This window comes from Bidens hawaiensis, unplaced genomic scaffold (genome assembly GCF_021521415.1).
Source record: "Bidens hawaiensis isolate Kalapana, Puna unplaced genomic scaffold, B.hawaiensis_p1.1 tig00017568_1, whole genome shotgun sequence".
Taxonomy (NCBI): domain Eukaryota; kingdom Viridiplantae; phylum Streptophyta; class Magnoliopsida; order Asterales; family Asteraceae; genus Bidens; species Bidens hawaiensis.
This window is the reverse complement of record NW_027492656.1, coordinates 325245-397333: the sequence shown is the minus strand read 5'-3', so window position 1 is coordinate 397333 and position 72089 is coordinate 325245. Positions and strand designations below refer to the sequence as shown.

At 38.7% G+C, this 72089-nt stretch overlaps 1 protein-coding gene and 3 pseudogenes across 2 annotated transcripts in view; 2 read left to right on the top strand and 2 right to left on the bottom strand.

Moving 5' to 3' along the window:
* The window catches only part of LOC143554242 (pectinesterase 2-like), a 2457-nt pseudogene extending 1927 nt beyond the window's left edge, over positions 1-530 (bottom strand). The window contains exon 1 of the transcript XR_013138976.1: positions 1-530. This exon is cut by the window's left edge and continues 357 nt beyond it. The product of XR_013138976.1 is annotated as a pectinesterase 2-like (transcript).
* A 6120-nt stretch (positions 531-6650) lies between these two features.
* LOC143554230 (protein RGF1 INDUCIBLE TRANSCRIPTION FACTOR 1-like) lies at positions 6651-10077 on the top strand (annotated as a pseudogene).
* A 26772-nt stretch (positions 10078-36849) lies between these two features.
* LOC143554241 (scarecrow-like protein 6 pseudogene) lies at positions 36850-39098 on the top strand (annotated as a pseudogene).
* An 18630-nt stretch (positions 39099-57728) lies between these two features.
* LOC143554240 (vesicle-associated protein 1-2-like) lies at positions 57729-63767 on the bottom strand. The gene is made up of 8 exons (XM_077044044.1): positions 63524-63767; positions 63351-63421; positions 62053-62134; positions 61858-61973; positions 61609-61773; positions 61489-61530; positions 61340-61417; positions 57729-58052 (listed from the first exon to the last, which is right to left on the bottom strand). Exons 1-8 carry the CDS (start codon positions 63573-63575, stop codon positions 57948-57950), a joined length of 711 nt encoding a protein of 236 aa, XP_076900159.1. The 5' UTR covers positions 63576-63767; the 3' UTR covers positions 57729-57947.
* Positions 63768-72089: the final 8322 nt, after the last annotated feature.

Sequence of the window (72089 nt, the reverse complement as noted above, 5' to 3'; positions counted from 1 at the left end):
ATTGCTAGTGTATTGCTAATTAAAGAAGACACATTATTATTCATTAGTGGCAACATGTAGCCACCAACACCTAGCTCTTGGAACCCGGCTCGGCACGTCTCTAGGTTTGTAAGAGCTGTGCTGAGCCAGGTTTGCATTTCATATTGGTTACACGGTTTACGAGGGTCAACAGTCATGTTGAGCCTTTGAATAGTGCTTTCATAAAGTTCAATGCAGTCTTCCCATGCGGCTTTTTCAAGCTTGTTACGACATTTTAGGCCTAGCCCACGAGTGTTTGACTCAGCGTGGCACGCCCTATCGATGGTCACTTTTAATAACGCCTTAATGAAGTCGGATTTGTGTTTAATTGGACCGGAATAATGATTATTGGCTAAGAAGTAGTTGCATGACTCTGGGTGTGGTGTTTGGCTACACCATGAAGCTACCTCCGGTTTATATGTCGTATATGATCCGGATCCATACGCGATCGGAAGTAGGAGAAGGATCAAATATGAAAGTAGGGTTGTTGCAAAAAATGGAAAGGTTGTCATTTGTACAAAAATTATTTTTATTTAGAAAGTTGGTTTTAATTTGGTTGTTGTGAGTGTTTGCATGCAAAGGTTGGTTTATATAGCAGTGAAATCCAACCAATTAAGGGGTGCATCACCTGGTACTTTCATATGTAATCAACTGTTTAAGTCTAAAACAAGACATGACAACTTACCATTTATAACAAAAGCCATTATAATATGTTTTAAAGTTAAATAATGAAAAAGAGACTTTGAACTTTGTAGTTCATATTTTGATGCAAGTTGACGATTCTTTTATATATATATATATATATTCATAATTTAATCAGTCATATACTAAATTGTATAACTAATAACGTTTATAGGCTAATTTATACGCACACGATCGGAGGCCGCGATAGGTAGCTTAACCTCACCATCTGTTTTTCTGAGAAAATTCATCGTCTGAAAGCTCACTATAATAAAATCTAATTGGGATCGGATTCAAACTTGCATTCTCAAGGCTAAGCCTTCACTTCTTTCATAATGACATTTGAGATAAAGCTCAATGGACGTATATAATAAATTGTAGTTACTATTCAAAAAAATGTTTTATTTTGAATGTTTTTTATGTGAATCAAATGGAACCATGCACGTAATTTCATAAGTCGTCATAATGGTGCCGAAATATAACCTTTTTGCATGATTATATAAAGCAAACAGAAAATATATATTACTATGTTCTAGCTAGTGGATTTACGCCCTGCTTGCGGTGCGCACATATAATGTATATATGTGTGAACCCTTGGGTGGGCAAAAGTAAAATTGCACTAATTTTGACGTTATTTTACTAATCACGTGAAAATAACGTTAAAAGTGGCGGAAGGTTAATCAGGCATCATGTGGTGGCGTTGATAGCCGAAAGACAAGGGCACATGCACCAATCAGCCGGTGTCCCGATGATTGAGTGTTATGTGTCTTATGTCCAAGGCTTGATTCAAAACTACTATCGAGCCGGGGGTCTCACCGGAAGCAGCCTCTCTATCCCTATGGGATAGAGGTAAGGCTGTCTACATCTTACCCTCCTCAGACCCTACCATAGCATTGCTATTGGTGGGATATACTGAGTACGATGATGATGATGATGATGATAGCTAGTGGATTTGTCAAAATTAAATAAAGCTAACAGAAACTATATTATTATTGTAAAATATTTGACTTTCAAACGAGGAACAATTACGCAGTTACATTCGAATTGAATACGACGTTATCTATGTCGTCATGTCCACTGAATTTGCAGATCACAGAAAATAACTCTCAAATTTTTATTAATTAATAGATCTTAATTTATTAGCTATATTATGATATAGGAATTTATAAATTATATATATATATATATATATATATATACATACATATCTTGAGCCATTAGAATAATGTGCCAGAAATTAGCTAAAAAGGTTCAAAAACTAGATATTATCAAAAGCTTTACTTTATGACTGTTGATTTATTAAAATGAAATGTTATTTAAAAAGAAAATAAATCACTAAAAGTATTCATAAAAAAATATATATATGTAATTATACATGCACAAACAGTTTCGTGCATATCATTTGATGGAGTGAATTAAGTCTTGTTAGAAAGTCTCAATCTTGCTGGTGTTAATTTGTCAGCTTCTTTTTAACTACTTATCAAATTATATCTATATTTTGTATAAAAGTTAAATTATAGGAAATGTATATCCCAATCTATGCCTAAATTTATACAAGTTTAGTTGCATGGTCTAATTACAAGTCATGTTTTGATTTAAGCTTGATGGATATGGTAATTAAAACGTTGCTACAAGCTACAGAAACTTATTAATTACGTACACATTTACTATATCTGATTTAACTAAACTATCGCAACAAACACGTTATTAAAGACGTACCAAGACAAATAAATACGAGATTAATTATGTACTTAGAACCAAAAAAACATTAGTTGGAGAGTCTTTTCCTTTATGGTTTGGTGTTGCAAAGGTAGAGTTTAACAAACACAAACAATCAACTATAAACATATGTTGGAGAGTCTTTTCCTTTATGGAAAAAGTTGTGGTTTGAGTGTGTATCTGAATGATTATAATCTCCAAGAGTGTTTTATTTCAAAAAGGTTAAATTGAATTACAATTTTTGTAAAATATGTTTTAATCATATTTAACAGACTACTTAACTGTTCACAAATGTAATAGTAAAGCTGTGGGGGGGGGGGGGGGTCATTGTTGTGTGGGTATTCTCCGAAACTAGGTGATGCTATGGTGCCCAATGCGCTGATGTAAGAGCTTCCTGTTAAGGTTTCTCTCTGACTGACCAAGCTTGGTTTTGAACAAAATTTATGTTGGCACTTAGATATAATAATAAATATGTCTTAATGATAGTTTATTTTTTTTACAATCGAGCGACACTTGATACAAAATAATGATTTGAAGTTATAAACATAACTTAGATTAATAACTTTATATAAATACTTAAAACACTTCCTCAATAAATGAAGATCATTAAATTTCCTATCAATTACGTTAGTGTCATTATCGTACAACCAATTAACGACTTATAATGCAACCGCGTCCCACCACAAATCAAACTTAGGTGCAAGATAATGATACGTTAACTTAATATTTACAAGTGGATAAGTACAAAACATAAACTATTTACATAATTTGTTTTGAATTAAAATTATATATTTTAATTTCTAAAGTATAATAGCATTTGAAATTTTAAACCTGTCCAACGAGTTTGCAGATAACACGACCGGGAGGCTCGACAAACCTATCCTTGTGTATTTTCAAGTTTTTCCTCTTTTAGAAATCTATCTATTAATGTAACACTTCACTCCCGAGCTCGAGCTGAGCTATACCTTGTTTACGGTACTAAACGAGCTTGAGCTCGATCTCAACTTAGACTCGTTTAAGGTTTTTCTCGAAACATATAAAAATAAATAAGATTTCAAAGTGAAGCTGAGATTGATTAATAAATAATATACAAAGTGAAGCTGATATTGAAAAAACAACTTAAAAGCCGAGCTCGAGTTTAAAAAAAAACGAGCAAGGTCTAGCTCGAATCCCCGTAAGTCAAAACTAGATCGGGCTCGGCTTGGCTCTTTTACACATCTAATTATAATACCGAAAAGGCCACTAAGCTACGGGTCTGAGATGCATCCAAACATTTAGCCCAGCCGACTTTAAAACCGAATAAAAAAACTTCAACCGATTAGCCATAAAATGGATTATTGGACTTAATCACAGACAATACATCTGGGCCTAAGCAGCCCATTAGAGCTAAAACGATTGGTTTTGTTGGAGAGCCTTGAATAACTGTTTCACTGTCACCAGTCACCACTCACCACCTCCATGTAGACGTGCATAAAATATTTGGAACCGGTTTCTACCCGTACCTGACCCGTGTGTACGATTTGGTATTAGGTTTCCCTCGGACCTGCACCCAGAACCAATCCGACCCGGACTCGCCGGAACCAGGAAAAAACCCGACCCGACCTGAAACTCGGAAAAAACCCGGTCAAATACCTGACTATACCCGGAACACGTTTTTACCCGACCCCGGTTTTGAGTTTTGTTGACCTTACCAGAAAATGGTTCAAAATACCCAGTTTGTACACCTCTCCTTTCAAGTTTCATCTGGCCTGTAACACAAGTGATTAGACTATGCTATGATTTTGTTTGTGGAATAAATTTATAACAATGCTAAACATGTTTTTCGTATATCTTCGACAATTGACAAATTTACGATGCCACTTTACTGATTTGTATTAGGTATATGCAGTATCGATTCAAAAACGAATTGATATAACTCACCGTAATGGAAACGATGAATTTGGATTGAAAATTACGTTCAACAAGAGCGAGATTGTTGCTTTAAAGCTCGAACTAAAGATCTAGTTTTGGTGTACTTCATTTGACACTAGGGTCTAATTGTGAAGAATTGGTGGGACAAGGTTAAGCTTGAGCTCGTGATGTAAGCACTATTCGTTACGAGCTTTATATGCAAAGTTCAAGCTTAGCTAGTGAAATGAACGTAATCACTAGGAAATAACGAAAAGTATAATTTTCTTCGAATTATTGTTACCTTTATGAAAAACAATTAATATGCAGCGTGGGGGTTGTGGATTTAGAAAACGGCGGCCTAGGAAGACTAGAAGCCCAGATTCGGATTGTCCAATGGACATTGGAGATGACGAGGAGGATGAAAGAGTGGCTGCTAACGCTAATGCTTTTAATGAGTTTATAGAAAGGTCTGAACTTGAGGAGTACCAAATGGGTGGTGGTATGTTCATGAATATAGCAAATTGGATCGAATCTTGGTCTGTAAGGAGTTCATGAAAAAAAAAGCGATAGTACAGAAATTGGAATTGGAGGGGGAGGCCAGACCGCTTACGGATACAGAGTTGGAGCTAAACGAGGTGGAGGCAAGAACATTGATATCCCCGTTCTCGGTGGAGGAAATAAAGGAAGCGGTGTGGGATTGTGATAGTGATCGGGCGCCGGGTCCAGATGGGTATAACTTCAAGTTCCTAAAACGCTTCTGGAACTATTTAAAGGATGATTTCAAGAAGGTGTTCGTTGAGTTATTTGACGCGAATTCATTCAGTTTTGGATGTATGTCTTCGTTTATTGCTCTTATTCCCAAGGTGAAGGATCCAACTGGCCTAAACGAGTTTCGTCCTATAAGCCTTGTTGGGTGTATGAATAAGGTAGTTTCTAAAGTTCTGGTGAGGAGGTTGAAAGGGGTGATAGGGGGTTGATTTCGGAGGAACAATCGGCATTTATAGCAAACCGTAGCATTCTTGACGGCCCGTTAATCCTAAACGAAGCTCTTGCGTGGCTAAATAAATCAAAGAAACGAGGGCTGTTTAGTAAGGTGGACATTGAAAAGGCATATGACTCGTTAAACTGGGCATTTTTGGACTCAGTTATGGAGCAAATGAATTTCCCGGGGAGGTGGCGAAGATGGGTGTTTGCAATTTTATCGGCGAGTCGTGCTTCGGTGTTGGTAAATGGTTCTCCGACACGGGAATTTCAGTGTACTCGGGGCTTAAGGCAGGGTGATCCGTTATCCCCGTTTCTATTTGTTATTGCGATGGAAGCGACCGTTAGACAAGGGGCTATATCGTGGGTTGAAATGTGGATCGGAAGGCCCGGTTCTATCCCATTTATATTACGCGGATGATGTAATTTTTATAGGAGAATGGACCGTGTTAAACGCCTTAAATTTAAGCAGAATTTTGAGGTGTTTCTATCTTGTTTCAGGCCTCGGAATAAATTTGTCTAAATGTTGTGTTTTTGGTACAGAGGTAAATGGTTTTGAGAAATCACAATTGGCAATGGTTTTGGGATGTAGAGTGGGTGACTTTCCCTTTACTCATCTTGGTCTTATGGTTGGTCGAAACATGAACGGAGTGAACGCATGGGGTCCCGTGGCTGAGTTGTTTCGTAAGCGGTTAACTCGTTGGAAAGCAAAGCAACTATCGTTTGGAGGTCGCGTTATGGTAATTAAGTCAGTTCTTAACTCTTTGCCAAACTATTATTTCTCGTTGTTTAAGGTCCCCGAAGGAGTCATGGATAAACTTGAGAGGTTAAGACGGTTATTTTTTTGGGGAGGGTCGGAAGAAAAGGCGAAAATGAACTGGGTGGCGTGGGATAAAATTATGGCTCCTATCGAATACGGCGGTCTTGGTCTTGGTCGATTACGAGATGTTAATGTGTCGTTGCTAGCGAAATGGTGGTGGCGGTTTAAAAATGAAAAAGGCAGGTTGTGGTGGAAGGTGATTTGGGCCGTTCACCATTCGTCGAGATCATGGTCCATCAAAGCTTACGAGCCCGTGTCCTTGGAACCGCATAGCTAAGATTGACTTGGTTTTGTGGGAGTTGGGAATTGATTTGAGGAAAGGCTTCTGGAATGAAATTAACAATGGAAAAAAAACATGGTTCTGGTTGGATTGGTAGCTTGGGCAGGCTCCCCTGTGTGTTATATTATATTTCTATTGAAAAATCAAAGGATCGGTTATTTATGCTTGATGAGTGGATTTGTGGAAAATGGGAGTGGTCTCGTGACATTGCAGGGGTGGATGAAATTGTGTGGTCTTTTTCAATTATGTCAATATATAAGAATGAGACCAGGGGACCATCGGGTGGTTTGGTTGGGTGATAAAGTGGGTGGCTTTTCGGTCCGTGATATTAAACTAAAGATTGCCGCGAACGTCTACACCGAGCCGGAGTTCGTGTTCGATTGGAATCGTTTGGTTCCTAGGAAGGTTAGTTTTGTGGCGTGGCGGGCGGTTCTTGACCGACTTCCAACTTTTGTTGCATTGGCAAAAAGGAATATACCGGTGCGATCAAATCTATGCCCGGTATGTGGTGAACTTGAAGAGTCGGTAGAGCATATCTTTATTTCTTGCGGTTTAGCCCAATCTTTATGGTGTGTGATATCACAATGGTGCAAAATGCCTGACTTTTTCTTATTTAGTTTTTGGGATTTGTTGGAGGTTCATAAATATTTGAGGTTATCTAGTACCAAAGCAAACATTCTTCAAGCGGTTTGTTTGATTGCGACGTGGTGTACGTGGAGGAAGAGGAATGATCTTGTTCATAGTGGAGTGCCGATTCAACTTCCGGGTTTAGTTCAAGAAATAAAAGTCTTGGGCTTTCTTTGGGTTAAAAATAGAGGAAAGATGACGAGTCTAACCTGGGAGGATTGGTGTCGTTTTAAAGTGTAATTTTTGTTTTGGGTGTTTATGTTGGTGGTTTGTCTTTAGTGCTTGTATCTCTTCTAGCTTCTTGCTAGGTATTAATATACTTTCTTTGTTTGTCGTTCAAAAATAAAAAATATGCGGTCAACTTTGAGTATATCATCAACTAAAGTTGTCATCTTTGGGTCATCTCATTCATCAGAAACACAATCAATGTATGTATATGTACGTGAGAGAAACGTTAAAGTATTATGTGTTATCTACACTATAACCCAAAATATTATACTTTCGAAAACTTGTGACAAAGACAAGAAAAATAATAAAACATATTACACTTCCAATATGATAAATCCGTTTATTTTAGTTATCAACCAATCAAATGTTTAATTTCTTTTTTCAACGGACAAGGTTTTTTCCCTATATTTTAACTCATGTCTCATATAAAAATTAAACTCACAACTATTTAATTATAAGCAATACACATTTACGACTAAATAAACTTAAAAAAGTATTAAAACAAGATACACTTAAAAAGTAGATTAGTGAATGAATACTTATTACACCTAAAGGCCAAAACTATTGGACAATGATATAATATAACACACCAAAAATTGATAACTAATCGAATTTATTTAAAATTAATTACCAAATACTTTAATTCCGCTCAAAACCTTTATGCCGCCAAAAGTTCCCGCGTCAACACCCAAACTAATGATTAAATCAATATCAAAATCCATCATAAGAAATAAATGTTACATATTTGGAACCTTCAAGTCCACCCAAATCCTTTTATGCTGCCTAAAATTTCCCTCGTCGACACCCAAGCTAATGAATAAATCAATATCGAAATTCGTCGCAAAAAAGGTAATAAAATGGTGCATATATGTAAATAAATTAATACATCATCACTCCCATACCATGAATCCACCCATACTACAAATGATACAAAATTTTGATCATGTTTAAGTATCATTTTTTCAAATGTTTTCAATCAAAAATCATTTTTTTTTATATTTATTAACCTACTATAAATTATATAAATCCACCGTACAAATAGTAGCACCACTGCACTCCACTAACCTATACACCCCCACCACCCACCGTTAAATCTTTCCGGCCAACATGACGTCATAACTCTACTATACATTCATTCTTTATATTTATATAATTCCAAATTCCATCAATTTTTTCAAAAACAAAAATGGTGGGTTTAATTATTTTTAATTTCCCAAATCATTTTATTATTATTCAAGTTGAAATTTTGCTCATGAATTCAACCAATCTTGCAGGTAGAATCAGAAGAAACATTGCCTACGTGGCTCGAATGTTTATTATCTGAAAAATTCTTTAACTCTTGTTTGGTTCATGAAGATGCTAAAAAGAATGAAAAGAACATGTTTTGTGTTGAGTGTTGTGAAGCTATTTGCAATCATTGTCTTCATCTTCATAACTCTCATCGTCTGCTACAGGTTTTAATTTATTCATTATTATTATTATTATTATTATTATTATTATTATTATAGGTTTTAATTCATTTTTATTATTATTTTTGTTGTTGCTGTTGTTGTTATATATTGATGCTATTCCTAGAATATTAAAAATTTTATACATGTTTATATAATTATATTCATAATAATAAGAATAATTATTTTATCTATACAGCTCGTTGTCTGCTCACATGCCTCTCTATTGTAATTGGATCATTTTATTTGAAATGAACAGAATTTGTAATATTATTAAATTTATTTATTGAAATTGATTTGCAGATAAGGAGATATGTGTATAATGATGTAATCAAGGTTGGAGATGCTGAGAAATTAATGGATTGTTCTTATGTTCAAGTGAGTTTTAACTGGATTTAATTTAATTTAATTTTTTTTATTGATTTTGGATTGAATTATTTGAGTATTGTTTAGTTTAAAATTTTTTTTTTGGTTGAATTGTATTAGGCATACACTACAAATAGAGCAAAAGTTGTGTTCTTGAAATCAAGGCCACAAACAAAAGCTTGTGGAAATTTAAGTAACAATTGCATAAGTTGTGAAAGAGGCTTGCAAGATCCGTCTCTTCTGCTCAATTTCATGCAAGGTATTATAATAACTCTATACATGTAAATTTAATTCTTGAGGTATAAACATTAAAAATGCTTATAAACAATTCTTGTTTTCTAGAATTGATTTCCAAGATTTTTTAGTAAATTGTGTTTTCATTAATGTTTTTTTCTAATGTGGCACATTTTTCAGACCTTAAACTCTTGAAACAATGTGCAATCTTTAATTTCTTATTTAAAGAAAAATCATGCAAATATTTTTGTTACAATCTTGAATTTCTTGTTTTAAATAAAAACCATACAAAACTTTTTATTACAATCTTGGATTTCTTAATTATTTTTTTTATAAAAAAAACACAAACTTTTTTGTTACAAATTTTGAATTTCTTGATTCTGTTAAAAAAATATTTTTGTTGCGACAAATCATACAAATGTTTTGTTACAATCAGGACTTGTATCAAGTTTTTAAGACAACTTGAATTGATCGTTCAAGTTTACATCTTTTTGCTCAATTTGAATTCTATAAAACAACCATTTTAAATTCATTTATTTATTTTTATTTGTGTGCATAGATTCATCATATTATGACAAGTGAAGGATTAATGTCCGGATACCTACACGAGTGTGAGGTTCTAACGACGCAGGAATTGAGTTCGGACGACTGGTTAATGACACCAGACTCTAATCTCGAACCGTTTGTTTCACTAACCACGTCGTCCGCAAACCGAAGAAAGGGTATGCCCCGGCGGTCACCTTTTATTTGATGGTTCGTTTCCGTACGTTTGGTGCTAGTACAATGCATGGTGGCCAAGGGACAGTGATATTACAAACAAAATATTAGTAGAATAGACTTTGCGATTCAAAATGGGATAGCGGCGCAGCTTATTGCTCGCTTACCCATTATCCAGATGTAGTTCGGTTTGTGTTATATATAAAAGGATCAATATTTTCTCATTTACTTATAGGTCCCTTGAGAATGGTAGATGATGCATGTGTTTCCCTCATAGTTTTGTTTTATTACATACACACCCTTTATTTTATTTGTCTTTTTCGTTTAGAAAAGAAGTAAACGAAAAATATGGAACAAGTAATTGGAAAGGCAACTTGCCTACATATCAATGTAACCTTAAACCGTTCAAGTTCGTTGATATGTTGGTAAGTCAACCATGAAACTCACTTCATCGATGTTTACTTCACCCATCGAAGATTTCAACAAGTATGGGATTCATGGTCATCTCATCTCTCTAAAAATTTGTTGACAACAAAGACATTGTTTTGTAAAGGAAACTATTTATTGTCACTCATTATTAATTTTTTTTACATGTTGTGGTATGCCGATAGAAACAGTAAGATTCACATTAGTTGGGTTGAGTGGCTTTTGAACCCATACACTTGTATTTTTTATTTTATTTTTTGCTTCGATTAGCCTCGTGTATGTCCTTGCATCTTATATGTTTTGTCGTGTAATCGTGGAATATATGCAATGACAAACATTCCCAAGTTCGACATTTGGTCAAGACCTAATTTAGACGTACGCTATACACAATTTTGATCTATATTTAGATTAATTCACAAAATACAATGGTATTTTTTGGTTCATGAACAAGATAAACGATGCTAAACTATCTCTGGTTACAGTCGGGCCAAGAGTGTTTTGACCTTCCCTGGGAATTAAGTGTAGAGCTACCAGAAAACTACCGTTTCTCACTAAGAGCATTCTCATTCAATCCATCAAATTTTGATAGAAAGGTTTTTATGATTTAAAAAGTGGTTTAGGGTGTTGTGAGTGGAATGGGGAGAAAATGTAACGATTTTTCTGGATATTTGTAAAGTTCACGTAGCACCTTATAAACTTTTTTAATATTTATTGAAAGTGGTTGTAAATGAAGGAGATAGAAAATATATTGATGAAGGTATAAAAAAGTATTGTTTAATTGAAAATAAGAGAGAAAATGTTGTGATTTATAATGTAATTATGGATTAAAGATAGAAGATTGGATGTGAATGTTCTAAGAGCATTCCCAATAGGTTCTCTATCTCCATCTTTAAAATTTAACTAAAAAACATAATTTATTTAATTTATATATCATTTTCTAATAACATTCCTCAACCCATTCTCCATTACCATATCTATATTCTTTTTTATCTTTCTTTCATTTATAATCTTAATTCCTAACTATTTTGTCTTATTGTCATTTTCAATATAAATTGATTTCTAATATACATTTATAGAAGAGTAGTTGGAAATGGAGTATTGTGACAACACTCTAAATTTGAAGGCTTCTTTTATCATTACACCAAAATTTAGAGATGGAGTTTGGAGATAGGGAATGGATTGGAGTGATTATTTAGATGTTTTTTCAAAATTTTAGAAATGAATATGAGAATGGAGAACCCATTAGGAATGCTCAAAGATCTTAAACATGCATAAAAAAGGATAACAATGATAAATATATTAAAATGGGTCAAAGGCAGATAAAACATTAAATGGAACAATTATAAAACATTGCAAAGTACCTAAAGAGCTTTCCAAAACTCGAGTAAGTTTACTGTTTATGTAGGGTACATGTCTGGGTGCATTTTTTGTTGCGAGTGCAAAAATAACTTCACTGAGAACTGACAAAGATGTGTTAATATATTTAGCTTCCTCCAATCTTTCAACGGTTGCTTTAGATTGATCAGCCCGTTCATTTCCCGCAAGATCAACCAAATTCAAGTCACCGCACACAAAACCTCATTGCTTTGAAGATAGGTTCTAGGGACATGAAAGGTAAACACACTGAAATATAAAACATTTAAATAAGTGTTACATGCGTTTAAAGAAATTGAATAAAGAAAAGACCATTTATTTAAAATGCCATGAAAGCACAACCTATGGGACCAACTACTCCTTTCATTTAATGCGGTGGCACCTACAGCCCAGTTCATTATCCCGACGTCAATTAACTCAACAACATCTGCGGTTGATGTACCCGGGTGCAAGCTGGCATCAGGGAGGACTAAATCCCCTGGTTTGGTCACCTTACGTATATTAAGGACGTGAAAGTCAAGATAAAACTTTGAAGATAAAATAACATATAATAACTTCTCCTGATTTGGGAGGAATGAAATAGATCATTTAAGGCGCAATAGATGACCCCCAATCTTCTGGATATGATGCATTAGGCCCAGTCTATGAACAAGCGGAAAGAAAACAATCAAGTTCAACTAAACAGGCCGAAGCCTGATCCGTTTAGCTAAACATGTCACAACCCATTTGAATCGTCTCGTTAAATCAGCCATGTCTGGGTTAAACGAGCGTCCATATTAAGATAATATATTTATCACAACTATATTGTGACATGTTCAGGTTCAAAGTAAAAAAAAAACTAACCATTGTATAGGTCTTCCTGAAGCCCGTTTGACCGTACGCAAAGATGCATACGTTATATACTTATATCCATCCAACATCGAGCGAATGAGCGGTTTAGTTTTTCAAAAACTTCCTCTGCGAGAAACATAGTTTTATATAAAACTAAAAAATTTCACATAACGTTAAAAAAAGATTCTAGAAGATCAAACCTTGTGTTGTTGCCGGACATTGAATTTTTTAACATGGCGATTTTTTTTTGACCAACGAATTTGTGACAACCAATTCGCCAATTTTGCCAATATTCTCAATGGTTGTTTGTATTGCTACTTGATGTTGTTCGTAAGTCATGCAACATCATATAAATGTAAATTATGTTATATCCGAGTCCACCAATTCCAACATAAACTGACTTGCACTGGAACACGTATGGCCGACTACCGATTCCAACATGCCCGCATGTGAAACTCCAATCATATTAGAAGTCAATACACTGAAAGAATTAAAGTTATTTGTAACCAAACAAATCCGTTTCACTTTCACACTTTTCCAATACATAACAAGTTCAGTACCGATCGGTCAATCACTAACCTAACTTTTTCCTAACGTAACATGTTTGTTTCTTTTAGGTCAATACTCGTAAATTGATATACATATAAGTTGTAATATATCAAAGTAAACTATAAAACTAGAATTTTTATTAAACTTATTCTAAAGTTTAATTTTTATTAGAACTGCGATTATCTTGTATATAGGCTAGTGGCTACTGCGTTCTTCAAATTTGGACTGACAACCTTGTACAAGATCTTTTATAATTATAAAGTTTAATTAACCTACGTATTCATCACAACTAACTTTTTTTTAACAAATTAAAAACCGGTGTGATATAAGTTCTCTCAATCTACTGCTGGAATATGTGAATCTACAGAAATAAACCTGGATTGAAATGAAGTTTGATTGGTTGCAAATCTCGTAGATTTAGTATGAGACACAACCGCCACCACTTGCCTTAAGACCAACCTCTTCCGTTAACTTCTACTCAACACCACTAATGGACTGAAATGGATGTCAATTGCTTTTTGTTTGTGTAATGAAAGAAAGAATTCGAGAGAGTAAAGTAGTAAACAAAAGAGTACGGTTTAATAAAACACACTATTTTTCACTAATTTGAATTTGTTGACAATGATAGTGACTACTCTATTTGTAAAGTGAAAGTGACTAGACCAAGGTTGTTTTTTTTAACCGTACCTGACCCGAAGAAACCCGAGACATGAATAAACCATAACCGAATAACCCGACAGGGAACTTTAGAATGTTACGAATTTTTGTGGTTCTTTCTTACCATCAAATTACTAATTCGTTCTTCTTCAAAGTGGGCTGCTTTCGAACCAACATTTAATATAACCAAAACTGAAGAGGTATGTCCCAGCAGAGCCCAGTTGGACCCGCAAGACTCACCTTCAAAAGAGACGTCTGCGCAGAAACCAACTGGATACGCAGGACCCACCATGCTCAGAGACGTGACGTCCTTACGCGCAGTACGCAAGCTGTTCCCGCAGGAAATGCCTCCCAATGGTGAAGTACTCTGCCTGTTCCCGCAGCTGCGGATACAAGCCATCAGGGAAGGCCACCCGCGCAGCAAGGCTACACGCACAAGGCACTTAGCTCTCAATCATTCAGTGTCACCTGAAGGAATGAGCAAAGCCGGGAACAATCCCGCACAAAGGCGGGAGGGGGAATACTCCCGCCCAAAAGCCAGTCCGTACGATACGGGAAGATCTTCTGTACTATACCTGACGAGGTACGGGCAAAAGATCTGACTAAAGATACGACAGCTTATTGACAACAGTATGGCAAGCAGCATGCTCTTGTACTGTATGTCACTATTAGCCGCTGCCTACTCACCAACCCCTGTCATACCACGTGCATAGCCGGCAGTTGGTGGAAAAGGAATAGTACACAGCAGGCCTGGTCACGGTCAGCCGCTGCCTACCCATCAACTACCAGCAAGGCACGTGCGTAGGCCACAGTTGGTAGAACAGGAATACTATTCAGCCGGCCACACCTTCTTGGAAACCTACCTTCGGCTATAAATACCCCAAATGGTATGATCATCTCATCTTATCTTGTATTACATATTATACCTGATATCTGCTCTAGCAATCTCTTAATATACATTTATATTTAAGAGCAATCTAGTCTGATTCTCACGCCGGAGGGTGGTCACAAGGAGGAACCCCCCCCCTTCTCAATGACGAGCTCACGGTGTCTGTTTTGCAGGTTATCAGAAGAACCATCTTTGCCGGGTCTAACCCCTCGTGGGAAACATCTATCTAACCCCCAGGTTACCCGTAATCTGCCCGGGGTCCGGTTAGTGTTTCTTCATTGGCGCCATCCGTGCATAAAAGCTAGAACTTCATTTCTTTTCAGTTTTTTCAAACTTCTGGAAAGATGGTTAAAGAAACTCCGGTAACCACAACCCCAGCTACTGGGGGGAATACCGGCTACATAGTCTTTACAAACACTACCCCGGTTACCCAAGCCGGGGCAAGTGAAGTAAATTTTGCGAACACTACCCCAGTTACCCAAGCTGGGGCAAGTGCAGTAAATAATCGCTCACTGGGATTCACCGATACCCAGTTAGAGAAACGAACAAGACTCCCCCGCCAAACACTCGATGAAGTTAAGGCATGGGCGGAGGCACGTCAGAAGGAATTCCAAGCTGAGTTGGACGAACGCTTGCGTTCCGTCCAACAGGCTGACGAATTCGAAGAATACTTGGACGATGACTCGGAGGAATCCGACACCGACACGAACCCTCGCCATAGGGCAAAAGGGAAGCGTAAGGAAACGGACTCCCAACCGAGAAGGCGTTTTGGAGAAGCCTTCAAACCAAAAAACACAGGTGGAAGTCCACGTGACTTCTCCAAAACATTCAGACCAACTGTGGCAAATGCGGGAACGTCCAAATTTGCAAGGGACATTGCGGAAGCAATCGCCCCGAAAAGTGCCAAACAGATGTCCAACATCGGCACTTACGATGGTATATCTGATCCAGACGATCATTTGAACAGGTTCATAGCGGGGGCAACCGTCAGTAGTTGGACGGAACCTACGTGGTGTTACATGTTCCAAATGACGCTTGTTGGGGCTGCTAGAGCGTGGTTCGATCGTCTACCGGTCAACCACATCTACTACTGGGCAGACTTCCAACAGAAGTTTAGCCAACACTTCAGCCAGCAAAGAAAGTATACCGAGCAGCAATGGACAATCATCAAATGCATTCGAGAGGAAGATGAATCTTTGCCAAACTTCATCACTCGCTTCAACTCAAAGAAGCTAAGTCTGGGTAATATCAGCGAAGATCTTGTTCGCGCTGCTTTCATCCAGGGCGCGAACGACCCAGAGCTCATCCGCACCTTAACGGGTAAAGATGGCATGCCATCCACATGGGACGCCATCATGACAACAGCAAAACGCTTTGCGGAAACGAAGAAGCAACTGGGTAGAGATCTCCCCCAGAGCACAAACCTCTACACCCAGAAAACAAGGGAAGACAACGTCCTTACCGCCCGATTAAACAAAAAGCGGAAGCTAGGCATTTGACAGTCAAGGGTAAACTTTGACACCTCATCCGGCTTGCAACATCGGTTAGGCGAAAGGGATAACGTAAAGTCAAACCAGAACTCCAGATGGACGCCACTCACCAAAAGCGTCACCGAGATATTCGCCACTGAGGAGCTCCCATGGCCAAAGCCTCCAATAATCCGACATCGTCACAATGCTGATCGGAACAAATACTGTGACTTTCACAGGACAAAAGGCCACAACACTGAAGAATGCATAGACGTAAAGGACATGGTCGAAGCATTTGTCAGAGATGGGACGCTCGCGCACCTCGTGGCGCAATGAACGGTGAGCAGGCTGATGCGTGTAGAACCCCAGTTGGGGAAAACACGAATAAAATTGCAGCTTCAATGTTGGAGACTACATACTGCGCAAACAACGAGATCCCGAACCAGGTGCATATCGGCTCGATGGCACTCCCATCCCAACAACATGGAAGGGAGCTCAATTACACAGTTTGCATGTAGATCAATTCCAAATTTGTAAAGAAAAGGCCCAGAGCCACTTCTAATGGAAATGATTCTCCTTAGAACATCGACGCTGATGATTTTACATTTATACTTTATGAACTTTCAACACACTGATGCCGGTTTTCACCGCATACATAAGTGTGAAAGTCGTTGCGTGGGGAAGGCGGCAAAACCCGCATAAACCCAAAAAACGGCAAACCTTCACGCAGGTCAGTTGAAGGGTAAAGTTCAGTCATCCCACTAAATGAAAGTGCCGGTCTATCCGCATGAATCATGATAAGAGGAAACTGAACACTAACCTATTAACAACCGAGCGTCGAACGGTTAATTTATTCAACATGGATATGCCGGTTTTCACCGCATAATTACGTGGAAAGTCGTTGCGTGGGGAAGGCGGCAAAACCCGCATAAACCCAAAAAACGGCAAACCTTCACGCAGGTCAGTTGAAGGGTAAAGTTCAGTCATCCCACTAAATGAAAGTGCCGGTCTATCCGCATGAATCATGATAAGAGGAAACTGAACACTAACCTATTAACAACCGAGCGTCGAACGGTTAATTTATTCAACACGGATATGCCGGTTTTCACCGCATAATTACGTGGAAAGTCGTTGAGTGGGGAAGGCGGCAAAACCCGCATAAACCCAAAAAACGGCAAACCTTCACGCAGGTCAGTTGAAGGGTAAAGTTCAGTCATCCCACTAAATGAAAGTGCCGGTCCTAACCGCACAAATCATGAGAGGAAACCGAACCTATTGACAACCGCGCGTCGAACAGAAGGATGAGGAAAACCTCCACGCAGGTCAGATGTAGGTAAAGTTTAGCCATCCTACTAAGTGCAAGTGACGGTCCTACCCGCACAATCACGAAAGAGGAAGCAAAACTTCAACCTATTATCTACCACGTTCAAAGGTTAACTTATCCTACACTTAGAAATTTCAAAAAAGATGAGGAAAACCTCCACGCAGGTCAGATGTAGGGTAAAGTTTAGCCATCCTACTAAGTGCAAGTGACGGTCCTACCCGCACAATCACGAAAGAGGAAGTAAAACTTCAACCTATTATCTACCACGTTCAAATGTTAACTTATTCTAAACACTTGGAAAATTGCTAATTTAAACTAAAGTATGCAAGTCATATAACGTTTATAAAGCAAGGAATCCAGTGAAAGTAGCGGTCTTACCCGCACAAAGATTTATATTTCATAATATTCATTACAAGAATGGCCGGGTAACTACCCGCCTACAAGAATATAAATCTATACAAGCTAAATCTATCCTAGCAGTGGGAAGGGATCTTCAGGATCAAGCTTCAGGGCCACTTCCACTTGGACCAGCACCATCAGTAGAGCGTGGCAGTTCAAGGAAAGCTTTAAGGATAGCTAGCCCATCATCAGCAGCAGCAACTTCGTTTACCTTCTCCACCACCGGATGCGGGAAGGCGGTATACTGATTCACTGCTTGGTCGTATACAGCTTCAGTATCCACATCAAATAAAGGGAAGTTGGAAGGCGGGATGCCTTTCTCAACGAACCCTAGACCAAGCAGGAAGCCGGCCTTTTCCCCATCCTCATGAGAAGCGTTGAGGGCTGCGCTCATAGCATAATCATAAGACGTCTCCGTGAAGACCCGATGCACAACCTACAAAAAGGAAAAAAAAAAAATACAAGTATCAAAACCTTTTCTATTTACAAAGAAAAGCGTAAAGACATGAAAAGCTTACCTGAGACAACGCTTCTCGAAGAAGCCATTCCTTGGCAACCAGAGCTTCTTGGAGGGCAGCTTGAGCTTGGTTACAGGCGCGTTCGGCTTCACTTTTATTGAGGTTGGCAAGCAACACTTCCTTTGCAGCAGCCTCTTCGACGCCCTTTAGCTTCCGCTCAGTATGGTCAAGCACCCCCCTCTGGTCCAAGATCTCATGGAGCTTTTTGGCGTCTTCCATCGCCAAGGCATCATGAGCCTGCTGGAGAGCCTCTAATTTGGCCTTAAGCTCCTCATTCTCCACGCGTAGAGGCTCAACAACAGCTTCAGCCTTGGTGGCCCTCTCGGTTGCGTTCCATGCAGTTTCCTTAGCCAGCCGAAGCTGTTCATTAACAGCTTGGGCAGCCTTGGAACGGGCCTCGAGCCGGGCCTGAAATTCAACCTCGAGGGCCTTGAAGGCCTTCTCCTTCTCCGCAGCCACTGCGGTAAGTCTTTTGTTCTCCTCCCGGACAGCCCGCGCCTGAGCTACTTCTTGAAGGCGAGCTGCTTTTAACTTGTCGTTTTCACGACAAAGCAGCTCGACGCGCGGATGCATCAGCGGACAGGAGAACCCGAAGCTCATTGGTTAGCCTACCCTCCTGGTAGCTAGCCATGGCTTCCCCCAACGCACCGCTGGGAGCTGCGTGACGAGCCCAGTCCACGCACTCCACAGGCGTGCGAAGGGTTGTTCCTCGGCGGATGTTCCATCTTGGAACATACACTTCATTGGAATCCGACACTGCAAAGAACATAAAGCAGTTAGGAAAAGATGATAAAAATATGAAAAGGGCCAAAAGAACCCTACGCACCTGTAGGGTCAACAACAGGCCGATAACCCCCAAACCCATCACCTGAACCCAAAGGAAATCCATCCAAGAGATCAGGCAGATGGGAAGGAGGCAGAGGTTGGCGATAAGCCCCATGCATACCTGAAGGATCGGCCGTCGTTTCCGATGACGGAGGCATGGAAAAAGCCGCCGCGGTCGCCGCTGCAGAATCCCGCAGCAAAAGTAACCGCCGGCTCAGTGAAAGATGCGGAAAAAATGGCACTGACAGCCGGCGGTGATGTCATCACAGCTGGAACAATCGGCTCAACGGAGTGAGCAACTGAACCAGCGGAAGCAGGCGCAGCCGCCTGGGTCGTCGCCTCAGGTAGGCTGACCAAGCCTACCGTCATGGGCGGAGGGGTACTCCTCTGCGCTCCACCCTGGAATGCGTCAACATCCACGCCTACACAAAAAAAGAAGACAAGTATTAATGATGGAAAGCTAAGAAGTTAAAAATAAGGGAAGTCTGTACTTACGGGTTTTCTTGAGCCTAAAGGTACGGAGAGGCGGGGATGAACCCGATGGAGCCGGCCTCTTCACGCCGCTCACCATTGTCATCCTGGGCTCTCCGGAGGTGACAGTCGTCGCAGCCTCCGGAGCGGTGGTCTTATCACCACCGGGGTTCCCCGCCACCTCCTCGCTCTCGGCCTCTGAGTCAGACCGAGGCACCGGATCGGCAGTGGATGCCACCTTCTCCTTCCCCTTCCCGCCGGCAGCCTTCTTCTTCCGCACCAACCGAGGACCATCTGTGGATTCCTCATCAGAACATAAGATTAGAGGAATTCCAGTAGAGGTTTCAACATTGAGGGGTCGAGGGTTGAATAGCGCCTTACCTGGCCGCCTGGCGCTCAGGATCTCGTGGCCTAGCGGGTAGACCTCCACGAACCGATCCGCCGTTTGTTCAATGATGGGCAACTCGTTCTCGTCTAGAGCGCGAGTACCCATCCGAGCGGGACTGTCAGCCTCCCGCGGATACAGGAGCGACTGCAAGTCGTTCCCCTCTGAAATAAACAGGAAAGAAGTTAGAAGAGATTCTAAATCAATAAAAAGAAACAAAGCATACCGTAAGGAACAGAGTTCGAACCGTATTCGAGGACAATCGGGATCTTTCGCGCATCCGCATCCTTCCACACCCGGCTCATCCCGAGCATCACCATTCCGGACTCCGCAAACCGGTAAACCGGAGATTGGACTCGGGATATCTTCGAGAACCATTCAGCCTCCTGGTAGTTGGAGGCGTGAAGGCTGGGAAGTGCTTACCCATTCTTGAATTTCATGGCAAGGGGGATGGCGCGAGCGGAGATGAAGAAGAACTCCCGCTTCCACGAGCGAAGACTGCGCTCTGTTGCGCAAATCTTCAAACCCTTAATCCGGGTTATCAGCGTGTACCACCCCTGGATGCACCTCCAAGAGTAGAAGGTCATCAGGCGGTCAACGAAGGGCTCAATGCCCAGAATCCGGCACACCCACTCGAAGTGGCGAATCTTGGCGATCGCCATTGGGTGCACCTCGGTCAGGTGTACACCGTGCCTCTCCAGGACACGGTACACAAACTTTGTCAACGGAAACCTAAGATTCCCATAGACAAAGAATGCAGCATATACCCCGATCTTGCCTCTGGGGACATCATACACCGTCTGATGGGGTTCAGGAAACTCAGGCTCGATAGACTCGAGCATGAACTTCCTGACGATGTACTGATACAGATCGACAGGCAGAGCACACTGCACTCGCCAGCAGTACTCTTGTCATCGGCAAACACCCCAGCCTCCTGGGCTGTAGATTCGAGATCACGAGAAGACATCTTGCAGATGAAAGAAGAAAACGATTTCACGAGAATGCTCGACTGAAAGGTGAGAATTCGCCGGAAATCGTTTTGAAGATGAAGAGAAGAGTGAAAGTGTGGATTACAAAGAACCCTCTCCCCCTTTATATACTAATCGCAATTAATGCGATGAATTTAATGCGGAAGAGAGAGAAATCGAAGGTGCAATAAAACTATGACACGTGGCAAAAAGCAAGCTGGCAACAGCTGTTGAAAGGACGCGTACCATTAATTTCGCGGCCACGCGCCCGAAAAATCACGCCCACGCGCCTGAAAAGGCGTTTGGAATGACCATGTACTGTCACGTCACCATAACTTCCTGCACGTCCTGACACAGTCAGAAGAAACCGTCGCACGACGTTTCAGAGGTTTGGACTGTTCTTATCCTTTCACCAACTCTTCGAATTTCAAAAAAATTCAAAAAGATTCAAAAGTAAGCGGGAAAATACCCCTTACCTTGGCAACCAAGTAACCATAAGACGGATGCGGGTACAGTGTTAAGGCAAAACCCTTCACATACCTAGCACCCGCAGGGAATTGAAGCCAAGAATACCTTGGCAACCGAGTAACCGTAAGACGGATGCGGGTACAGTGTTAAGGCAAAACCCTTCACATACCTAGCACCCGCAGGGAATTGAAGCCAAGAATACCTTGGCAACCAAGTAACCGTAAGACGGATGCGGGTACAGTGTTAAGGCAAAACCCTTCACATACCTAGCACCCGCAGGGAATTGAAGCCAAGAATACCTCGGCAACCAAGTAACTATAAGACGGGTGCGGGTACAGTGTTAAGGCAAAACCCTTCACATACCTAGCACCCGCAGGGAATGGAACCCAGGAATACCTTGGAAGTAAAGTAACCGTAAGACGAGCGCGGGTACAGTGTTAAGGCAAAACCCTTCACATACCTAGCGCTCCGCAGGGAATTGAAACCAAGAAGGATCTTCTGGGCAATGCTTGCGGAAACGGGAATAGCATCCCCGCATAGCAGGAACGTCGAGAACTACATTGTTTGAAGCTCCAGGATGGAATTGGTGGTTTTAACATAATTGATCACTATGTTCAAAACTACCAAAACCTCATGGAGAATCCACACAAGTGGGACTCAACGCTCCTGACTTGCGAGGAGGTTACAGACCTACCCGCATCATACCCAAAGATCAAGCAGGAAAGTCGGGAATTTCTGCAAGTGACAAGGACTTTCGCGGAAAGAATCCCCATGGAAAACCTTAAAAAACCATTTTCAAAACCCTTTGCTTAAGTCCAAAAGTTCACCTCACTTTATTAAACATTCATGAGAAGAACATTGGACTGGGGGGACTTGAAGAGGTAGTTCCCAGCAGAGCCCAGTTGGACCCGCAAGACTCACCTTCAAAAGAGACGTCTGCGCAGAAACCAACTGGATACGCAGGACCCACCATGCTCAGAGACGTGACGTCCTTACGCGCAGTACGCAAGCTGTTCCCGCAGGAAATGCCTCCCAACGGTGAAGTACTCTGCCTGTTCCCGCAGCTGCGGATACAAGCCATCAGGGAAGGCCACCCGCGCAGCAAGGCTACACGCACAAGGCACTTAGCTCTCAATCATTCAGTGTCACCTGAAGGAATGAGCAAAGCCGGGAACAATCCCGCACAAAGGCGGGAGGGGGAATACTCCCGCCCAAAAGCCAGTCCGTACGATACGGGAAGATCTTCTGTACTATACCTGACGAGGTATGGGCAAAAGATCTGACTAAAGATACGACAGCTTATTGACAACAGTATGGCGAGCAGCATGCTCTTGTACTGTATGTCACTATTAGCCGCTGCCTACTCACCAACCCCTGTCATACCATGTGCATAGCCGGCAGTTGGTGGAAAAGGAATAGTACACAGCAGGCCTGGTCAATGTCAGCCGCTGCCTACCCACCAACTACCAGCAAGGCACGTGCGTAGGCCACAGTTGGTAGAACAAGAATACTATTCAGCCGGCCACACCTTCTTGGAAACCTACCTTCGGCTATAAATACCCCAAATGGTATGATCATCTCATCTTATCTTGTATTACATATTATACCTGATATCTGCTCTAGCAATCTCTTAATATACATTTATATTTAAGAGCAATCTAGTCTGATTCTCACGCCGGAGGGTGGTCACAAGGAGGAACCCCCCCCCCCCCTTCTCAGTGACGAGCTCACGGTGTCTGTTTTGCAGGTTATCAGAAGAACCATCTTTGCCGGGTCTAACCCCTCGTGGGAAACATCTATCTAACCCCCAGGTTACCCGTAATCTGCCCGGGGTCCGGTTAGTGTTTCTTCAAAACCTTCATATTTCCTAGTTTGCATTTACATATGGATAGTTGTTTGAAAGAATACAAAGATTAGAGAATAGGAGATAAGTTGAATGGTATAAAGCATGTTTTTTTTTTCATTGATTATAAAACAAATATAGTTAAGGCATATATGGACAACTTCACTATAAAATTTTGGGAAGGATGCTAAGACTCATTTATACGTTTTCTATTATGTGGTCTCGCTCTCTTCACTAGGAATGAGATTGGTATTTTACTAGTACCTAAAGTACTGATACCAATACCAACCAGCTACACTCGTTTAAATCGCATGCTATGAACGTTGACTCGACGTCTCATTGAGGATGTGCTTTCATGATTCATTGAAGTATTTATTTATGTATAAATTTTCTAAATATAAGTGGTAAAATAATCATGTTTATCTTATATGAAAGTCTGTGTCGATTTTCTATAAATTATGATTTTTTTTTTCTTCTCTAACAGGCTAACATAATTCGACTTTGATAAATAAATTGCATATAAAAACATATATTTATTTTTAGAGAATGCATTTTTAATACGACCTGTTATATATAAAAATATATTATATTTATATTTCCCCATAGTTATTCTCGAAACGTTATGTTAGTTCGTTTAATGCTTCTTGCTATACTTATAAAATAAATATTTCCTCGTGTTCAAAACATATATTTTTTTATAAAAATATATAAAATGTATTATCTTGTATTAAACTGTTGTAATATTTTCAAACCCAAGTCTTTGCTTGAAATTAATCATCTTCATCCAAAGGTCCGGTGTACATCCTTGTAACATGTTCTACATGACTATCAAAATCAGCTCTCATAACAATCTTACACAGCCATTAAATGCAACACAAGAACATAAATAATCACGGTATTCACTCCCAATTAACAAAACCACAAAACATATATATTAAAAAGAAAGTATCTTTGGGTCAAGTTATTATACAAAGGGGAACAAAAATGAGAATGATGAGAAGCCATAATTAAATGTGTCAAGTAGGGACCAAAGAAAAAAGGGTATAAAAGTAATATTACACATTTTCTCTCTCCACATGCAAGTCACATGTTGATTCCCCCATCATTTTTAAACGTCTATAACTTTTTCATATGATATTTTTTTAAAACATAAAATTCACCATAATAACAAGCGTTTTTTACCTTTAATATGAGTATAATTTTGTTATATAATAATAAAAAGTAATTTACATTATTGTGTCTTTTTGCGTATCATTGTGTCTTTTTTCGTCATTGTGTCTTTCTGTTTGTTAGTGTTTTTTCGCCATTGTGTCTTTCATCTAATAATTGAGTTTTTTTAAATACTAATAACACCGTTGTGTAATAGTATATATATAATGAAAAATACCAACAAATTATCTAATAGATAAAACACAATGATGAATGCATATTACACAATAACCTGAAACGCAAAACACAATAATGAATATATATAACAACACAATGGCCTGAAACGTAAGACACAATGGTAAATACATATAACACAATGGCATAAAACGTAAGACACAATGGTAAATACATATAACACAATGGCCAGAAACGTAAGACACAATGGTCAATACATATAACACAATGGCCTGAAACGTAAGACACAATGGTAAATACATATAACACAATGTCCAGAAACGTAAGACATAATGGTAAATAATATAACACAATGGTGTGAAACGTAAGACACAATGGTAAATACATATAACACAGTGACCAGAAACGTAAGACACAATGGTAAATACATATAACACAGTGACCAGAAACGTAAGACACAATGGAAAATAATATAACACAATGGCCTGAAACGTAAGACACAATGGTAAATACATATAACACAATGGCCTGAAACGTAAGACACAATGGTAAATACATATACCACAATGGCCAGAAACGTAAGACACAATGGTAAATAATATAACACAATGGCGTGAAACGTAAGACACAATGGTAAATAATATAACACAATGGCCTGAAACGTAAGACACAATGGTAAATACATATAACACAATGACCTGAAATATAAAACACAATGGAATCTATATATTACATAATGCCTTGAAGGTAATACACAAACAACATAGTACTATTTTTCTCAAATTAAGTGAATATTGAACACAGTGACTAAAGCACAAAGATAAATATAAAGACACATTCTCAATGACACAATGACGCACGAAAGACACAATGACGTAATCTTTGTGTTAATTTTTATCTTTAATATGAGTATCAATTGAAAAACACAATGACCAAAATTTATAACACAATGCATAGAAAACCCACTTAAAAACACAATGAACAACCATATAACACAATATAAAAAAAACCCACCAACTTTTTTTATTTTTATATAACTATATGATATTCATATTAAACATAAAAAAACGTTTGTTATTATGATAAAAAAAACTTTTTTTTAACAAAAAGTCGTATGAAAAAGTTATAGACATTTTAAAATGATGGGGAAATTGACATGTGCATTGCATGTGGAGAGAGAAAGTCTTCATAAGTGGGTCATTACCTTCATACCCTTCTCATCTATTTTTATTTAATTTTTATTCTTGAATTAATCTCAACCATTCATATATAAAATCAATGGATTATATTCCTTCTCACCCTTCTCATTTTTGTTGTCCTTTGTATTTTAACCTTACCCTAATTATATATTGTCATAATATAAAGTTTTTAATTAAATCAATCTTTATTTACGAAATGATATTATTAACAAAGTATATGACTTTTAATTTTTACTAACAAAGTTACAAGACTTAAAACTCTTAGGGGGTGTTTGGTACAGAGAATGGAATTGTAGAGAAATGAAATAGAGAAATGGAATTGCAGAGAAAGGGAATTGGTCTGGAGAATGAGAATTGACTGTTCTGTTTGGTAGTACAGAGATTTCAGTAGAGAAATATAGCTGAGAATCATTTCTCTTGTTTGGTACATAGAAAATAAACAGAGAATTATATCAACTTTATCATTAGCACAAGTATTTTTTTCATAACAAATATTTATTAAAAAATAAAAAACATATAAAAAGATGCATAAATTCCAACCAAAATATGCATTGATCAAACCAATTCACATACAAAACATAGTTTTTAAGCAAAAAACATCAACCATAGTTAAAACCAATTCACATACAAGACATAATTTTCTTTTCTATTGTTAACGCAAGAAAAGAACGTCCTAGATCCACATCTTTACCAAACTCACCCTCTCCTTTCTTTTTTTTCTTCTCGACCTTCTTTCCAAAGTACTTGTCATCAAACTTTTCCACATTTACCCCTGAAATATCAACCTTTGTTGATGTGGCGATAACGTATAATTGGTTCACTCGCCTCAAAGGAACACCATTGATCTTAAAAGGGCCTGAAATGAAGAATGTATATCAATGATTGCAAAATAATGAAGGAAAACAAATAAAAACAAACACATAGAAAATAAAGTGTCACAATTATTGAAATAATCAACAAAATGCAATGAAACTGTAAAAAGATACTAATTCTCAGATTTGACATGTACTTTTGTTATAATGAATAAGCATTTGAGTGTATCTTGAAGCCTACTAACAATAAATAAACCCAAACAAGACTTGAACACTGTCCTTTAAAACCTTTAAACCACTTATCAAAACAAGCCAATTGTTTCATTGTTAAGTTTGTCACGCGCCTTGTAAACCACACCATACGTTCCTTCACCAATCTTCTCAACCTTCTCATACTACAGTTTTATAAACATATTAAAATCTACTGAAGCAACACATCTGATATATCTTACATAAAAAGTTGGAATGCATTATCATACCTGGTCCATCAAAAGTTACCTGATATGAACTCAACTGTATCTACATCCAAACAGCAGAAATTAATAACACAATATGAGAAACTTCAATATTACTAAAATGACATGAAATCAAGAGCTTTAATCAAACAAACAGAGGTGAATACATCCATGATCCAACTAAACAACATCTAGCAGGCGAATACTTAATCATGTCAAGAAACACACTAAATCAAATTATCAGACAACAATACCATTTGTGCATTTCAGTGAAAATGATAACAAACATTACCAATTCAGAACCTGCATGACTACAAGTGATGATTGACTTGCTTGAAGTGTACTTTCATTTATCTAGATTGTAGATGCTAAAGTTTCGCACATTTCGCGATCTTATCGTCGTGAGAAACATCACCGTTTCTACTGATTTCGATCAGAGATTCAATCCAAATTGACTCTTAGACTCTAGACACGAAGATTGCATTATTTGGGAGAAATGTCAATGATATCTACGAAACTGTTTAGAGGCTAGTAAAACACTGTTTGATTTAATTGAAATGCACAAATGTCATTGTTGTTTCATTTTGTGTCTTTATTATATATTATTTTTGGCTTTAACAACAATGGCATTTGTGCATTTCAATTATATCAAACAGTTTTTTACTAGCCTCCAATGTCCAAACAGTTCCATACATATCATTGGCATTAATCTTTGATTGAAATCAGTAAAAAACGTAATGTTTCACAATTCGTGATCTTATCGTCGTGTGAAACATCACTGTTTTTACTGATTTCAGTCAATGACTAATGCGTATGATATGTATTGAACTGTTTGGAGGCTAGTAAAGCACTGTTTGATTTAAATTAAAAAATCACAAATATCATTGTTGTTAGAGTCAATAATAAATCATATATAAGAAATACACTAAATGAAACAGCAATGACATTTGTGCATAGGGCTGTAAACGACCGAACCGAACCGGACGAGACATTGTCCATGTTCGTCCGTTAAGCTTTTGTTGGACAAACGGGCGGTTCACGAACACTCTACCAAACAAAAATTCTTGTCCGTGTCCGTCCATTAAGGAATTGAGTTTGTTCGTGTCCATTTGTGTCCGTTCGTTAATATTGTAAACGGACGCTAACGGACAAACAAACACTAATGGACCCTAATGGACACTAATGGACAAACGAACACATAAACATTAATGGACAGTAATGGACAAACGAACACTAGTAGACACTAATGAACATTAATGGGCAGTAATGGACAAACAAACACTAACACACACTAATGAACATTAATAAACAAACATACATAAACGATTCTAATGAACAAACGAACATAAACGATTACATATTAACTTCAAAAAGTATAATCATTAACGAACGTTCACGAACACTATTGAACGAACGCGGCCTCGGTCCATGTTCGTCCGTTAAGCTTACCGAACGAAAGTTTTTTGTTCATCTCCGGTTCATTTATTAAACAGACGAACATAAACGAACTTCTTTCCGGTTCGTTTATAGCTTATTCTGCATTTCAATTAAATCAAACAGTGTTTACTATCCGCTAAACATTTCAATGCATATGATATTCACATTTCCCCCAAATAACACAATCTTCATACCTAAACTCAATTTAACCTAGATATATGAATCTCCAATCAAACTCAGTGAAATCAGCCACGTTTCTCACAACAACGATATTGCAAAATGTGCAAAAGGCGCAAAAGTTAAGCATCTATAATCAACATCAGTCAAACTACACGTCAATTAAGTCAACAAGCACATGTAATGGCGTACGTTCTGAATCGGTAACGTTTAATAAGATATTCAAAGCAAAATGCGTACTAATTCAAAGTTATAATAATCTATAGAAACTGCTCGAAAACTGGATTAGATGAATTTGAGAGTTGAGAGTTGAAAGCATGCCTGCTGCGATGAAGCTTTTGTGTGGAAGAAGAAGACGAATACGAAGACGAGAGTCCTCTGGTGCTAGGTTTTGGGGGAAGACAAGTTGGTTGAAGATACTATACAGATTATGGATAGTTTGAATCCGTTGAAGATAAAGCAATCGTTACCAGTGGTTTTGTTGGTCAGGTGAAACGCGGCAAGCTCAGATGGCAGGGAGAGGCGTGAGGCTGAGAAATGAAACCTAGAAATCCAATTCTCCGCTTTTTGTAGAGAAACAAAATCAGAGAAATGGAAATGGTTTATTTCCATTTCTCACCTCTTTCTTTCATAAACAAACAAGAGAATTCTTTCCAATTCCATTTCTCACCCCTCAATTCCCTCTACCAAACACCCCCTTAGTCTTATGTTTAAACACTTAACCAAGATTTCCATTCACCATCTTATTAAACATATAAATGGTTGTATGTGTGAGTTGTTACTTACCACTCGTCCGTTTGTTTAGTTTGACCAGCCTCGGCTGTCCCTTGGCCACAGTTGACTCGTTTGACCGACCCGAAACATCTTGGTGGTCGGCCAAAGGTTATGTGAAAAATAGGTGGTTTACATTACATGCATGTATAGAAGAAAATTGATTTGGGTGGAGTACTGGATGAGATGTAATGAATGGTTGGAAATGTTGCTTGTATTATGGTCATGGTCATGGTCATATTGATTTGAAGCTAGAGATTAGGTGGTTGGCTTTCATTATGGTCATGGCTTTTGAAGTTTTAATAAACGTAAGTTAAAACAGGTGAGCTGGTGAGGACATGAGTCATGACGTACTACTGACTATGGGTATGAGTTTGTGTAGGTGATGGGTTTAAGTAGTTTTGAGAGCATTTCCAACCTATTTCTTAAATTTTATTGTAAGGTTTTTTAAATTATAGGATAGGATTAAAAGTGTTTGTAAGTAAAGGAGAAAGAAAGTTAGTGAATTTTTTGTAATTTTGCGGAAAACTTTTTTGTCTGTAATTATTTTTAATATTTGTTGAAATTGGTTATGACTATAAAAGAAAAAAATTGTAATTCTAAAGATATAAAAAATTTTACATAATAAACATGAAATACAAATGTAGTGGTTTTTAATGTTATTATAGAGATGAAGATGGAGGGCGGACTAAGAATGCTCTGTCAAAGGCTAAGATGGTCAGGTGTATATTTATTTATACCGTGTGTAGTGGATAATGCTTATATGGGACGTCATGTGTCATGTGAAGCTACGTCAGTACGTCATTATAGAGGCATTATACACCAAATGGGTGTAGTGTATAAATGCCCTTGGAATCGTTACTCCATTTGTTATTATTTTTTATTTTTAAAATAAAAATAAAGCATGTAACCAATACGAGTGGCCCGTTCTCTCTTAACCTGGTGCTTTGTGGGAGGTGCTCCCCACATCAAAACACCCAAGGGGCGGTGTGTCCGGCGCTTGGGGGGGCGTGGGAAATCGTCTCATATATATGTTTATGGTTATTCATTTTTTTTGCTTCTAAATGTAACATCCTACTTTTGGTTATAATAATAAAATAAATTTCGTCTGTTTTATAGTGGGTCGTTATCGGTTTAGATAAATAGAATGTGAGTTGGGCTAGTGTTGGGTTAATGGGTATGGGTTATGGACTTGGGTTATGAAAGAAAGAAGGAGAGTCCATGGGCTTGAGCCCATGATCCATAAATATATAAACCATAAACACCACTTAATTCCTCATTTACACATATTCCATACACCATTCAAAACACATACTTAAGATCTCTTTCTAGTTTCTCTTCTTCTCTCAAGCAGAAACCAAGAAGGAAACCGAGCACCGACCCGAGGTAATACTAGTATGATGTTTATTAACTTAAACCCGTTAGATATAATCGCGAAACTACGAGCCGACACCGTTAAACCGTTTAAGTCACGAGATCCGGATGGAATTGGGTATAAACCAAACCTAAGATGAGCTAGGGATCATCCTAGCTCAGATCTGAATCGAACGGGACGAAAAACGGTGAAAAACGATTTAAAACACGTTTTTCCGGCGAATCCGCGGTTTTCCGGCGGCTTTCCGGCGGCGGTGCCGGAAAAGTTAATTCGAGGTAACAGGAATGTCAGGGAATGTTCTGACATTCCCTGGCCTAACCCTAGTTCGCTAAGGAGTAACTAACGAATTAGAAGTAATTCGCTAGCTGGTTCGTCTATGGGAATATAACGAACTAGCTTCAGATCGTTAAGGGAAAAGATAGCGAATTACCCTTGATTTGCTATAGTTAAAAGATAACGAATTGGAAGGTCCAATTCGTTACATAGACTGGTTCGCTATTGACTGATTCGTTAAGGGCCCAGTTCGTTAGAGGGTTCAATTCGTTACAAGAACCAGTTCGTCATGACAAGTCAATTTGTTAAGGATAAGTAACGAACTGGAAGTTTAACAGAATTGTTGAATGGTCCCTGGACTTAAAGAAGAATGATTTAATTACAAAGAAGCCCTTGAACTTTTAAGTAGCAAGTTAATTAACGATTCAAAATGTTAATGGAAAATGTGATACAACAGTTAATAGAAATAAAATTTTTCCAAGCTCAACCCCAGCCAGGGGCAGACCCTGCTAGGGGCTGCCGCCCCTAGACCCCGCTGCCAGGGGCGCTGCCCCCGGACCCCCGTTCGTTGTGGGTTATATAAAGATATAAATACGATATGAGTAGCGATAGTTAATTAATACATGTAAATATTATACAGTTAGTCATGCACAGCTAAAGAAGGGAATAACTATTAACGGCGAACTTAATCGCATTCAGGTGAGTTTCTAGCCCCATTCCTTGTTATGTTTTCGGGGCTGTGTGCATACTCGATGTGATTAGTTATTACACTTATCCTAAGTGATAAGCGTATGCCATATATGTATTATGTGAAATGTATGAATGGTTTCTTGCTGGTACATGAACGATCTTCGGAATTGCATGTACTGACAGGAAATGGTTGATGTTATATGTATGTTGTAAGATGAAGAATGAATGATGTATGTATGTGCGAAACTTACGATTATGAATATAGAAAGTATGTTAAGGAGGTATGGAAGAAAGGGTACCGGACCTTAATAATATCCGAGGATGAAGTGTGACATCCCACATCGGTTGGGAAGGAGAACTAAGCCTTCCTTATAAGGAGGTGGATACCTTCCCCATCATAACACGTTTTGGGCGCTTAATGGTAGTGGATAAGAGGAGAATTCCACAGTTAAGCGTGCTCAGGTGGGAGAAGTATGAGGATGGGTGACCACCTGGGCAACCAAAAGCAAATCCGTGAGGCGATGGTGGTACGTCGCGGCCAAAGCGGACAATATTATGGTGCGGTGGTAGCTGGGTTGTTACATGAAGGGTGACCGGACCCTAATAATATCCGGACCCTAATAATATCCGAGGATGAAGGGTGACCGGACCCTAATAAGATCCGAGGATGGAGGGTCCCAGACCCTAATAATATCCGAGGTATGTAGGGCGAATGCTCTTTATAATGTAAGGTTAGTTATGAATGTATATAGAGGACTGATGGACATGTTAAGTATGTAATGCGTACCTTCGGGCACGTATATGTGTATGTAAAGTAAGTTATGTGATTAACTAGAACTTACTCAACGTAGCTGAATTTTAGTATGCACGCAGGTTAACAGGTTGAGACATTTGGTTTGAGCAGGACACATGGCAAGATCGAAGAGGCTGACATCTGAAGATTTGTCGTGATGTTTTGATGTTATCAATTATGTTATGTTTTAAAGACAAGTTAAGAATGTTTGTAATGAATGGATGACTATTATTATTATTCCGCGAAAGTTTTAATTAACTCTGATTTGTAGAATTGTGTTTATGAGTAAATCCAACACCAAAGTAGGGCTACCGGTAACGGGGCCTTACACTAAAATTTCACACCTTAACAAATATTATGATTACTATCATTTATAAATTCAGTATACCATTTTTAACAACTAACCGTAAATTAAAAAGTTGACCATTAAAGATGGAGATAGGTGCATTGTATTGTATGACCCAAACAACATTATCACTGTTGGTCGATTAAAAAACAAATCTTATAGGGAAACATACAAAGATTTTGGTGATATAAAAAACGGATTATACCAATTTTTTATCATGTTCAACGCCAATGGATTGAATTATTAGACCAAGAATTATGAATAATATTGCACAATATGAAGTCCATAATCATTTGACTAGTATTTTAATATGCTAATTTATAATTAATTTAGGATTAAACATAAGATATGTGTTTATACGTTTTAGTTGTAATAATTTATTGTTTTTTAGTTAATAAGTTAAATGTTTAATTTACAACGCGTTAATATGAAATTATTGATTCATCATCATGTGACTAACTTATGAACACCACCTTATTAATATATAAAACTAGCTAAAAACTTTTGTACCGTTTTGTAGTATTTAAAAGCAAATTATTCATATTTTGGTAGTTGGTACATTAATCATTTGTATCATTGTGTATAACATGAAACAAAATATTATATATACATAAATTTAATGGACGGTGATTGTAAGTTGACCAAGATAACCTTTGACGTTTTTATGTGGTAGGGTGATGGAGGGGTAGTATAAGGATATCCATGTTACTAATACTTTTATTGTCTATTATTATGAGAATGAAAGATGACAACTTGACAATATTTTCATTTAAACGTTTGAAACACTTCACACTTGAAAATGAACATTGCAAATGAAATGGACTTTACAATCAAATATGTATTGTATTTGAGTCATTGATGTTTTTCTTTATGATCATTTTCTAGCATACTAAGGTCGAATCAAATATCCTGTGTCGTTGTAGTATAATATGTTTATTAGACCATTAGTTACAATAGTGATAACTAATAGTGATAATATAGTCCTATACTCCTACAGGTACTATACATGTAGCTTTTTGGTGTGTGTGCAAGTACTTGGGCGTTGTGGTCGAGCGAGTACTTATATTCTTCTTCTACCCGCGTCGTGCAAACTTCTTTAAGTAGGGATTTGTTCCTGTGTTCTTCGGGTTGAATGTGTCAATCTTTTCATTCATGAATATTAATTCTTGTTAGCCTCTAATCATTAGATATGAATACAAATAATTCTACTGTTATTAAATTTGACTATTTAAATTCCTTAATTTTAGTTTTTTCCAATTATGTCCTATGCTTTCGCTTACCAACTCTTTTAGTTATTTGAAGTTTAAAGAAAGTGACAATACATATAACCAATTGAGCCCACGGATAAAATCACTTTCATTAGCATCCATAGTTCCATACCACTTGCATAGTTGCATGAATGGTTTTGTATAGTTGCAATGGGCCACAAAACAGACTTGTGTTGAGTATGCAACAAAAAATATTGGAAATGAGTTGACATGACCATAAATTATGAATTATTTAGTAATGATGTTCCACCGACGATGCGTGTCGTGTCTCTATCAAAGTAACGTTTGTATTGGTGTTCACTATATACGATCGGCGTTGTGGTGATAAGAGTCAACTGTAGTTGTTGGGTTGTAACACTATGTTTAACATGTTGAGAAGTTTACCTTGCATATGTTTCTATCGAACCTACTTAGTATCATCGGTGTAGGATACGTTAAGTTCGTTTATTGTAGGATTTGTAGGATTTTTTACCATAAACTTATGATGAACAACCAATTATTATTATATAAAAACAAGAGTTTATCAACTTAACTATATTTAACTTTATATTTATATAAATGGTTAAAAACAAATGCTTTAAGGTTGTTAACCAAATGTGACATTTGGTTGGTGAGTGGATTTGGTAACGGGTTATTAAATTCCTTTACGAAAGTGAACTTGAAATGGAACTAAAGGTAATGGCTACAAACCGTAAAATAATTAGTGGGAGTCAATGAGGTGTTTTTATTGAACAAAGTATCCAATAACAAGAAAGATTGAAACGTATAAATTAAAACTTTGTTTAATGATATATAAAATACGAATGAAAGTGTTTTTTCATATGAAACAAAAGCGACCAGTCTATTAAAGATAGACTATATATTACACTATAACCATTCGCAAACAAAAGATGCGTGTTCATAACAACTTTTGATCATATAGAAGGACTTCAACTTTGTACTAGACGAATTCAGTGAATAACGAAAAATAAATTTTATAAAGCGTACATAAGTCTCATTGTCGATAACTAAGAGGGTTGATTGTGGAACAACCATAACGTTTATGTCCCAACTTACATGTTTAGGTTATCTATTTGTAAGTACTTTTATGATTGGTATTCATATCCAACGAGCAGATTGCTTCAATAAACATAGTTTTTCTATGTTGTGAAATAGAATCGTATAGTTCTTCTCATTTAATGATTTTCTAAATTTTTTAATCATATCACTTATTTTATTTAGTTCAGTCAGTTTATTAAAAATTTGTTATCCAACGTTAAAAAATGAAATATTAAATATAATACAAATTAGAAAATTTTAATATCAATCCCATTCTAATGTCCTAGGTTTTATTGAGCAATTTTTCAATCTTATGGGATGTCCTTCAAATATCCTATTTAAACTAGAAGTTTTACTTGTAATGTCTTTCATATATTCTATTTAAAGTGGCCTTTATCTATTATTTTATTTATAAATATTATCCGGATCGTTATATTAAAAAATCATCTAATGGTGTATTAACAACTCTATACAGTTTGTATATGAGTTGTACGAGTCTTGTAGCCCTTACATGACTGACTAATGTAAAGAGAGGACATGATGACAACTTTTTCAGCCTATGTGTGTCATATAACCCCTATACAAGTCATATATGCTTCAAACACATTACATTCTTCAACACAAAATGACAAAATTATGCACCTATATGAGCCGTATAGATGCACTTAATGTTCATAAAACCTATATAATATAGGAATAACCAATGCTTATCAGCCACATTAACGTCTCACATAATTTATATCACCAAAGTTAAGACAAAAAAAACATAATATTGCCAAATACGAATTAACATATAATAAATCATGATGACTAGATGTAAACAACGTCAAGTCATTTATTTGTCAAAGCTAAAAGCAAATGAACTAAAACTGAATATAGTCTCATAATGCAAGGACCATTTCATAAAATTATTCAAAAAAATCAAGACACTAGGGTGGGCCCCACTATGTACAGAGTAACCTTACGCGTTACACCCGATAGTCATGCTCTTATTATGGCACAACGACTATTAAGTGTTAGCCGTTGGGATGGTTTATCGTGGTATGCTAAAGCCAAACTTTGAAGCTAGCATAAGTCCAATTAAAATAATATAATCTGGCTAGAATAAGCTAACAAGACTCTACAAAATTTAGAGAGTGTGATACTCTAACACACAAAGAAAATCATCGTTTGAAAAGAAGTTACAAAGAAAATCATCGTTTGAAAAGAAGTTACAAAATCATCGTTTGAAAAGAAGTTACAAAATCGAGCATAAGCTTATATTACAAGGACCATTTCACAAACTTATTCAAAAAAAATCAAGAGACTAGTGTGGACCCCACTATGTACAGAGTAACTTTACCACTTTTTTATGTTGCACGCATCCATGGCAGAAAATAGAAGCAAACTCACCTTGCCATCACACACACAACACATATCATCAAACCCATTTATTCCTATTTATTTTCCCCTTAAAAGATTATTATTATTATCTTTGCTGAAATGGGTTTTCATTTTCACACCCAAAACCCAATTTCTAGCTATCATTTCACATAAAAATCCATTCTTTGATGTGGGTTTTTGTTTTCTTCAAACTCCGGTGACCGGCGTTAGATGAAAGGTGTACCTTGTGCAAATAAAGTTGTACATTTTCAAGATTTGGTGACTAGTAATAATAATACTAATAACAAAGGTAAGAAGTGTAATAAGTACTTTGAAGAACCAAAGTCTGTGCTGGATAACGTCAGCATAATAAGCAGCCCAAGCCCACCAACTTCCACGTCAACAGGCGGCGGCGGTGGTGTTGCGGTGGCGCCGCCGCCGGAAAATGTTTTAAACATCTCCGGCGGTGAAATGGAAGACTGGGAGACTGTGTTATCAGAATCCGGCCAAGAACAGTCCATTCTCCGCTTGATTATGGGTGATGTTGAAGACCCATCAATGGGTTTAAATTTAAATTTAAATAAATTCATCCACGGCGGCGCTACGGCGGCGCACGACGCCGCCGCCGCCGGAGATCAAGGGCTTGTTGGGTTTCACTCCGCCGACAAAAATGGGTTGTTTTCTGTTTCACCGACGGCGGAGACGGCGGCGGCGCTGCCGTCCGCCGTCATGTTCTCCGACCACCACCACCACCACCAGGTGGATGTGAAACCCCACTTGCTAATTAACCCAAATCCAGTTTTCTATGAACCAAACCCTAAGAGGTACAACTCGGGAAGCACACAGTACAACTTCCCAATGCACGGCCTTCAATTCCCATCACAAGTTATGAATATTAAGAAACTGACTACTACTTTTGATGAACAAGAACAAGGGGTTATTGATCAGCTTTTTAAAGCTTCCGAGTGTATTCACTCGGGTGACAATCCGATACTCGCGCAATCGATATTGGCGCGGCTCAATCATCAGCTTTCTCCGATCGGTAAGCCGTTCGAACGGGCTGCATTTTACTTCAAGGAAGGTTTACAATTGTTGTTACATTCAGTTATTAATAATATGAACCCAATTGTGTCACCTTTTAATTTATCTTTCAAAATTGGTGCTTATAAGTCATTCTCAGAGGTGTCACCATTAGTTCAGTTTACTAATTTCACTTGTAATCAAGCTTTACTTGAAGTGTTAGACGGGTTCGACCGGGTTCATGTAGTTGATTTTGATATTAGGTTTGGTGATCAATGGGCTTCTTTTATGCAAGAACTTGCATTAAGTAGTAATAATAATATTAATAGAGCCCCATTTTTAAAAATCACTACTTTTGCCTCGCCCGGAAATGATCATGTCCAACTCGGGTTAACTCATGACAATTTGGTTCATTTCGCTACTGAATTGAACATCGGGTTTGACTTTGAGATAGTCAGCATTGATGTTCTTGCTTCGGTTTCGTGGTCTTTACCCTTTCGTGGTTCTGATAATGAAGCCGTGGCTGTGAATCTCCCGATCAGCACGGTTTCCAACTACCAGATCCCGTTACCGTTGGTTCTCCGTTTTGTTAAGAATCTTGCTCCGAAGATTGTGGTTTCAGTTGATCAAGGGTGTGAAAGGATGGATTTGCCCTTCCCGAACCATCTAATTCACGCCCTTCAGTCTGTCTCGAACCTGCTTGGGTCACTTGATGCCGTGAACATGAATCCCGACTCGTCACAAAAGATTGAACGGTTTTTGATCCAACCGAGTGTCGAAAAGATAATAACCGGACGGTTTTCTTTTCCCGAAAAGACTCAGCATTGGCGGTCACAGTTTGTGTCAAGCGGGTTTTCACCGTTGACGTTTAGCAATTTTACGGAAAGTCAAGCTTTGTGTGTGATTAAGAGGACACCGATTCTGGGATTTCATATCGAAAGGAGGCAATCGGCGCTTGTGCTTTGCTGGCAACATCGGGAACTTGTTTCGGCTTCGGCTTGGAGATGTTGAAAGATTGAAGGGAGGCTTGGAAGATGGATTGTGGAGTAATAACACTTTGTTTTTAGGTGGTTTTTTTTTTGTCATTTGAGTACTTGTATTGTAATGTTTAATTTTGTTTCTATGTAAACAAACAGAAGGAACCAGACATTTTAGGGATGGTGGTGTTCTTAGTATATGAATATGCATTGTTGTTTAATGTTTATGGTGTTCTCTTTGCTGTTTTTAGCATTGTGTTGAAGCTTGTCTTTTTGTTTTTTATTTCTTTTCTAGACTTTTTTTTTGGCACAAACACTGTTTCTAACCACCTCCGTCCGACGCTCATCCGTCGTGAGCCGCTTGAAAGGGGTCGCTCATCCGTCGTGAGCCGCTTGAAAGTGGTTGCTCATTGTGACTAACGCTGATGTGAATATACATGATTTTTTTTATATAATTATTTTACTCAATTATATAATGATTTTCTATGAATATGTTTACATTATATCAAGATTTTAATCATTGTTAGGCCTAAAGGTGATGCAGTAATTGTTGTACTATGATTAATATATTCATTTGATACAATACTTTATTATTATCTAAATATTTTAGTAGTTATGACTACAATTGTAACCCAAATCACATGGGACTTTTCCCTGTTGGACCCTACACAAACAATATTAAGCCTTTAGTTTCCTAGAAGCATTTCAATATTCCTTAAGTATTTTTCAGGCAAAATGCATATTACTTATTTTATAATAAATCTTTTTTATGTGATATACCTTTTTAATATATAATAACATCTTACTTACTATCTTTTACTTGAAATACAATTTACAAGAACCTTAATATTCTACTAGTAAATTTAAAATAATCAATAATAAATTAATAATAATGGTTGTGTAAATATAAGTAAATCAGAAATATTGTGCTATTGACTTAATTCACATAATCTATCTTATCTAGAATGAAAACTGTACACAACATACGTTAATGAAAATTGTACAAAACATATGTTGTTATCTTATATAATTTTCCTTTTTAGTGGAGCCCCAATCATATTACACCAAATAATTTATGATATGCTGCGTCTCTAATTCAATGTAAGAAGATAAAGATCTATATACTTTTTTACTACATTTTTTATTCAAGTCATTACTAGTGGCAATTATAAATTCCCAGGGTTTTTTTTATTAGATTAAATAACACTATTGTCAAATGATTTGTATGATTAAGTACCCCACTTTCTTAATTAACCAATTTTTATTCTGCTATAAACATAGAATGGTATTTGCTATTTAAATAATATCTAATCATATACATCCTTATACTAAGTTTCCTACCATCACATAACTGATATATTATGTATTTTTAATGATGAATTTCTGTTATTTAGGAAACTTGAACTCAAAATCACCCGACTCATTGGTAGTTTAAAGGCTTTGTCTTTGTCTATAAGCCACCAATCCCATCGGTAACGGTGGCATCATGTGATCACCAAAAATAAATATAAAACTATAATATGATAGTTTAAAGGATATAGAGATTTATATTTAAGGACTTTAAAGATATGGTAGTGTTCAAAAGATGATTATTATTTTTGAAATTTAAATAGTAAAATGCTACTTTCATAATTTTAATATGTAATATTGTAATTCACTTTAAATTAAATGTCATTTTATATCTTCTGGCCGTTTCATTTTGGTTAAAACATGGGAAGGCAAAGACAGTGTTTGAGACAGTGGGCCCAAGTGAAACATAAGAGAGTTGTCTCTATCCCTAGACCCACACGTGTACGGCACTGATGGACCTTGTCTTCATTAAAGTGAGTCGACAATCCAGGGCTCCAAATAAACCATTAAATCAACGAAACACCGGTCAGGTCATCAAGTTTGGTTCTTCTAGCGAAAAAATAATGTGTTTTTTAGGTCATGTGTAGTAAATGAGCTATAAAATGGGGCGAATTACGTCATGTGTCGTCCAGTCAGCAAAATATGAGTTTTTGTTTTATGGGTGTAATGTTGTTGTAGCTTCATATACATACATACATACATACATACATACATACATATATATATATATATATATATATATATCACACACACTATTATAACAATACTATAACAAAAACAAGGACGGGCGACAAAAAACACTCCCCCCTATCGCGGGGGGGGGGGGGGGGGGGGGGGGGGGTGTTCAACCAAAAAAATCGCCCCGTTTTTTGGGCTTTTGTCGGCCACTATATGTGGCCTTAGTGTGATCCCGAGTGTCTAGCATCTGCTGTTAAAAGAAACGAGAAAAATCAAGGATGTTATATATAAAAAATAATCTAAACTATTATTAATGGGGTTGTAAACGAACAGAAAGCTGGACGAACTGTTCATAAATCGTTCAATAGAAAGTTCGTTTATATATGCTCGTTCTCTTAATAAATAAACGAACATGCACAATTATTAATTCCATTCGATTGAAAGATTTATACCAAAATCTTTCAATCTGTTTAACTGATCAAACCGACACGATTGACACCCTAGATTATATATACTTTGGTGACACCTGGTATAAATCACTTCAACATCTTAATGTGTTATCTGTTCAGAGGTTAACGTTGTCTATAATCAAGAGCTACATGAAATCATGCCAGTATGCCACATATCCACTTTAAATTGAGTATCCCACTTTATTCTGTTGTCATCAACTAAAAATCAAATTCTACATGTGTCACCCTTTTGTTCATGCATCATCAACAAAACAGACATTTAGATGGCAAGTTCAAGATTATGTAGTGCCCATTTTATTCACGTGTCGTCTAGCTATTAATATATATGCTTAATGGATGAATTTTAGACACGTATAAAGCACTAATACAAAAATCATTGAAACACATACGTATATAGATATTCATATGCACATGTTGTATTTCATAATGCAAAGAATCCACCAAGCATATTGATGGTTTTGTGATAATCAGATCAATCATTCTATATGATTAGTTTGTAAATAAGACAACTGAGTGTTGTTATCTACTGTTAGGTTATGTGTTATGGGAGGTGTGAGATGTGAACGGGCAATAGTTTTATGATGTGATGAAATGTGAAATAATAATAATAATAATAATAATAATAATAATAAAAGCTCTAATGCCTGTAATGGTCTTCACAATGGTGCACCGCGTCCCGTTTAACGCCGCTTTTCTGTAGTGTTTGGTGTGCCCGATGCCATTGTAGCCTGGTCTTGGCGCCTCCTAGCGAAGCTAAAATACATACCCTTCTCAAATTACCGAATGATTAGAATACAACTGGTAACCCATTATAGGAAAGCGGGCCGTCTATACAGACTATATATACATACCGTATTATTATTATAATTTAATTAATGATAATTTTATAACTGAAAATCAAAAACAAAAATGTATAATAATTAACGATGCATCTTAAAAACAAAATATCACATTTACTTTTTAACATTGCAAAATAAAATTTGGGTACTTTTTTTTAAATCAAGTGAATACGACGTTGAACGCCATAAGATCTTGGAAACATTGATTGACTAATCAAGGTCCCCACATGAACTGAACCAATGAACCCCACAAAGATTTTGTTTAGTGCTCATACAATGTCTTTGAATTGATTACTCATCGGTTATTTCTACCTGTATTAAACTGTATATTAATTCACTCATAGGAATATAGGATAGTAACAAGTAAAATTTTAAATGTATTCCTCTAATGAAACCCAATTTAAAATATCTATAAGAAAATGGAAAACTTCATAAAATAATAACCAAGTTTTACTATTGTTTTAACTAGGCTGGTCCCGATTAAATTTGTGGTGGCTAATCTCATACGCAGATACACAAATGATACCTTAACGTTTAAACACTGTCACTTTGTTCTTTTCTTTTTTTTATTATGGTGTCATAATTTAATTTATATGTTCACATAACGTTAGCATATAGTTAATGTGTTATAACTTAAGACACCAATGCCATGTGTCTTGATTTCATGTGTATGTTCTACACTCATATACACACAAATAGTTGTTTCTGGTTAACAAATATTGTCATGTGACTATGATACGAGATTCCAATCTCCTTACCTAACATAGAATGTTGTCTTTTGGGTAGATCTTTGTTAATTAACTGGCAAAATTTTAAATACAATATCCTATTAGTGTTATAATGTTAACATAGATACCCATAAACTTTTTTATGATCATTTCAGCCTTGACATGTTATCATGTTGGGACCTAATTCATATTGTCTTTCTGAAGAAACACTAACCGGACCCCGGGCAGATTACTGGTAACCTGGGGGTTGGAGAGATGTTTCCCACGAGGGGTTAGACCCTTGGAAGATGGTTCTTCTGATAACCTGCAAAACAGACACCGTGAGCTCGTCACTGAGAAGGGGGGGGGGGTTCCTCCTTGTGACCACCCTCCGGCGTGAGAATCAGACTAGATTGCTCTTTAAATATAAAAGTATATTAAGAGATTGCTAGAGCAGATATCAGGTATAATATGATGATAATGTAGTAAGATATGTTGTGTTTAGATGATCATACCATTTGGGGTATTTATAGCCGGATGTAGGTTTCCAAGGAGGTATGGCCGGCTGCAACAGTGTTCCTGTTCATCAACAGTAGCCTACGCACGTGCCCTGCTGGTAGTTGGTGGGTAGGCAGCGGCTGATAGCGACCAGGCCTGCTGTATACTATTCCCTTTCCACCAACTGCCGGCTACGCACGTGGTATGACAGTAGTTGGTGAGTAGGCAGCGGCTTAATAGTGATACAGTACAGGAGCATGCTGCTCGCCATACTGTATCAGTGAGCTGTCGTATCCCTGATCAGATCTTTCGCCCATACCTCGTCAGGTACAGTAAAAGGTCCTTCAGTATACAGACTGGCTTATTTGGGCGGGAGTATTCCCCCTCCCGCCTCTGTGCGGGATTGCTCCCGGCTTTGCTCATTCCTTCAGGTGACACTGAATGATCGAGAGCTAAGTACCTAGTGCGTGTAGCCATGCTGCGCGGGTGGCCTTCCCTCATGGCTTGTATCCGAGGCTGCGGGAACAGGCGGAGTCCTTCACCATGGGAGGCATTTCCTGCGGGACCAGCTTGCATACTGCGCGTAAGGACGTCACGTCTCTGAGCATGGTTGGTCCTGCGGATCCAGTTGGTCTCTGCGCAGACGTCCCTGTTTAAGGTGAGTCTTGCGGGTCCAACTGGGCTCTGCTGGGACCTACCTCTTCAAGTCCCCCCAGTCCAATGTTCTTCTCATGCGTGTTTAATAAAGTGAGGTGAACTTTTGGACTTAAGCAAAGGGTTTTGAAAAGGGTTTTGTAAGGTTTTCCATGGGAAGTCCTTGTCACTTGCAGAAATGCCCGAGTTTCCTGCTTGGTCTTTGGGTATGATGCGGGTAGGTCTGTAACCTCCTCGCAAGTCAGGAGCATTGAGTCCTAGTTGTGTGGATTCTCCATGAGGTTTTGGTAGTTTTGAACATAGTGATCAATTATGTTAAAACCACCAATTCCATCCTGGAGCTTCAAACAACGTAGTTCTCAACGTTCCCGCTATGCGGGGATGTTATTTCCGTTTCCGCAAGCATTGCCCAGAAGATCCTTCCTGGTTTCAATTCCCAGCGGAGCGCTAGGTATGTAAAGGGTTTTGCCTTAACACTGTACCAGCGCTCGTCTTACGGTTACTTTACTTCCAAGGTATTCCTAGCGTCAATTCCCTGCAGGTGCTAGGTATGTGAAGGGTTTTGCCTTTACACTGTACCCGCACCTGTCTTATAGTTACTTGGTTGCCGAGGAATATTTGGCTTCAATTCCCTGCGGGTGCTAGGTATGTGAAGGGTTTTGCCTTTACACTGTACCCGCATCCGTCTAACGGTTACTTGTTCGCCAAGGTTTACTTGGCTTCAATTCCCTGCGGGTGCTAGGTATGTGAAGGATTTTGCCTTTACATTGTACCCGCATCCGTCTAACGGTTACTTGTTTGCCAAGGGGTAAGGGGTATTTTCCCGCTTACTTTTTAATATTTTTAAATTTTGAATTTTGAAATTCGAAGAGTTGGTGGAAAGATAAGAACAGTCCAAACCTCTGAAACGTCGTGCGACGGTTTCTTCTGACTGTGTCAGGACGTGCAGGAAGTTATGGTGACGTGACAGAACATGGTCATTCCAGACGCTTTTCCTGGCGCGTGGGCACGATTTTTCGGGCGCGTGGCCGCAAAATTACTGGCACGCGTCCTGTCAACAGCTGTTGCCAGCCTGCTTTTTGCCACGTGTCATAGTTTCATTGCACCTTCGATTTCTCTCTCCTCCGCATTAAATTCACCGCATTAATTGCGATTAGTATATAAAGGGGGAGAGGCCCCTTTGTAATCCACACTTTCACCTCTCTTCTTCTTCTTCTTAGTGATTTCCGGCAAATACTCCCCTTTTTCAGGCAAGCATTTTCCCCGAAATCACTCTTCTTTCTGCAAAAATGTCTTCTCATGATGCTGAAGCTGTAGCCGACGATAGGAGTACTGCTGGCGAGTGCCAGTGTGCTCTACCTCTCGATCAGTACCAGTACATAGTCAGGAAGTTCATGCTCGAGTCTCTCGAGCCTGAGTTTCCTGAATCCCACCAGACTGTGTACGATGCCCCCAGTGGCAAGATCGGGGTATATGCTGCATTCTTTGTTTATGGGAACCTTAGGTTTCCATTGACAAAGTTTATGTATCGTGTCCTGGAGAGGCACGGTGTGCACCTGACCGAGGTGCATCCGATGGCGATTGCCAAGGTCCGGCACTTCGAGTGGGTGTGCCGGATTCTGGGTATTGAGCCCTATGTGGACCGCCTGATGACCTTCTATACTTGGAGGTGCGTCCAGGGGTGGTACACCCTGACAACCCGTATTAAGGGTTTGAAGATCTGCGTGACCGAGCGCAGTCTCCGATCGTGGAAGCGGGAGTTCTTCTACATCTCTGCCCGCGCCATCCCCATTGCTATGAAGTTCAAGAAGGGTCAAGCGCTTCCGAGCCTTCATGCTTCCAGTTACCAGGAGGCGGAATGGTTCGCGAAGATATCCCGGGTCCAATCTCCGGTTTACCGGTTTGCGGAGTCCGGGATGGTGCTGCTGGGGATGAGCCGGGTATGGAAGGATGCGTCCCGGTTTCCTATCCTTCTCGAATACGGTTTGAACTCTATTCCTTATGGTATGTCTTGTCTTTCTTGCTGATATTAGTTTATTTTCTAACTGTTTCTTTTCTTTCAGAGGGGAATAATTTGGAGTCGCTCCTGTTCCCGCGGGAGGCTGACAGTCCCGTGCGGGTGGGCACTCGTGCTCTGGACGACAATGAGTTGCCCATCCTGGAGCAAACGGCGGATAGGTTTGTGGAGGTCTATCCGCCGGGCCAAGAGATCCTGAGCCACCGGCGGCCAGGTAAGGAGATATTCTATCCTGAACCCCTCAATGCTGTACCCGTTGCTGGAAATCCTTACATCCTGTCTTCTTCTGAGGAATCCGCAGATGGTCCTCCCCTTGTGCGGAAGAAGAAGGCTGCTGCCGGCGTGAAGGGGAAGGAGAAGGCCTCCACAGCTGATCCAGTGGTTCTCTCTGACTCGGAGTCAGATAGTGAAGAGGTGGCGGGGAAGCCCGGTGGTGAGAAGAGCACTGCTCCGGAGGCTACGACCGTTACCTCCGGAGAACCAATGAAGACGACGGTGACCGGTACCAAGAGGCCGGCTCCATCGGGTTCCTCCCCGCCCGTCCGTTCGTTCAGGGTCAAGAAAACCCGTAAGTATAATCATAATGTCTGCAGATTTATCACTATAAATTTAACACTTTCTTCTTTGTGCAGGCGTGGGTGTTGACGCATTCCGGGGTGAACCGCAGGGGAATACCTCCCCGCCAATGACGGTAGGCTCGGTCAGCCTTCCTGAGGCGTCGACCCAGGCGCCTGCGTCTGCATCCGCTGGTCCAGTTGCTCATTCCTTTGAGCCAGCTGTTCTGGTAGTGATGACGTCACCGCCGGCCGTGAGTGCGATTTTTACAGCATCCTTCACGGAACCGGCGGTTACTGCTGCTTTTAAGGAGGCGGCGACCGCGGCGGAGACAACGACGGCGACCACGGCGGCTGCCACCATGCCCGCGCCACCGGCACCGATGGCCGGACCATCAGGTACGCGCAGGGCTTCACGCCGATCTTTGCCACCTTCCCGTCTGCCTGACCTGTTGGATGGATTTCCTTTAGGTTCAGGTGATGGGTTTGGCGGCTATCGGCCTGTCATTGACCCTACAGGTGCGTAGGGTTCCTTTCTTTTTCCCTTATGTTTTTCATCATCTTTTCCTTACTGCTTTTGTTTCTTTTGCAGTGTCGGATTCCAATGAAGTGTATGTTCCTCGATGGAACATACGCCGAGGAACAACCCTTCGCACACCCGTGGAGTGCGTGGACTGGGCTCGCCACGCTGCTCCTCCGGGCGCGTTGGGGGAAGCCATGGTTAGCTACCAGGAGGGTAGGCTAACTAATGAGCTTCGGGTTCTCCAGGCCCGGATGCAGCCGCGCGTCGAGCTGCTTTGTCGTGAAAACGACAAGTTGAAAGCAGCTCACGCCAAGGACATATCTGAGGCGCGTGCTCTTCGGGAGGAGAACCAACAGCTGGCGGCAGCTGCCGCCGACAAGGAGAAGGCCTTCAAGGCCCTCGAGGTTGAAGTTCAGGCGCGACTCGAGGCCCGCTCCAAGGCTGCCCAAGCTGTGAATGAACAGCTTCGGCTGGCCAGGGAGACTGCGCGAAACGCAACCGAGAGGGCTGCCAAGGCTGAAGCCGTTGCTGAGCCTTTGCGTGTGGAGAATGAGGAGCTCAAGGCCAAATTAGTGGCTCTCCAACGCGCTCATGATGCCTTGGCAATGGAAGATGCCAAGAAACTCCAGGAAATCCTGGACCAAAGGGGGGTGCTTGACCAGACCCAGCGGAAGCTTAAGGGCGTCGAAGAGGCTGCCGCTAAGGAAGTTTTACTTGCCAACCTTAACAAGAGCGAAGCCGAACGCGCCCATACCGAAGCTCAAGCTGCCCTCCGATGGCTTCTTCGAGAAGCGTTGCCTCAGGTATGTTTAGATTTATCTTCACGCATTTCTTTTGTAAGAAAAGGTTCTAATACTTGTGTTTTCTTTGTAGGTTGTGCGTCGGGTCTTTTCAGAGACCTCTTACGATGATGCTATGACCGCAGCCCTCAACGCTTCTCATGATGATGGGGAAAAGGCCGGCTTCATGCTTGGTCTAGGGTTTGTTGAGAAAGGCGTCCCGCCTTCCAACTTCCCTTTGTTCAATGTGGATACTGAAGCCATTTATGACCAAGCATTGAACCAATACGCCGCCTTCCCGCATCCAGTGGTGGAGAAGGTGGACGAAGTAGCTGCTGCTGATGATGGGTTAGCTGTCCTCAAAGCGTTCCTCGAACCACCCCGTTCTTCTGACGGAGCGGGTCCAAGTGGAAGCGGCCCTGAGGCTTGATCCTGAAGATCCCTTCCCATTGCTAAGACTTGTATAGTTTTTTATTTTTTCTTTTAGGCGGGTAGTTACCCGGCCATTCTTGTAATATATTCTTGAAATATTAATCTTTTTGTGTATAAGATTGTTATTTCCTTCTTTGGGTTCCTTGCTTTATAAACTTATGACTTGCATACTTAGTTTAAATTAGCAATTTTCCAAGTGTTTAGAATAAGAACCTTTGAACGTGGTTGATAGTGGGTTAAAGTTTCGCTTCCTCCTTCGTGATTGTGCGGGTAGAACAGTCACTTGCACTTGGTAGGATGGCTAAACTTTAACTTTTATCTAACCTGCGTGTAGGTTTTTCTTACTTTTTGAGGATAAGTTAACCTTTGAACGTGGTTGATAATAGGTGTGAAGTTTTGCTTCCTCTTTCGTGATTGTGCGGGTAGAACCGTCACTTGCACTTAGTAGGATGGCAAAACTTTACCCATACCTGACCTGCGTGTAGGTTTTTCTTACCTTTTGAGGATAAGTTAACCTTTGAACGTGGTTGATAATAGGTGTGAAGTTTTGCTTCCTCTTTCGTGATTGTGCGGGTAGAACCGTCACTTGCACTTAGTAGGATGGCAAAACTTTACCCATACCTGACCTGCGTGTAGGTTTTTCTTACCTTTTTAAGAATTTTGTTTTGAACCGTTAGACGCGCGGTTGTCGATAGGTTAGTGTTCATTTTCCTTTCATGATTCATGCGGATAGACCGGCACTTTCATTTAATGGAATAATTGAACTCTTCTCCTTCAACTGACCTGCGTGAAGGTTTGCCACGTTATTGGGTTCGTGCGGGTAAGACCGCCTTCCCACGCAACGACTTCACGTAATGTGAATGCCGTCACCAGTGTTGGATAGTTTTAACCGTTCGACGCGCGGTTGTTGATAGGTTATTATTCAGTTTCGTTAATGATTCATGCGGATAGACCGGCACTTTCATTTTTGGGTGCTGAACTTTTTCCCCTTCAACTGACCTGCGTGAAGGTTTGTCACGTTATTGGGTTCGTGCGGGTAGGACCGCCTTCCCATGCAATGACTTCACGTAATTATGCGGTGAAAACCGGCATATTAGTGTCCAGAAAAGTATTAAATGTAAAATCATCAGCTTCGATATTCTTAAGAGAATCATTTCCATTAGAAGTGGCTCTTGGCCTTTTCTTTACAAATTGGAATTGATTTACATGCAAACTGTGTAAATGAGCTCCCTTCCTTGTTGGGATGGGAGTGCCATCGAGCCGATACGCACCTGGTTCGGGATCTCGTTCTTTACGCAGCATGTAGTCTCGATTTTGAAGCTGGAATTGATTCGTGTTTTCCCCAGCTGGGGTTCTATACGCACCCGCCTGCTCAGCCTTTATTACGCCACGAGGTGCGCGAGCGTCCCATCTCTGACAAATGCTTCGACCATATCTTTTACATCTATGCATTCTTCAGTGTTGTGGCCCTTTGTCTTGTGAAAGTCACAGTATTTGCTCCGATCTGCATCGTGACGATGTCGGATTATTGGCGGTTTTGGCCATGGGAGCCCTTCAGTGGCGAATATCTCAGTGACGCTTTTGGTGAGTGGCGTCCATCTGGAGTTCCGGTGCGACTGTACATTATCCCTTCCGCCCAACCGATTTTGCAAGCCGGATGAGGTGTCAAAGTTTACCCTTGACTGCCAGATGCCTAGCTTTCGTTTTTTATTTAATCGGGCGGTGAGGACGTTGTCTTCTCTCGTCCTCTGGGTGTAGAGGTTTGTGCTCTGTGGGAGATCTCTACCCAGTTGTTTCTCTGTTTCCGCATAGCGTTTTGCTGCTGTCATGATGCCATCCCATGTGGATGGCATGCCATCTTTACCCGTTAGGGTGCGGATGAGCTCTGGGTCATGTGCGCCCTGGATGAAGGCAGCGCGAACAAGATCTTCACTGATATTGCCCAAACTTAGCTTCTTTGAGTTGAAGCGAGTGATGAAGTTTGGCAGAGATTCGTCTTCCTCTCGTATGCATTTGAGGATTGTCCATTGCTCCTCGGTATACTTCCGTTGCTGGCTGAAGTGTTGGCTAAACTTTTGTTGGAAGTCTGCCCAGTCGTAGATGTGGTTGACCGGTAGACGATCGAACCATGCTCTAGCAGCCCCAACCAGCGTCATTTGGAACATGTAACACCACGTGGGTTCCGTCCAATTGCTGACGGTTGCCCCTGCTATGAACCTGTTCAAATGATCGTCTGGATCAGATATACCGTCATATGTGCCTATGTTGGGCATTTGTTTGGCACTCTTTGGGGCGATTGCTTCAGCAATGTCCCTTGCAAATTTGGACGTTCCTGCATTTGCAACGTTTGGTCTGAACGTTTTAGAGAAGTCTCGTGGACTTCCACCTGTGCTTTTTGGTTTGAAGGCTTGTCCAAAATGCCTTTTCGGTTGGGATTCCGTTTCCTTATGCTTCCCTTTTGCCCTATGGCGAGGGTTCGCGTCGGAGTCGGATTCCTCCGAGTCATCCTCCCAGTATTCGAATTCGTCGGCCTGTTGCACGGAACGCAAGCGTTCGTCCAACTCAGCCTGGAATTCCTTTTGTCGTGCCTCCGCCCATGCCTTAACTTCATCGAGAGTTTGGCGGGGGAGTCTTCGTTTCTCAACCTGGGTATCAGTGGATCCCAGTAGGCGATCATTTACTGCACTTGCCCCAGCTTTGGTAAGTGGGGTAGTGTTCGTAAAATTTACTTCACTTGCCCCGGCTTCGGTAGCCGGGGTAGTGTTCGTAAAAACTGTGTTGCCGGTATTCCCCCTAGTAGCAGGGGTTATGGTTACCGGAATTTCTCTAACCATCTTTGTAGATGTTTGAAAAAACTGGAGAAAAATAAAGTTCTAGCTTTATGCACGGATGGCGCCAATGAAGAAACACTAACCGGACCCCGGGCAGATTACTGGTAACCTGGGGGTTGGAGAGATGTTTCCCACGAGGGGTTAGACCCTTGGAAGATGGTTCTTCTGATAACCTGCAAAACAGACACCGTGAGCTCGTCACTGAGAAGGGGGGGGGGGGGGTTCCTCCTTGTGACCACCCTCCGGCGTGAGAATCAGACTAGATTGCTCTTTAAATATAAAAGTATATTAAGAGATTGCTAGAGCAGATATCAGGTATAATATGATGATAATGTAGTAAGATATGTTGTGTTTAGATGATCATACCATTTGGGGTATTTATAGCCGGATGTAGGTTTCCAAGGAGGTATGGCCGGCTGCAACAGTGTTCCTGTTCATCAACAGTAGCCTACGCACGTGCCCTGCTGGTAGTTGGTGGGTAGGCAGCGGCTGATAGCGACCAGGCCTGCTGTATACTATTCCCTTTCCACCAACTGCCGGCTACGCACGTGGTATGACAGTAGTTGGTGAGTAGGCAGCGGCTTAATAGTGATACAGTACAGGAGCATGCTGCTCGCCATACTGTATCAGTGAGCTGTCGTATCCCTGATCAGATCTTTCGCCCATACCTCGTCAGGTACAGTAAAAGGTCCTTCAGTATACAGACTGGCTTATTTGGGCGGGAGTATTCCCCCTCCCGCCTCTGTGCGGGATTGCTCCCGGCTTTGCTCATTCCTTCAGGTGACACTGAATGATCGAGAGCTAAGTACCTAGTGCGTGTAGCCATGCTGCGCGGGTGGCCTTCCCTCATGGCTTGTATCCGAGGCTGCGGGAACAGGCGGAGTCCTTCACCATGGGAGGCATTTCCTGCGGGACCAGCTTGCATACTGCGCGTAAGGACGTCACGTCTCTGAGCATGGTTGGTCCTGCGGATCCAGTTGGTCTCTGCGCAGACGTCCCTGTTTAAGGTGAGTCTTGCGGGTCCAACTGGGCTCTGCTGGGACCTACCTCTTCACTTTCTAATAGAGTTTTTTTTTATTTCGAAAACGATATATTCATATTAGGGTTTTCTTGTCAACTTGAATAGCCCCTAATTAAGATCAAATCCATTCAATGTGCTCTACCTCATATTGTATATATTGATGTTAGGATTTTGACACTACTGATATTTCATCGATCGATCTTTAGCGTGAGAGTAAGAATATCGGGACTGGGCCTGAAGTAATTGGACAAAGTTGAAATAAAGTGGATCCATATGTAACCATGATCGAGATAGAAAGTAGACACAACACACTCTACAATATATACATATGGTCCAAGAACAAAGGGAATTTCATATTTTACAAGGAGCCTTTATAAAAGCAAGAATGAAGAGTCACTTTCTCAATGTGACATTTTTCAATGAGACAAGAAGGATGATTTATAAGCTGACAGAATATATTGCAATATCATGCAAAACAAAATGAGTCATTCAAATTTATTTTTTTTACATTGAAGTATTTAAAAATAAAAGAAAATACTAATGTTAATTTGTTTCCACCCATTCTTTGTTTACATATATAAGTATATAACCCACAAATGTTAATATCAGAACAAATTATAGGTTTAATGATTCTTTAACTATATGTGTGAGAAGTATAAAATTAAAAAGTCTTGCAAAAAGTTAGAAGAATATGAATACAAGAAAATTACACTTTTTAAAATTTCAACATGTTTTCGCAAGAATTAAAAATTTTAATATGTTTCTCACGTTTTTTTGTTTGATTAGGGGTTGTTTGACAATTAAGTGCTGAATTAATAAGAAACGCATGATTAAGAGATGGTATCTTAATCATTCAGCATGTCTCTGAAACTTAATCATTAAAAGGCTCCATAAGCCATTAAGAAGTACAACATAACACGCTCTACATCTGACCGATTAGAAGGTAGTCTCCTAATGGAATTGAAATATACACTTTAAACCACCTTTTTTTATTGACAGATTTCTTTTAATACATTTTAAATCACTTTCATTTTAAATTCAGATATTTAAAATTTTTGCCTTTATTAGTTAACCATCACCCCAACATTGGCATGTAGGTCACTTTAATCCACTTGAGACATATTTTCCGGAGACATTTCGCCTTATTAGAAAAATCACTTTGTTAAACTTTATTTTCAACAAAAAGAGTAATATAGCTTGATATTTAAATAGCATTATTTATTTATTTATTTGTTTATTTGTTTATTTGAAAGTGGCTTTAACTCCATCACAATGCCAAAATAAGAAAAAATAGTAATAAAAAAAGGAATTTGAAATTGCTTTGTCGAAAGAGAGGGCATCCAAAGCATCAAAAAGTCCGATGCTAAATAAAGTTAGCCTTTTATGAACATATGTTGGTCGACATTTTTGAGCATTATATGTCCTAACAAGTGTGGAGTGAGTTGCAGAAGTTTGAACTTGTGTTTGTCCTAAATAATTCATTTACGTTATTAGAAAGCTACTATTTAAGTTTGAACATATGTTAGTCGATATTTTTGTCATAATTTAGTTTATGCTATATAAATTAATCAATTATATTTTATGTTTTTTAATCATGTAACAAATATATATTCATGTAATGTTTGAATTCCAAATTTTATAATCCCCACATCTATAATATTTAAATCAGTGTTGTAAAACTCGTTAAACGGTCCCTAGACGGCCGACCCCTTGTAAGGATGACTCGAGGAGTAATCGCATGTACTCGGGCATGATAATTATAATATAAAATAATTAGTGGATATTATATTTACGTTAAGACATGCATAATTCACGTCAAAATAAACATAATTCATATAAAAAAATATAATTCAAAACATTCATGTTTTGTTGTTATTTTTAATTTTTTACTAATATATTAATAAAAAATAGGGTGGTCGAGTTGACCTTGGAGGCCGAGTAATCCCGAGTACTCTGATTTTTGATCGGGTTGGACCTTGGCGAGTAATGGTGGCCGAGTTGGAAAATTGCGATAAGGTTGATGTTCGAGGACCTTGGATCGCGGATTCCAAGACCTTGGAATCCGACTTTTACAACACTGGTTTTAAATACATTTTATTTTATATTTAAGTGCATTAAAGTATATTAAAAAAATATGACACTCTAAACTACGCTAAACTGAATAACATTAATGATTTGAAAATGTAAGGATATTTCTGAATGACGGATTATTGAAAAGAAAAACGTACAGTTTTAAGAAAGAATAAATTTCAATGTATGTAACACCTAATTACGTGTTGTTCTGGACATGTTTAGTCTCTCTAACTGAATTGAAGATGCTCTAACATATAATTGGTATTTAGATTCAAAAGAACTAATCAATCATGATTCATGAATACACAATTTCTTTCATATATGCATATGTGTATAGTAAATTACTAACTAAATAAATAAAGAAAGAAAGAATATAAAAGCCACAAAGCATGTGAGTAACAAAAGCATATATGTGGGACTAAAAGAGCATTAAAAAGTTAAATAGAAAAAGAAAGGGGGTTGGATATCGACATGGGTGTGAGTGTGCAAAAAAAGGTTTCACCCATGCAACACTTTTGTATATATAAATTACTTGACTTGATTTACGTATATATAAATTTATAAACTACGTACCTTTTTCTTAGAATATAAAAGTGTGTGACTAATTATACAAGTAATAATGGAAAATTAAAATTAAAATTATCAATCAGCCCTTGAAACAACTTCTATAATTTACCTAAAAGTTGAGTAATTAAATTAGGGGTAAAAAGTTCGAGTGAACTAATTGAAATAGTTTGAAAATAGATGCAAACTTGCTACAATTTTCTTCTAGATTGCAGGTTACAACTCTTAGGAATGTTCATTATTGATTCTGACTGTGTTTTGATATGACAAATAATTAATTTTAAGCGTATGAACTAAATACTTATTAATTAAGTGGGGTTGAACAAACATTTTTATAACTTAATTTTCAAATTGCTTATTTGATGACTTAAGTAAGTCCAAGTGTTTGAAAATTTTCCAACGTTTTGTTCTTATGAAAACTGATAACATGTTGACTAATATTAGAATTTGCTTGATAATATGCTGTTAAAGCCTTAGATTTCAATGTTATAAAGTTTATATATGTTAAAAATTGATTTTTTTATAATATACAAAACTATATATGCGTATTATTATTATTATTATTATTCATTTTTTCCACCAAACACATGTGTAAACCTCTAATTCTAAATAGATTCGTCAATTAAACGTAAAAATTATATAAGTCCGCTTCATAACAACGCTTTCTTTATTGCCCACATACTTTCTATCCTTAAAAAAATACCCTTAAAAAGAAAAAAGTTGAGTATTCCATGGTCTCACTCACCCCACACACTTTTTATTCTAGTAATTTACGTATCATATTTTTATTCCAAACTCTAAAATTGACTGATATGTTATATTCTTTGACATTTACTTAAGATATTATATATACAACAATACCATAGATATGTCACATGTGTACTAATACTGTCCATGCATACAAACTTTGATGGTCATATCTCTATAGTCCACCATGCATGGAGGTGAATGGTGATGCCCACAAACCCATGATGTGTTGTTTCTTATCAAGTCATCAACCACCATACAATAATTCAAAGAGACCCTATTTGTCATTGGATTTAGGGTTTCTTGAAGGTCAACCCCATTATGAGCTTAACTTCTTTTCATCATCATTCCTTCATAATGTGAATTAGTCCATCAAGTTTCTATCTATGCTCTTTTAGCACCACTTCACATTTTGTTGTCACAAAAAGATTTTGCTTACTTGAGTAATGGAGTGTAGTTGCCACATACCTTGTGGCAAAGGTGTTTGATGATTAAGTTCAAACCGGTGAAATCAGCTAAACTGGACACTGATTTAGTTTTTCGGACATTCTTTTTTCTATTTTTCAAATCAGATTAAACCATTTAGTTTAAAAAATATTGGTATCAAACAATTTTCTTTTAATCATACTAATATGACAAATGCAATGACACTTGGTAATGTTACATAGTCTAAGAAATTTCTCCGTGTATAATTATGTTTTCTTTAGTTAAAGTTGTTTTATTTTTACTTATAGAAATCAATACACATCAATCAATATGTTATAGTACCACATAGTAACCGAAGTTTTGGGTCGACTCAACATGTTTTGTACATGCTAGACGGTCTCCTCGTAGAACGAGTTGGCGCCATCCTCAAGCATCAAACTAATGATGGATGTTTGAACTATGAAGAGGCGCGTCATTGAGCCCGATTGTCATCGTCATTCAAACAAACAAAAAAACTCAGCACATGTTTTGAAGACCCAATAAACCAAAATCATGAAATATGAAGTTTGGTTTGGTTTAATTTTAATATTTTAACAGCTTCATTTACAAAGATTAGAAACGGTACTAATGATTTGATTCACTAAATAACATAAAAATCTTTAATACCAAACCGAGAACACTCCTAATTTAGTCTCTGCTGATAATATTATTGTTACACGCTTTAATTAAACATGTCTATATGATAAACTGAACATTAATTCTTGCCACAAAGTTATTAAGAACAGTGACAAAAGCCATGTGTTTGCACATGGTGGATCTAAGATTCAATATTTTTGCAGATCTTTGATCACTTTTTACGTGCATGAAATTCCAAATCATCCACAGCAAAGATTGGCATTCAAATGATCAAAAGATTATGTATTTATATGCACTAGCAAACAAAACATGATGTTCATTATTAGTTCTTTCATATGAATAGTCAAAACGATGTATTGGTTTGGAGTATCGGGATCTATGGTTGTTTGAGAAAGAAACAAAGACAATTATTGGTTTTGGGGGGCCTACAATCATACTACCTATAAAATTGAGGAAATGAAGACAAGAACCAATGTTTTTGGGACTTACGGAGGTAAGAACCGAGTAAATCGTTTATGAATTGACTGCTAGATTAAAACTTTTAGTCGGGACTCTATACCAGAAGTTTCATTTTGAATCAAACCGGTACGACGGTATAACCGCTAAAACCACCATTGCAACTTATACACCGTTCATCCAATTTACTGAACCAAAACGTATTGGTCACTTGAGTGGCATCCGGTTTATAACCAGTATACCAGCAAATATAAACCAGTTTTTAAAACAAACAATAACTTAATTGCATGAACTTAAAATAAAAAATAATGCTTACCTCTACATTTAAGTTTTTATATCATTTTTTGTAGTTATAATATTTTCTCGATACCTATTATAAAGATATCATTTTAGTTTTTTTGTCTTTAAAATAGGAAAGACAACACTGTTAGAAGAAGATGAATGAGATCCTATACAAATAAAATTAATCAACTAAACATATAAATAACTAGTTAATTACAGTATTCACTAAACTCTGAAGTAATTATATTATAAAAAATAAAATAGTGTAATAATAGTTACTTTAGTTCAAAAGTTATAGTAATAATAATTACACTAGTGTAAACATAATTACCCTAGTTATTTATATATTACTTACAATAAAAGTCATTAGTATCTGATCTATATGTTATTTGTTATGCAATTCAAATATGATAAAATCAAAATTGAAAGGACAAACAGGCAAATTCTAAGAAAATAAAATGAAAACAAATTAGACACAACTTTGTACCAAATATAAGAAACCCAACATATGACCTTAACAAATCAGTGGACACAGAAATGGATGTTATGTTACCCAAAATTACACAACATGTAAAATAAAATTAAGAAAAGAAAAAACATTTCACTCTTACCATAGTCTTCTCATATCACAACTAAAACAGGGTCTTCCATGGATTTGAATTCAATGTTTATTTCATCAAATAACCCAACAAAATCCCGAGCAAACTGATAAGAACAACATATAGGAACGGGACACCACCACGGCTTTTGTTGCCTTGACGCCTCAACAGTTCCTACAATAGGAATAAAATAATTTACACAAATGGCAATGAAGACGGAAAGAGAATTATATTTTGTAATCACGATTTGAAGGGGATAATCTTTATACAACGAAGGTATATGTTAGAAGGAATTAGAGTAGGATCTGATGGATAATTCTGACCCATCAATCTGTCTTTGTAACCGTTTTCTTGGAGAAAATGCGAGTTCCGTTTAAAGTTTGTTATTTCCTAGTTTGAAGTAAAGAGTTGATATATCTTGTCTTTTTAGAGTTACCGTTTCGTCCAAGTTTTGTTAATATATATATATATATATATATATATATATATATATATATATTCACCTTTGTACACATTTTTATGCGGTTCTTGAGTACTTGAGTTTGATCATTAAAAAAGAGTCGAAGCCGGTTATAGCTTCAGCACTCTCCTGCGTTTTCTTGTTCACCGTTTTATACATTGTTTTGCCAGCAATTAGTATCAGAGAAGAGGAAACAATGGCTCAATTATCTAAAGAAACCTGTGGACTGATTAATCCCAGCCGAAAAGTGAGAGTGAAGGAGAGGAAGTTGAGAAATTCCGTTTCTGAGAGACCTAGCAGCAGAGAAGTTCGATTTCCATGATATTGAACCGTCGGGGCGTCCCTCATTTTGGACAGAAGCGTCACAACACATAGGTGAACCAAATCCCTGGTTTCGCAATATAAAGTACCAGAGGTCGAGGTTTCACTCCAGAAAAGAACAGTGGATTTGGTTGAGTTGACGAAGGATCTACGCAATCGAATGTGAGGTAAGCACGCATAAGTTGGTTTTTGGTTACAGTAAACCCACTAAGGAACTGTTTGGGGTGGTGGGGGGGGGGGGGTTGAATGATTGAAAGAGTCGCACGGGGCTGATCAAGAACGACCCAAGGCTTGTGGATGACATTGAGCAATTGAAAGAAGTTTTGTGTAAGTAACTTAGAGGGTGACAAATGACAGTGTGCCGGAAGGAAACGTTAGCTACACGGGGTGTTTGCAGTTGTGTTTCTGGTAGCCGGTTGAAGGGGAAACAAGAAAAGAACGATGTGTTCTTGAGAGAGCAGGGTGTTTTAATAAAGGAAAAAGAATGGGGCGTTCTCAAAAGTTTCTGGTGTATCTAAAATTCGTGAAGTGACTGAAGACATCTCAAGCAGCCAGCAGCCAGCAGCCAAAGGGGTGTTAGGTTTGAGGATGGAGAAGGGATCCAAGAAAGGGACGGAGTTGAGTGAGTCGAAGGAGTTAAATGAGCTTATTCATTCTCTCAAAAGCCATATGGCAGTGATAGGTGTAAGTGATTACAAGAGGAAGATGGTATGCTCACACTGGGGAGGTACGATATGCCGGTGAGGCACGTGTTCGAGACAAAGTGGAACAATCACTTTCCAAAGAAAGTTTCTTTGTGTGAAAATAATGCCATCGAAGATTCTGATATTTTGGTTACTTGGTTCTAGTTGAAGAAGCAATTGAAATGATAGATCTTGTGTTGTAAAAAGTGTGCTTACGCACAAGGCGACCTCAAGCGAGGGAGAGTGTGCTTCCGAAGAGTCCAGGCAATAGTTGTACTGGAGGCGGCTGGCTTCAAACCCCTTAGACACGACGTGAGTTTAGGCACACTTTTACATGGGCAATGAATATCTAAAAGAGACCAAAATTAGACCTTACAAAGGAAACTGGAGCTTATATGCGATGTGTATTAACTTCGGTCAACTTTGTGTGGGCAGTGTTGTAAACGAAGTACCAAATCAAAAGAAATACAAGAAAGTTGGGTAGATTGAAACCTGGAAAATGGCGGGTTTGTATACAAAGACAGGGATGAAGGTGAGCAAAGAGGGGTGCACACGTGGATATGAAATGAATGTGTGACTGTTAGGAATGGTTATATGGCTGATCAAAAAACAGCTTCCACTATTAATCGAACAGATCTGGTCGAACAATTAAAACACAGAAACGGCAGCAGCGATCTGCTGATGATCGGCTGCTGTTGTTTGTGGTAACATCTTATCTGCACAGGTCTGATCGGTATCAGACAGACTAAAATTGGCTTATTGCTGATCGAAGACGTCTGTCTTCTGATGTGGAGCGGCACAAAAAACACAAACAGAAATAGTGAATGAAATAGAAGAGAGCACAAGAAGTTTACGTGGTTTGGTTAATATGACCTACATCCACGGGTGCACTAGTGAGTCAATATTATTGAGGTGTTAAAGAGTACAATTACATGAGGTGTCAATAACTCCATACCATTCATAAACTAAAGATTAGGGCATCCTAATTGTGAACAGTTACCTAATAAAGATAATTAGTGCCGGATGCTAACAGAGATGACCAAGACTTTCATCCTTTAAGGTTAAGTTATTATTAAATTAGTTATTAGACCCTAAATTCTTTATCCTTTTAATTGCATTGATTTTGGTACAAAATTGATACACACTATGTAGCGTTTTTAGTTGTTGTAGGCACATGAATGTGTTTTCTATATGAAATGTGTGTTTTAAATAATTTAGAAGCCTTTTACTAAATAAGCGCGCCTCACATACATGATACGTGCGCTCCGCCTCACACTGCTGCTCCAGGGACGTTATCACCTCGGTGTCGCTCACGCTTTTTAAAATATAGGACAGATCATGATATTGGGAACTTGGGATATTTAAAGAGATGTGTATTTGGGAAAAAGTATTCAGGGATGGGTGTTGAAACAATTTAAATTGTGTTTTGCTATGGATATTACTTCTTATGACTTACGAGAAACAAAGATCAAAGATGGGCTTAATATTGATTATTGAATCAAAAGAGTATGGCAAGTGGTTTCGTGGACTGTGATCGGTAGCATATCTTATATGGAGCAGGGGAAGAATATCACTTCTGTGCCATGAGTAAAAAAAGCAGACCGAATCTTTTTTCAGAACATCACATAGGATGTTCAAATGAATCGATGGATAAAGATTTCAAAATGTTGTGATCCCACTGGTTTTCAAATCCAAGTGAACTTCAAATGGTCCATATAGCCAATAGAAGAGTTAGAACTGATTTGTCTAAAATCAAAGCTCAGATTGGCATATGGGGTCAAGAGCAGCAAGAATTGCGTTTTTTAGCTTGGATTTCAACTTTCAAGTTCTGCTAATGTCTGGTGGTTACTAATCTATGTAATAACTGATTATAAATTCTGAAAGTAGTCAGGTTTGAATCATATCAATGCTATGATCTAACTAAATGCTATCAAGCTAGATACAAATTAATGAAGTATTAATAATGCATAATTAAGTTTAAGTAAAGGTTTAAGTACCAGTTCTTGTTGAAGCTTGTTAGATTGTTGAACAGCAAAATTCTTCTCCTCGGTTAGCTTAGCAACAAGAGCCCTAGTCTGAAAACACACAAACACATGAGCAATATATATAACAGATAAGCAATAATTACAATAGCTCAAAAAATAACCTCTGAAGGTTTCTCATTAGATTCAACATGTGCTCTCAGAACCTGCAGAAATAAATTTCAAACTTTTATAAGTACCATAAAAACAACAAAAAACTATTAAAAAAACAAAAACAAACTCACAGCAGTAGAGTCAATTGCGTTTACATTCCCGTTTTCTGAAACCGATGCCCTTGGAGAGGAACCTTCCTCGGATCCTTCTCTTACGGGTGAAGGCGGTTGTGCGGGAGCAACATAACTAACTTTTAATTTGCATTCTTCCACTTGATTTCCAGATTCCTTGTTAAACTGTTGAAAATAATATGTTTAAACCTTATAATTCCATTCACGAGATGAAAAGTCTGAAAAATATTCTATAACTTAAACAAATACCAATTCTGGAGTAATATCTTTAGTGGTGGCTCCCGGACTTGCAACTGCACTCTGTAGCAAAAACTTGTCCTTGCATTGCAAGTCAGGAGGAGCCTCCTTTTGAGCTTGCATTGTAACTACACATATAGAAAACCAATGTCAGTTTGGTGAAACTTAAAACTGATAAATATTTAAAGTAAGATGCAAAATGCGAACCTGTGACATCACAAGTAGAATGAGGCAAAACGACGCCAGTGTTAGGCCTAACACAGTACTTCTTTGGATTCGTGGTTTTCACCTGAAAATTCAAGATTTAGAATCCTTGAAGATTGATTACTTGAGATAGTTACATCTAATAAGCTTTACAAAATTTTACTTCTATAAAGCCATATTTTGATTATTTGAACTTAAACCTGCAAATTTTCATAATAAGATCGATCCAAACATTGAAAACTGCATCACCAAACCAAAAAACCTAATTCTAATGCTTAATTTCTAACCTAACAGGTTTATATTCCTACATACAGTGTCTAATTCAACTAATTAATTTCACATCAAAATCATAGCAATTAGACAAACTACTACTAGTACTAATCACAATACTATGCAGTATCTCGGTCAGTTATCGTTCTTCATGTGAAATATTGGTCAGAATTTCGGTACCGATGATATCGGCGATATTGACTGATATTCCCGAAATCAGTGTTTTAAGTCTTAATTTTCAACTTTTAGTGTGAAATGTTAGTGTTTTGAGTCTTAATCAGTTCCTACTTGCTACAAATGTTAGTGTGTTTGGCAGTTGCAAAAGAATAATATGTTAATAGTAGGAGAGTATACTGAATTGTTAGTGTTAAAGTGCTATATATTTATATAAATTCTGCATGATATTAAAATTACAATATTCCACCTCGATCCAACCGATATCTCAAATATCCGATATTTTTCATCATTAACTGCTTAGGCACAATAACAGTACCCCGAAATGCTTAATATATGACCTAAGAACAGTGTCTAATTCAACTATTCAAACTCACATCAAAATCATTACAAATAAACAAATTAGTACTAATTACAGCAGCAGTACCTGAATTCAAACGCGTAATAGTCAATATATAACCTAGTAAACCTATAATTCTGCATACAGTGTATAAATCAACTATTCAAATTCACATCAAAATCATAACAATTGAACAAATTAGTACTAATTACAACAACAGCACCTTAATTCAAATGCTTAATAGTTGATATATAACCTAAGAAATCTATATTCCTTTACTGAATTGTTAGTGTTAAAGTGCTATATATATAAATTCTGCATAATATTAAAATTACTGATATCTGATATCCCACCACGATAACTGACCGATATCCGATATATTTCCGTATTAACTGCTTAGTCACAATAACAGTACCTTGAAATGCTTAATTTATAACCTAACAAGTTTATATTCCTACATACATACAGTGTCTAATTCAACTAATCAACTTCACATCAAAATCATAACAATTAATACCTTGAAGGCCACATGATTGTTGGTCTTATTCGTCAATTGCATGGCACACGAGATCTGCTTCTTCGATTCAACTATCAAAATTACAAAATCAGATCTGAATAATAATAATAACAACAACAACAACAACAACAACAATAATAATAATAATATAAGTAAGTAAGTAATTAAGTTACATGGAAATTGAAGCTCCTGAGGTTCAATGCTGAGCAGCTCGCCGGTACTCATTCTGTCTGTTTGTTTTAACTTAATTAACTGAGTAACCGTTTCCGGCGAATAATAAGGAATATTCCGTTAACGGCGACGGAGAATCAAGTGTCAATGACAGAAAGAGATCTCGGTTTTGAAATGTGTGCGTTTTGATTGAGAGAGAGAGAGAGAGAGATTATAGTGTTGGTTGTTTGGTTTTTTATTATCAGGTTTTATTATTATACTTGTTAAATACAGTGAGTTTTCACGTGCGTAGGCTTTAATCGAAAAGCGGGTGCATTTTGATTTGATAAATTTAGCCAGTGGTCTGTTTTAAGAATTTGTTGGTAGTTAAAAATATTAAGGATTAAGGGTTGTAGTTGAGCTGAGTCACGGTGTGTGCAAGCTCAAACTCGAATTTAAACGAGCTGGCTAGAGCTCGGGTCATTTTCTTTATCGAGCCAGGGTGTATGTGTGTCAAAGAGAAAGAGAGCGCCAGGGTGTGTGTGGTTTGATTAAGGGGTCGAGTCAATCATTCTAGTCTTCATTTACTCGACGGGTCTTCATTTCTTTATTTTTGGCTTCCGTTTCTTCAATTATGAGTACCGATTTTATTTTCACTATGCGGAGCAAGCAACAACCGGTAGGTCTTTGTTTTTAATTAACGGGGCTATCGACGACTCATGAGATGACTAAGAAGCTTGATATATCAATCGACCCTCAAAATTATGAACAATAGCTAAATCTTCGCATTTTCAAAAATTTTCACTTTATTTGAACAATGTGTATAAGAGCCCACGATAGTAAGAAAAAAATAATAAATAACTAAATATTTTTTGGATATTTTAATACTACGCCTAGTAGGGACTCGTGGGACTATTAAAATGGTGGGTCTCTTCTTCAAATTTTATTTGACTCGACGGGCCTTCATTTCTTCATTTTTGGCTTCCATTTCTTCATTTTATGAGTGCCGATTTTATTTTCACAATGCGGGGCAAGCAGCAACCGGTAGGTCTTTTTTTTTTAATTAACGGGGCTATCGACGACTGTAACACCGTAAAAATTTCGAGTTCAAAATATCAACTTTCCAAAGTCTAGGGACTAAAATTGCCAAAATCCAAACTGGAGGGTTAAAAATGAAAATTATGGTTTCTTGACCCATCGTGCTACGCGATGAGTCAGAAAAGACTCCCATCGCGTACCGCGATGGGATGTCTGACAATTTGTGACACGTGTGCCACGTGGCACACGGTGGCACTATGTGCTGCCACGTGTCACCACGTAGCAACACTGCCGCCACGTGGAGCAGCTCCTGCCTCGTGTCGACAAGTGGCAGGTCTACGCTGTGCGTCGGCAGACCTATATCGCGGTACGCGATAGGTCTGCTGAGGGACCCATCGCGTACCGCGATGGGAACCAATTTGAGGCCTATAAATAGCGGCCAAGGACAGATCATTTCCACATCCCACATCTGCTCTCTCACTTCTCTCTAGCCTCTCTCTAAAACCTATAAGCGATTTGCCTCGATAAGCGTGCCACGTTCAATCGTTTGTGTACCAACGTTTCCTTTAGACGTTGTGCCACCCTCCACCCAAATACCAAGAAGGTGTTGTTGAAATGGCAATGAATCTCGGTAAGCGTGTCGACGAGTACTGAAGTTTGGTGTAATCGTTTGACGATCGAGAAGTAAAGCGGCATCGGAGTGCTGCTCAAGTCCCTAGGATTTCGGTACGCCACTAAGATTAGGCGTAATATCGAATTCAATATTATATTCAAGGCTTTGGCCTTAAGTTGAGGTTATACTCGATACCTCGATAAAAGAGAAAAGAAAACATAACAAAGAAACAATGAAAATTTGATTGTTAAATATTGTGATACATATATATGTGTGTAAGTATATATGATTATATTCTTTGTTATGAAAATATTATTTAATGAATAAAGAGTATTCTTAAATAATAAAAGAAAAGATTACGTTTCTTAGAGAAGAAGAAACGTCGGGTTTTCATATAAACTAAAGGTTTATAATTTACTTTTAAACAAGAGGGTTTTCTAGTAAATAAGAATTGAACTAAAGGTTCAATCGAGGATTAAGATATAAGACTAAAGGTCTTAAGCCGGATTGTGTATCCGACTAACAAATATTTATACTCGTAACTATAGGTTCGAGATAAAGAAAGGGAAAGACCCTTGGACGGTGAGTGAAGCCGATCCTAAAGAGATAAGGTGAATACGCCCCCAAACTTTTAAACTTGTTTTCAAATGAGTCAAACTTTTTATATGAAATTGTTTACAAGGAACTATGTGTTTCTAAAACCGTTCTATGGGTATGAACCTAGCCCTCAGGCAGTGGTATACATATGTCTGGATCCTTACATAGGTGGTACTATGCGATGTATGGGCATGATCGCACCACCTTTGGTCGTAGGACGCTCTTCTGCAGGGAGTACGACCGTTGTGTATATTTACGGGTACTTAACTAAGTCAAACGATGCGGTGTTTGTGAGGTGACCAGTGTAGAGGCTCTAGTTTATAATGTGTTATTTGACTTTGTTATTCCTAAGCCACGTTGGGCCGAGGCAGGCGTAGTCTCGAGCGGTAATAAAGTAAAAGAAAGTATTTATGCGTCAGCGTGTTCACCAGCATTCGTTGCTGACGTATTTTCTTACATTTTGCAGGTGAACAAGTTTAGCACTTGGAGTAACGAAGTGCTTATATATCCGATGGCTCGGATTTTATTTTGTAAAACTTAATATATGGTGGTTTTGTAACATAAACAAGTAATCTTTTGTTAACTCAAACGGGTATTTTATAATCCCGCCTTTTATGTAAATATTATATTTCGATTCTTAAAATTTACAAGTCTTCCGCAAACTAAACGTAACTCTGATTTATTTACAATTACGATACCAACTTATGGGTCATACTCCTAGGCCTTAGATGGGGGTGTGACAGGTTGGTATCAGAGCCATCGATCTTAGCGAATTGGGTATCATAAAACAATACCCAAGCTTTGATCCAAGTATAGGAAATAATTGATTATGTGTTTTAGGGATAAGATAGGTTGGTAACCTTTCTTTCCCACTCTACATTCTAAACCACCCATAATATTAGATGTCGTTCAAAGCTCATATCGAAGAATTTGTACGCAAGGCAAAAGAGGCCGGAATTGCTGAACCTTACCTCGAAGACAACATGAGTGATGGATATTATGAGGCGTACTTCAACCAAGATGTGGAACACGACTTGTCCAAACCCGTGTACTACCCCGGAAGTCGACACTATCCGATAGATGTTCCCGATAGTCCACCAAAGCAAGGAATTAAACCACCAAGACACTCAAGCTACCATCCACCAACCCTACCAATGTATCAACCTTCTGAAAAAACCGACATACCAACCATCGGGGATTCCCACTTACCAACCCTTGGAGATACCACAATGTTATCCAGCCGGATACTTACCAAACTCTCAACCATCCTCCGAGTGGATGAAATATCTCTCCGAACAGCAAGAGTGGCGTGCCGGAAGCTCCACTTTCAATGAAGTCAACTCCCAACCAACCAATCATGAAGGACCATCCCATAGACCCAAGATGAGGGTTATGATGCCCACTGAGACTTTTCAGATGATACCAATAAACAATGAAACCACACAACCCATGGAGGAAGATGAACCGGAAGAAGAGGAACCAGAAGAAGAGGAGGAATCCGAAGAAGAGGATCCTGAAGAAGAAGAGGACCATGAGGAAGAAATTTAGGAAGAAACGGAAGAAGAGCATCCTGAAAATCCCAACGAGATGTCAAGTTCAATGGAAGGATCACTCACTTCCCACCAACCAAGCTATGGTTCTGTTGACCCGTATGTTCAACACCTTGAGAAACTAAGGAACCAAGCTTCATCAAGCTTCCCACCATTTCAAGGAAGGATTCCGACAATCCAAGAGCAAGCCGATGAGATCCGCGAGCAGAATCAAGCTGCCAAGACCTATCTCTACCTTTCATCCGATATGGACTATGTTCCGTATCCAGAGCCGAGGAATCATTACGAGATGGTGACTCTGGGTTACCGTGACCCACCTCCGTAGTATGGATACCCCAACATAATCCCACAATCATATGAAGAACACCTGTATTGCGCATTGCACGAAACCGATGACTGGAGGAAGAAGGTAGACGAGGAAGAGAAGAAAAAGAAGAAAGTTGGAGAAACAATCCTTCGTAAGTGCAACAAAATATCGAAAGTTGTGAAGAAGTTCTTGAGGAACTGAAGATAGTGGTTATGTGAAGACTGTGTGTAAAATAGTTCTGTATGCTATGTGTATAAATAAAGAACGTTTGAAACGTTATAATGATAGGACGAGTTATATATATATCGTTGAAACGATATATATGTGTGTAATATAAAATATACATATCCTTTTATGATATGTATATATGAAATAAAACGTGTGTTTAAAATAAGAAATGTTGTTAAAATTTCAGACAAAATTAAAAAGAAAAAGTAAAGTATGTCTGAACAAAGTAACAACAACGAGAACGCTCCAAAAGAAAAAGAAAAGAGAGATATGGGGAAAGGCCCTGAGAACGAGCGAGAGGAAGAAATTCCTGAGAAATACATGAATAGAATCCAAAAGATGATTAAAGATGCAATTAGGGAAGAATCCGCGTTTAGATCTCAATCTCGACAATCTAGACATTCCCGAACTGTTAACCCTTCCGTTCACCCTTCTAAATCCATTAAATCTCGCCCTAAACCATTCCGTGATGAAGAAAGCGATCATGGGTCTAATGCCGACGAAGGTATTAGGCAATCCGTGACATGGTGAGGTCTCACCTACCTCAAACCGCTGACTCTGTTATGGATTTGGCCGGTTATTTGATGGGCGGCATGGTCCGCAATAAAGAGGAGGATAAAAAGGTGACACCAACGGCTGCTCAAGGAAAGACTGGTGGAAATTCCAACTTTAGAGGCAAGGGCGTAAACCGAAACAACTCTACGCCATGCAAGACTTGTAGGAGGTACCACAAGGGCCGATGCAACTTTGCCCCGTCTCCTAAAGTCTGTGAGTCCTGTAATCGTACGGGACATGATGCTGCTAACTGTTGGAAGAAGAAGATGACTTGCTTTAATTGTAAGGAAATGGGCCATTTAAGTTTTGAGTGCCCCAAGAATAAACCTGCTGCTGGTGGTGCGGGTGGAAGTGGCCAAAACAAGAAAGGAAACGCTCGAGTCTTTGTACTCGACACAAAAAGGGCCGCTGATGTGCCGGAAACCATCACCGGTACGTTTCTAGTCAACGACACCTATGCTAGAGTTTTGTTTGATTCGGGTGCCAATTTGAGTTTTATAGACTATAGTTTCTGTAGTCTATTAAACGAACTATTAACTAAATTAGATAAAACTCTAAGCATCGAGACTGCTAGTAGCGAAATCGTTAACATCTCCGAAGCCCTTGAAAACCGAAAAAATACTTTTAGCTGGTTATATTCTACCTATTTGTTTGTTACCCATGAGTCTAGCTGGTTTTGATATTGTACTTGGTACGGATTGGTTATCCGATAACCATGCCCGTATCATCTGCAATAGCAAAACTATTGAACTTCAAGCCCCTGATAAACGAACGATTCGAATTGAAGGGGATAAAAAGCTGGCCAAGTTAGCATAATCTCCATGATTAGGGCTAACAAATGTTTGAATCAAGGATGCCTCGCATTCATGGCCTATGTCACTGAAGAATCCAAGCCAAAAGAAATCAAAGACGTTCCTATGTTTCTGACTTTTCTGACGTCTTTCCTGATGAACTTCCTGGTATTCCTCCCGATCGTGAAGTAGAGTTTAGGATTGATATTATTCCTGGTACTGCTCCGATTGCCAAATCTCTGTATCGTTTAGCGCCAACTGAAATGAAGGAGTTGAAGAAACAGCTCGATGAGCTTTTAGAGAAAGGTTTTATTCAACCGAGTTCGTCGCCTTGGGGAGTGCCAATTCTATTCGTCAAGAAGAATGATGGTTCCATGAGAATGTGTTTTGATTATCGTGCGTTGAACAAAGTCACAATCAAAAACCGATATCCACTCCCTCGTATTGATGATCTTTTCGACCAACTTCAAGGTGCTAGCTATTTTTCTAAAATCGATCTTCGTTCTGGCTATCACCAACTCAAGGTTCAATCCGAAGACATTCCAAAGACTGCTTTTCGAACAAGGTATGGACATTATGAGCTCACGGTTATGCCGTTTAGACTTACTAATGCTCCAGCTGCGTTCATGGACATGATGAATCGAATCTGTAAGCCTTATTTGAATAAATTTGTTATCGTCTTCATCGACGACATACTTATTTATTCTAAGTCAAAGGCTGATCATGAAGATCACCTCTAAACATTGCTTGAAATTCTTAGAACCGAAAAGTTGTACGCCAAGTTCTCGAAATGCAAGTTCTGGTTGCACGAGGTGCAATTTCTTGGTCACGTCATTAATGTTAACGATATTCAAGTGGACCCTGCTAAGATTGAAGCTATCTCTAAGTGGGAGGTCCCGAAGACTCCAACCGAAATCCGAAATTTCTTAGGTTTGGCTGGCTACTACCATAGATTCATCGAGAACTTTTCTCTAATCGCCGTTCCTCTAACTTCTTTGACTCGTAAGAACATCAAGTATGAATGGGGAACGAAGCAACAAGAGGCATTCGATATACTTAAACAAAATCTCACTCAAGCACCTATCTTTCCTTTGCCAGAAGGTACTGAGGATTTTGTGGTATTTAGTGACGCATCTCACTCGGGTTTAGGTTGCGTACTTATGCAACGAAAGAAAGTAATCGCTTAAGCCTCTCGTTAACTCAAAGTATACGAAAATAACTACATGACTCACGATCTAGAGTTAGGTGCCATAATCTTTGCGCTTAAGATATGGAGGTAATATCTCTATGGAGTAAGATTCACCGTGTACACTGATCATAAGAGCTTGAAACATATCTTTGATCAAAAAGAGCTCAACATGCGCCAACGGCGATGGATGGAAACGATCAACGACTATGATTGAGAGATTGTTTATCATGAAGGCAAGGCTAACGTTGTAGCCGATGCCTTAAGTTGTATAGAACACGAGAAACCAAAAAGAGTTCAAGCGTTGCGTTTTGAGCTCCAAATTGATCTTATCAAGTAAATCAAGTTAGCTCAAACTCAAGCTGTTAATGAAAACCAAATATCTGACGAAAAGCGTAATGGCACCATTGACTTGTTAGTCAAAGGTAATGATGGTATCCTCAGAATGGGAAACCGGATTTGGGTACCAATCGTTGGAGGTTTGCGTGAGAAAATTTTGAGCGAAGCTCACAAGTCTAACTACATGATGCATCCCGGAAGCGATAAGATATATCACAATCTTAAAGCAAATTATTGGTGGAATGGGATGAAAAGGGATGTCACTTCGCATGTTGCGAAATATTTAACTTGTTTAAAAGTTAAGGCTGAACACCAAAAGCCTTCGGGATTGCTTCAGCAACCCGAACTTCCCGTTTGGAAGTGGGAGTTAATCACTATGGACTTCATTACCAAACTCCCGATGACGACTCGACAACATAATGCAATATGGGTAATTGTGGATCGCTTAACGAAGTCTGCACACTTCATACCCATCAATGAGTCGTACTCAATGGATAGACTAGCGCGTATTTATGTAAACATCATTGTCGCTTTGCATGGAGTACCGTTATCTATAATATCTGATCGAGACAGTCGTTTTACGTCTCATTTCTGGAAAAGATTCCAACAAGCTCTTGGTAAGAAGTTAAACCTGAGCACTGCCTATCATCCGCAAACCGATGGGCAAAGTGAAAGAACGATTCAAACGTTGGAAGATATGCTCTGCGCTTGTGTGATCGACTTAGGTGGAAGTTGGGATGACCATTTACCCCTAATGGAATTCTCGTATAACAATAGTTATCACGCAAGTATTCAAACCGCACCATTCGAGGCATTATATGGTCGAAAGTGTAGGACGCCCGTGTGTTGGTCTGAAACCGGAGATAATCAATTGTCTGGACCCGAGATTGTCCAAGAAACAACCGACAAAATTCTTCAAATTCGAGAACGACTTAAAACGGCGCGCGATCGTTAAAAGAGTTATGTCGATGTCCGCTGTAAGCCATTAGAATTCAATGTCGATGACAAAGTTCTTTTGAAAGTCTCGCCTTGGAAAGGCGTTATTCGCTTCGGTAAGAAAGGAAAATTGAGTCCTCGATTCGTTGGACCTTTTGAGGTACTCGAACGAATCGGCAATGTTGCATACTGTTTGTGATTGCCCGAGGAAATGCAAGGAATACATGATGTATTCCGTGTTTCGAATATGCATAAGTGTTTTGACTGATGAATCTTTGGCTATGCCATTAAAAGGCGTTGAAATTAACGAGAACTTAAAATTTATTGAACGTCCAACTAAAATTGAAGATTCGAAAACAAAGAAATTGAAAAGAAGAACTTTGAAAATTGTGAAAGTTAAATGGGACTCGCGTAGAGGGCCCGAATATACTTGGGAACTCGAATCAGAA

Bases quoted from the DNA above. Each gene is read 5' to 3' on its own strand.
- LOC143554240 (XM_077044044.1), bottom strand. From the start codon at position 63,575: ATGAGTACCGGCGAGCTGCTCAGCATTGAACCTCAGGAGCTTCAATTT. The intron at 61,974-62,052 runs GTTCGCATTTTG...CTATATGTGTAG, and splicing joins TTCTACTTGTGATGTCACAG to TTACAATGCAAGCTCAAAAG. The intron at 58,053-61,339 runs GTACTTAAACCT...TTCCTATTGTAG, and splicing joins ACAAGCTTCAACAAGAACTG to GAACTGTTGAGGCGTCAAGG.